At 41.9% G+C, this 72,089-nt stretch overlaps 1 protein-coding gene across 2 annotated transcripts; it reads left to right on the forward strand.

Annotated features, from left to right (window-relative positions):
* The first annotated feature begins 12,646 nt into the window (after positions 1-12,646).
* Positions 12,647-28,473, forward strand: SUB1 (SUB1 regulator of transcription). Of its 2 annotated transcripts, XM_032136105.2 has the most exons (6): positions 12,681-12,749; positions 13,516-13,614; positions 15,615-15,687; positions 18,652-18,774; positions 26,101-26,209; positions 28,148-28,473. In XM_032136105.2, exons 3-6 carry the CDS (start codon positions 15,616-15,618, stop codon positions 28,225-28,227), a joined length of 384 nt encoding a protein of 127 aa, XP_031991996.1. In that variant the 5' UTR covers positions 12,681-12,749; positions 13,516-13,614; position 15,615; the 3' UTR covers positions 28,228-28,473. The 2 variants fall into 2 exon arrangements, with proteins under 2 accessions (XP_031991995.1, XP_031991996.1); XM_032136104.2 differs by lacking the exon at positions 13,516-13,614 and having other exon boundaries at positions 12,647-12,749.
* Positions 28,474-72,089: the final 43,616 nt, after the last annotated feature.

Consider the following 72,089-nt stretch of genomic DNA (forward strand, 5'->3'; position numbering starts at 1 on the left):
AGATTGCACCACTGCACTCCAGCCTGGCAACACAATGAGACTCCATCTGAAAAACAAAAACAAAAACAAAAACAATTCACGCACCATAAAATTCACCCTTTTAAAATTACAATTCAGTGATTTTTTAGTATATTCACAGTTATATAGTCATCATCACTGATTCCAGAACATTTTTATCACCACAATCAGAAGCCTCATATGTGGCTGGGCGCAGTGGCTCACGCCTTTGGGAGGCCAAGGCAGGCAGATCACCTGAGATCAGGAGTTGAGGTCAGGAGTTCAAGACCAGCCTGGCCAACATGGTGAAACCCCGTCTCTACTAAAAATACAAAAAATTAGCCAGGCATGGTGGCGCATGCCTGTAGTCCAAGCTACTGGGGAGGTTGAGGCAGGAGAATCATTTGAACCCAGGAGGCAGAGGTTGCAGTCAGCCAAGATCACGCCATTGCACTCCAGCCTGGGTGACAGAACAAGACTCTGTCTCACAATGAAAAAAAAGAAACCTCATACCTGATAGCAAGACCCTGTCTCTATTTAAAAAAGAAAAAAGAAAAAAGAAAAAAAAGAAAAAAGAAACCTCATACCCATAAGCAGTCACTTTACCTTTCGAATGAATCATCTTTGTTTCAAAATGGCTGCCACAGTACCTTGCTCTTCGAATTCGCTCTGTATTTATTGATTCTATTGGCATCTCCTGTAGAGTTGACAAAACATTTCTTGTTTATTCAACAACAATGGATAGTATGTCATTTAATTTGTCATTTAATATGTATGTGTGTGTATGTGCACACACACACACACAGCCTCCCCACATTTATGCTCAGGGAATCAGATTCTCCCACACCAAAATAATAAAATGACAAAAATAATAATAATATTGTTGATAACAATCCTGGTTGTGCATTTAAAATGACACAAGGAGGCTATTGTGATATGATGCCATGGCTTTCCACCTCTGAGAGAATTCACAAGGGAGGTTGGAAAGAAGCGCTCCAGTTTCCACATTCTCACATGCAATCACCTTCTTTCTCTCCCTGTTGGCAGTCACTGCAGCTCAGCTTGCTGAAAGAGAAGAAACTGAGCCAGTGTCTAAGAGGGTGCCTCGAAAGTTCCTCAGTTGTATTAATCTTTTGATTTTAGAACTTTTATAAATAGCACTCCTTTGAACACACACAAAGAAGGGCAAGTCAAAGTGAAAATAGCCCAGTTCTTCTTCTTAGCTAAGAATGCCTCCTTTCTATACCTATTAGATTGGACAGGATGCGTCACTGGGGGACTTTGCTTGATTCTGTTCAGAGTCACAGCTGTAAAAGCAGGTGCATTTTTTTTTTGCCATTTTACATTCTTGAAGAAAAGTCATCCTGGAAAACAACCCAATTTAGTATTTACATTACTCTGCATGGTTGATGGTTTCAAAAGATTAATGTTTATTTTGGGAACGGTTCATTGTTTTTATCTTTGAAACAGCCAATTTCTCTTTTATACCTGCTGTGGCTACGAGAGCACTGTGCTGGCTTGGGTCCTTCATTAAAAGTGTGAGCTGCTGTCAAGAAGGAGAAAGAAATACTGTGCACTTCACTGAAATATATTACATTTTCTTTCCTTCCTTCCTTCCTTCCTTCCTTCCTTCCTTCCTTCCTTCCTCCCTCCCTCCCTCCCTCCCTCCCTCCCTCTCTCTCTCTCTTTCTTTCTTTCTTTCTCTCTTTTTTTGACAGGGTCTCACTCTGTCGCCCAGGCTGGCCAGTGGAGCAATTACAGCTCACTGCAGCCTTGACCTCCTTGGCTCAAGTTATCCTCCCACCTCACCCTCCCGAGTAGTTGGGACTACAACCACATGCCACCATGCCCGGCTAATTTTTCTATTTTTTGTAGAGGTGGGGGTTTCACTTTGTTGCTCAGGCTGGTCTCAAACTCCTGGGCTCAAGTGATCCACTCTCCTCTGCCTCCCAAAGTGCTGGGATTACAGGCATGAGCCACCATTCCCAGCCCTATTTCCATTATTTTAACTTCTAATGCCTGAAAATGAATAGATACAAGAAGAAACATTTAAATGGGGATGTAACTAATCAAATGGCAAAACGTTTAAAAAAAAAGATTAAAATAAAACTTACTGACCAAAGAAAGAAAGAAAAGTAGAAATTAAAATGTTTCACTATTCGGTTCAATGTACATTACACTAAGAGCCCAGACTTCACCACTATACAATTCATCCGTGTAGCCAAAAACCACTGAACCCTTAGAGCTATTGAATTTTTTTTTTTTTTTTTTTTTTGAGACAGAGACTTGCTCTGTCGCCTAGGCTGGAGTGTAGTAGTGCGATCTCAGCTCACTGCAACCTCTGCCTCCCGGGTTCAAGCAATTCTCCTGCCTCAGCCTCCCAAGTAGCTGGGATTACAGGCACACGCCACCATGCCTGGCAAATTTTTACATTTTTTTAGTAGAGATGGGGTTTCACCATGTTGGCCAGGCTGGTCTTGAACTCCTGACCTTGTGATCCACCCACCTCGGCCTCTCAGAGTGCTGGGATTACAGGCATGAGCCACTGTGCCCGGCCAAAAAGCTTCTTAAAAAGGTCTGGGGTGAGCCAGCCAACTGGTTACACAGTTGTCTGGGATCCCATGGAATATTTAACCTGACCTCTGATGGAAACAGGAAAGTGAGACCCAGGGAGGTAAAATGACTTGCCCCCGCCCTGTTATGGTCAATATCACTGTAGGTCGCCGGACCTAGCTCTTTAGCAACCTTTCCATGCCTCTATGCAGCTCCCCATGTATCAATTCTCTGAGAGAATGCAGCTTGGGCATCTGTAACTCTTAGGTTGAATTCAGGCAGTCTACTACTTCTCCTTAGCTCATAATGTCTAGGACAGCCTTGAATAGGTTCAGAAATCATGTGGCAACAAAATCTCCCCTTGATATCGTGGTATATGGGTTATGTTTAGTATTTGCGAAGCAAACAACTGGGATCAAATTCCAGCACTGCTACTTAGCTGCTGTGTGACACTGGTGTCTTTGTGTCCTAAGACTGCAATAAATTGTCACAAGCTTCATAATTTAAATCAACAGAAATTTGGCCAGGCATGCTGGCTCATGCCTGTAATTCCAGCACTTTGGGAGGCTGAGGTAGGTGGATCACTTGAGGTCAGGAGTTTGAGACCAGCCTGGCCAACATGGTAAAACCCTGTCTCTGCTAAAAATACAAAAATTAGCCAAGTGTGGTGGCAGACGCCTGTAATCCCAGCTACTTGGGAGGCTGAGACAGGAGAATTGCTTGAACTTAGGAGGCAGAGATTGCAGTGAGGCGAGATCATGCCACTGCACTCCAGCCTGGGCGACAAGAACAAGACTCTGTCTCAAAAAAATCAATCAATCAATCAACAGAAATTTATTATCTTAAAGTTCTGGCGGGTAGAAGTTGAAAATCAAGGCAATGGGAGGGCCATGCTCCTCCTGAAAGCTTTAGGGAAGAGTCCTCCCTTGCCTCTGCCTAGTTTCTGGTGCCTGCCCACAATCCTTGGTGTTCCTCGGCTTGTAAGATGCATCCAAATGTCTTTCTGCTTTCTCTGGTAAAGACACGGGTCATTGTATTTGAAGCCCATCTAATTTAGTGTGACTTTGTGATAATGTGATTACATCTGCAAAGACCCTATTTTCTTTTCTTTTTCTTTTTTTTTTTTTTGAGACGGAGTCTTGCTCTGTCGCCCAGGCTGCAGTGCAGTGGCGCGATCTCGGCTCACTGCAAGCTCTGCCTCCCGGGTTCACGCCATTCTCCTGCCTCGGCATCTCAGAGTAGCTGGGACTACAGGCACCCGCCACCACGCCCGGCTAATTTTTTGTATTTTTAGTAGAGACGGGGTTTCACCGTGGTCTGGATCTCCTGATCTCGTGATCCGCCCGCCTCGGCCTCCCAAAGTGCTGGGATTACAAGCGTGGGCCACCGCGCCGGGCCAGACCATATTTTCAAATGTAGTCACAGTCACAGGTACTGGGGTTAGGACTTGGGTACATTTTTTGGGGGGGGGGTTACAATTCAACCCACTAACTCAGGTAACTCCCTTCACCAATCTGAGTACGGTTTCTTCCTTTCTATAATGGAATAAAACACCTCTCTCCCAGGCTTAATGTGAATACAATGAGATGACATGCATAAGTGCCCAGTATATAGGAAGTGCTCTGAAGATGCTGCCAACTCCCCCTTAGATTTCTTTGTTCCTAAAGTCAAGCTCAGTGATTGCATATAGTAGATAAGTTTGGCAGTTGATTGATTTTCTAAATCAGAAGTGTTAATGCCCAGTGGACTTTGCACCAGAGGACCCAGAGATCTGGCTATGCATTCTCTAAGTGTCTTTTCACAAGGAAAGACTCTCCCAGTCCCTCTTGGAGAATCACTTTTGAGACACATTTACTAGTTCTACCTGCTTTCTCCTTAAACCACCATGGATAGCAGCATCCTTTCTGCACATCTCGGGTTCTGCTTGGAATTAGCAGCAACTCCTTGATAACATGTTATGAGGACAAAATCTCTGCTTTCTATGTGGAATTGACACAAGGATATTGACACTATTGAATTAAGGCTTCTAATTTGGCTTTATAGGTGAGCTCCTAGTCAGAATACTGAAGAATTAATAAAAATTACATAAATGACCTAAAGAAATGTGAATTTGTATAGATTGTTTAAAATGGGCAAGTTTTATTAGAAAACCATCCTATTTAACAGCATCCTTGGTAAATAAGAAAACAAACAAACAAACAAAAATTGCTGGGCGCAGTGGCTCACGCACTTTGGGAGGCTGAGGCGGGCGGATCACCTGAGGTGAGGAGTTCGAGACCAGCCTGGCCAACATGGTGAAACCCCATCTCTACTAAAAAAACAAACAAACAAACAAACAAACAAACAAAAAACATTAGCCAGGCATGGTGGCAGGTGCCTGTAATCCCAGGTACTTGGGAGGCTGAGGCAGGAGAATCACTTGAACTGGGAGGCAGAGGTTGCAGTGAGCCAAGATCACACTGCTGCATGCACTCCAGCATGGGTGACAGAGAAAGACTCAGACTAAAAAAGAAAAACAAAACAAAACAAAAAACCACCAACCAACCAACCAAACCAAAGCAAACAAAACAAAAAATAGAAGACAGAAAAAAGAAAACTATCCTCCAGAAGAACAGTTCGAATTCATAGAGGAAATATCTCATTTGAAAAAAAAAGCTCCAGGTCTTTAGAGAAAATAAATTAGTAATCTGATAACATATTTCAGCAGAATCTAATGTGGCAGATGTCTCTAGAAGTTTCTTTAAAGAAAAATTTAGAGCAAGGGCTAAAACAAGAAAGAGCAGAAAACTAAACCAGCACGGCATAAGAAAGGAGAATTGTTGAGGAATTTGCTTAACAATTATAACAGTTGAAGTTCTTTTAGCGAATAAATTAAAAACTCGTTGGAGAGAAATTATTCACTGACTTCTTTACCTTGCTACTTTCTTCTGTGTGTAGATCCCAGTTTTTCTTGTTGGATGCTATGTCCCAGACGGACTTAGTCGGATATACTTCTGCATGAGTTTCCATTTTCAGTATTGTCCTATTCAGGGATATAAAGTCAACTATGTCCTAGGTTCTGCCATGAAAGAATACACTATTTAACTATTGAAGTCTAGGGCTTGATAATCTAGCAGAAGTCACTGAGGAACCAGAATGTCCATATAAGGGGTTACTAAAAAGCAGACCTTTTAGAAAACTGAGATACCAGAATCAATACACCTGTCTTGGTTTGTTAATCACAGTTAAAATTTTGAAACCGAAAGCAATAAGCTGATCTTTCAAACAAGAAATACAGTAACTGAAGACACAATGATGTGAAAAGACCACTGTGAAGTACCAGTGGTATGAAAAGTTCAGGATGTGATTGAGTAGCATTGTAATCTTGACCCTGGGCTGCTAGTTTCTCTGACAGTTCAGAGGTGAACAGTCTGCATATCTATGCTAAACTGTAGTACTCTGAAGGTATCGCCAAATTAAATAATTTGGGTTTCTCAATGCAGGTATCACTCTCTCCTGTGATCTCTGGCTAAGCAGGGCTGTTGGCAGATCAAGTTATTGTTTCAGTCGAGACCATGATGGTATTTGATTGTCTATTCAGTCACTATACCTAACCCATCAGCTAATACATCTCATGCTATGCTTCCTGCGAGGGGTGTGATGGCCAACCAGCCAGCCTAGTGCTGGGGCCCAGCTAAGAGGGGATACTTGGATTGGATTTTTCAAATCACAAGCATAGCAACATAGTATGCATGTTAAGTATTGAGCACGCCAGAAAATTTAACACTTAAATAGACTATCTTTGTAACACGTAACACATAACATGTGAAACCAGAACACGTAAATGAATTCTCCTCTATAGTAATCTTCTTGGGACATTACATATTTGTTCAAACAGTGATCCCACATTTGCACTCAACATTTTTCTTTTTTGGAATTGTTACCAGGGCCAATTAGTAATCCATAAAAGGATATCGTTTTTATAAATTTCTTAATTACTCATATTACTGATCATGGAACTTAGAAATCTTTTTGCTCTTTACAAATAGAAATTAACTACAAAAGCTAAAGATTTCTTGTTGCTGGGAGCCTATAAAAAAGACTATGCCTCAAGCTCTGACAGCCATTCTCAAAGAGGAATTCTAAAAGTTAACTTTGACCAATGTCAGAGTCATTACAATGATTTTGCAGCCTCCAAGAAGATGACTTTTGAAGGAGAAAACACTCATTTGAATGTAAGTTAACAGCATATTTACTAGAAAGTAATTACACTATTTTATAGCACATTAAATAAGTCAGGTATAGCTAGCAAGAGGAGTTGTGCTATTCACCTACTAAAGACGGTGTACATATATTTGCTATTACAAAATGCATTCTTCTATAAAAGGTGACACTGCATTTCTAATGAAAGTTGGATCTAAGAATAGCTCTAGTACCAAGTTCAGAAAAGTCACCCTAGGGGAGAAATGCTTAGCAGTTTGTATTTAAATAGATTCCTTAAATATATTGCTGTTACTCATTGCATATGACTTTACACGTAATTCATGTAATTCATATTTATTTATATTTACTTGAGTGAGAAGGAGTATTACACTTCTGGAATTACATATTCTTAGCTTTTTTAATGTTGTATTATGAAAGTTAATTTTTGACAGTAGATAAAATACAAGGGTCTGTAGCAACTTGTTTGGTGGAAGATTTTAGCACATGGGTCATAGCGCTGCTATGGGGAGCAAGTTCAGTCCTTCCTTTTCTCCTCTCATCCATATTAAATTGTTCACTTTGGTCTCCAGATGACCAGCATTACCACTATAACTGCTGACAGAGGAATTTCACTCTCTTTGTTTTTGACTGCCATTGTTGGCTTTCTGATCTGGGATTATGTCTCATTGAAGCCAAGCCTACATAACACTAGGTGAACACTATTGCTGGTTTCTTCCTTTCTGTCTCTAGGCCTAACACTCCAGGGTTTAGCAGGGCAGGAAAGGGAGAAAGAAAATTATTTTTCCCAGCTTCCTCAAAGTCTGTGAAGCAAGGATTTTTTTTTTTTTTTTAGACAGAGTCTTGCTCTGTCACCCAGGCTGGAGTGCAGTGGTGTGATAGGCTCAGCTCACTGCAACTTCACCCTCCGAGGTTCAGGGAATTCTCCTGCCTCAGCCTCCCAAATAGCTGGGATTACAGGCATGTGCCACCACACCCAGCTAATTTTTGTATTTTTAGTAGAGATGGGGTTTTGCTGTGTTGGCCAGGCTGGTCTTGAACTCCTGGCCTCAAGTGATCCACCCGCCTCAGCCTCCCAAAGTGCTGGGATTACAGGTGTGAGCCACCGAGCCCCACCCACAAGCCTTTATTTGCCTTAACTTTTTCTCACATCACTGCATCTGATGGATATAACTCACACCCTACAAAGAGTAGGTGCTCCCTGAGTCTCCTCTTGGGGAGAGTGTATATTGCCCCTGTCTTAGTCTGCTGTAATAGAAATACCATAGACTGGGTGGCTTAAACAACAAACACTTATTTTATTCAATTGTGGAGGCTGAGAAGTCCAAGATCAAGGTGCCTGCATATCTGGTGAGGGCCCACTTCCTGGTTTGCAGATGACTGTCTTCTTATTGGATCCTTACATGGCAGAGAACAGAGACAGAAGAATTAAGCTCTCTCGTCTCTTCTCATAACAGCATGAATCCATTTATGAGGGTTCCACCCTCATGACTAAGTATGCCCCAAAGTCCCCACCTGTAATACCATCCCACTGGGATTAAGGGTTCAACATATGAATCTGGGGGAAAACACAAGCATTCAATCCATAACAACCCTCTTATCTTGTACTGTCTCCCTTCCCAGTTCTTCAGACTCACTAAACTGGAGGATGCCCAGGCTTTTGTTTTATTTGTTTTCTCTTTTGCATATATGATTCACATGGCCCCATCCTAGGTGTTCCTAAAACCTCTAGATGTCCAGAGCCACCACATCTTTTAATATCCAAATTGAATGGTTGGTGCTACCAGTCCATGTGCTGTGGGACTTCCAGAATTCTTAAGTTTTCCTGAAATAACCTGGAAGGAGTTATGTTCTCCTAGTCATTCATGCTGTGATCTGCTTTCCTGCTTTAGCCTGGATGTTAAACCAGAGGTGGCTGATCTCCCTATGTGCCCACCACATCCCTGGCACATAAGCCTGTTCCTCTCCCTTTCTTTCTTGTTTCCTCTTCTTTGTATGTTACTGGTATGTCTCTTGTGCTACAAACTCAGGCTGTCAGGAAATGTGACTTTCTTGATTTTCTTATGATTGTGTTTAATGATCACCATTTCACCTAGTGGTAAAAGCTTAATCGTGGCCAATTTCAGGTCAAACCCATAATTTCTCCCTTTCCCCCTTTCTCTCCTAAATTCTGGGACAGAGGTGGGGTAGGATTACATGGTGTCAGAGCACTAAGGGTAGTGGTAGAGTCTGGCCCATTTTCCCCATCTGTCCATGACAGCCGCATTAGTCTGTTCTCCCATTGCTATAAAGACTTACCTGAGACTGGGTAATTTATAAAGAAAAGAGGTTTAATTAGTTCATGGTTCCACAGGCTGCGCAGGAAGCATGGCTGGAGAGGCCTCAGGAAACTTACAATCATGGTTGAAGGAGAACGGGAAGCAGGCACGTCCTACATTGCTGGAGCAGGAGGAAGAGAGAGAAGGGGGAGGAGCTACACACTTTTTTTTGTTTGTTTTTGTTTTTTTTTTAGATGGAGTCTCGCTCTGTTGCCAGGCTGGAGTGCAGTGGCACGATCTCGGCTCACTGCAACCTCTGACTCCCTGGTTCAAGTGATTCTCCTGCCTCAGCCTCCCAAGTAGCTGGGATTACAGGCACCTGCCACCATTCCCAGCTAATTTTTGTATTTTTAGTAGAGACGGGGTTTCATCATGTTGGCCAGGATGGTCTCGATCTCCTGACCTCATGATCCACCCACCTCAGCCTCTCAAAGTGCTGAGATTACAGGCGTGAGCCACCACGTCTGGCCCATTTTTTTTGTATTTTTTGTAGAGACAGGGTCTCACTATGTTGTCCAGGCTGGTCTCCAACTCCTGGGCTCCAGTGATCCACCCACCTCGGCCTCCCAATTGCTGGGATTACAGGCAGGAGCCACGGCACCCAGCCAGAGAAAAGCTTTAATAGCATATTATCTTAAATCTATAATTTATGCCTGGAATCCTTATAGTTTAAAAAAGTCAAAAGCCAAGAATCTGGTCTGTGTGTTCTGGTCTAACATCCTTCTTCTAGTCAAATGCTGTAGCTGAGAAAACGGGGGATGGGGAAAGAGTAAAAGTCAGAAAGCAGGAAGTGCTAGTAACAAGAGCCACACTGGGTAAGATTTCAAAATAATATCCTGATACTTGAATAAGCCTTTTTCGGAAGCTTTGAAAGAAGCGAGTCACGGAGGGTGTCGACAGCATAAGGCCTTGGAGGGAACCACATTAACAGTCCCGTGCCATACTCCAGGCCTCCAGGAATTTCTTCCTGGCAGTCTCTTCCTCAAGCTGTGTCCCTTTCATAGTTTGTGAGCTATTTCCCTTCTCAGCCCTACTTCCCAATCTACCTCCCTTTCTGGGACACCTACAGATACTCCAAATTCAGCACATTCCTTTTTGTGCCACCCTCTTCTTCCAGACCAAGGCTTGGAGTAGAAAGTGGGAGTTCTTTCACTTTTAAAGATGCCCTCTAGGAATTTGCCTATAAAAGGAGCTATTCCCTACCCCACAATGTACAAATGCATGTGAATTACACCTCCTTCCCATTCTATTATTTGAAAGCAACTGCTGTCCTATTTTTTTTTTTTTTTGAGATGGAGTTTCGCTCTTGTTTCCCAGGCTGGAGTGCAATGAGTGCGATCTAGGCTCAGTGCAGCCTCAGCTCACTGCAACCTCTGCCTCCTGGGTTCAAGCGATTCTCCTTGCCTCAGCCTCCTGAGTAGCTGACATTACAGGTGCCCGCCACCACGCCCTGCTAATTTTTTGTATTTTTAGTAGAGACGGGGTTTCATCAGATTTGCAGGCTGGTCTCGAACCCCTAACCTCAGGTGATCCGCCCGTCTCAGCCTCCCAAAGTGCTGGGATTACAGGCGTGAGCCACCATGCCTGGCCTCTATTTTGTTTAAAATAAAAAAATTTCCTTCCTCTTTCATCTATGTAAAAAATTATTTTTGTTTATTTTCTTGAGTTATATTTACCTTTTAAAAATGGGCAACGCTTAGGATCAAGGATTTTCGATTAGTTTTACAAAGTACCACACCCAGGAAAATTCAGCCAACAAATTTGCATGCAAAGTTTCAGGTCTCCCTACTTCTAAAAATGCATACCTCCTTAACAGCTCTCCACCTCCGACGCTTAGAGAACCGAAACCCAAACCTACAGCAGGCACACTGCCCAGTTCCCTCAGTGACACAGAAACTGAATGAAAACTTGTTAAAGCAGGAAGGGTTGCAGACGCAGGGGATACCATATTAGTTTAAGTGTACGTGGTTTACCTTGAATATTAAGCATTTCTTTAGGTAGGTGTGGAGCTGCGCAGTGTCCCATGACAGTGCATAATGTCAGTGTTTCTTTTCTTTTGAGACGGAGTTTCACTCTGTCATCCAGGCTGGAGTGCAGTAGTACAATTTCAGCTCACTGCAACCTCCACTTCCCAGGTTCATATGATTCTCCTGTCTTACCCTCCTGAGTAGCTGGGCACACGCCACCATGCCCGCCTAATTTTTGTAGTTTTAGTAGAGAGGGGATTTCACCATATTAGTCAGGCTGGTCTCGAACGCCTGACCTCAGGTGATCCACCCGCCTAGGCCTCCCAAAGTGCTGAGATTACAGGCGTGAGCCACTGCGCCTGACGTCAGTGTTTATTTTCATGACTTCTTTTATTTCATTATGATCGAGAGTTTCACAACAAACTAAGGAATTAATTTGTATTTTTGTCAGCATTTAATCCTTTAAAAGTCAAGTAATTCTAGAAAGGGACGTGTGGGGGATGCTTTCACATTTAGTGTTCAGACTTTGATTCCATCCGCTGTATTCTTTGCGTCTCAAACCCATTACACATTCCGCTCCCAGCTTTAATGTTTCCAGGGAATATATAACTTCTCCTATAAGGGTGGGATGGGTGGGAACCACAGGTCTAACTGCTCCATATGTAGATCCAAACACTCCTCCATTTCTGCAACCCACTGCCCTTCCTTTGCCTCTGTGGCATCTCCGATGTGCAATTCTGAGCTTCGACAGTATTCCATCCTCTACTTTGTAAAATCCCATACCATTCCTCCACCTGAGGCAGGAAAATAGGGTCTGGAGGCAGAGAACATAAGGCCAATTCACGCTTCAGCTATAACAGGAAATATCCTCTCCATAGGGCGTTAACTTTGGTTTCCTCGTCTATAAAATGGAGAGAACAGTCATTCCTGCTTTGGAACACGCTTGTTAGGATGAGTAATGTAAATTGCCTCATGCAGTGTCTGACACGTAGTGGGTGCTTGATAAATCTTTGTTAATAGATATGCCTTTATATTGATTCTTAGCTGTAGGAAGTATTCATTCAAATACATATTCAAATAATCTTTTAGCTATATTCCTGCTTGTATATGGATTCCTCTTGCCTTCTGTGAACTCCCTTACATCTCCAGGACTTCAATACAGGAATAAGGAGTACTCCAAAGATTTCTTGTACTTTCTGGAATTAAACGCTTGACTTTAGCTTCCTTGCTTTGGATTTGAGGAGGCAGAGGCATGGATTGAGGTGGATGAAGTGGGGTAGGAAGACCATTTCTGGGAAAGTGGGCCAGAGTATTGATCCTTTTCATTATGACCCCTTCGCTTCATTAGAACAAACATTTATTGAACAAGCGCAAAGCTTGGCGCTTGTCACTCATGTTTTATTAGCGTTTTCCTTTTTTTTTTTTTTAAGCTATCTCCTACAGGAAGGCTATTAGCTCTTTCATTCTCTGAAGGGTCAGATGTAATCTTCCAACATCTGACTTTCGCGTCACCCATTTGGGAAGAGACGCGGTCCCTTTAAGGCCCTGGAAAGGGTCTAAGTGTTGGTTTCGGTGGGGGAGGCCACGCCCCATCACGTGACCGCAGCCCCCAGCAAGGCGGGGCCGGCGTCTCCTGGCTGCCGTCACTTCCGGTTCTCTGTCAGTCGCGAGCGAACGAGCAAGAGGGTGTTCGACTGCTAGAGCTGAGCGAAGCGTGAGTGCGGGGGACCCCCCTATCCCTACTCCTCGGGGCCCCCACCCTCCCAGCCGGGCTGTGAGCTGCCTTCGGCCCTTCACTCCCTCGCCGGCAATGGCCGCGGGAAATGGCGGCTCTGCCTTACCTCCCCCTTCCCCTCGGCGTCCCCGGCTCCCTTCTCCGTTCCTGAGTCCACGCCTGACGCGCTGTGGGCCCTTCCGCGCTAGACTCCCGTCCCCAGGGAGCCGAGTCGAGGCGGCGGGCGCTGCGGCAGATTGAGGGCGGCCGGGGGGCGAGGAGCCGCGGGGAGAGGGTCGCAGCGTCCCCGGGACAATGCGGCGGCGGCCGGCCTAAGTGGGGCGCGTGCGGTTACCTACTCTTCCCCCGGCCCTCGCCCTGAGCGGGGTGCTCTGGAGACTGGGCGAGCGGATGCGGGCGGGAGGGGGCCGGGGGAAGAACGGCTGATGTGCGGGGGGAGGGAACGCTTCGAGAGAAGAAAATGGCGCTTGGTGCAAGTCCCGCCCCTTCCCACGCCGTCTTCTCCGCACTTCGCCGCCTCCCACGCCCCCTCCGACCAACCTGTCTCCCCTCGCTCGAGCGGCTGCTAGCCACGGGGTTCTAGCGGCTTGCTGGGGCCACGCGACCCCTTCCCTGGTCTTGTGCTTGTCACCTTCCTGTTATACTGAAGTCGTGTGCCCTTCAGTCCTGGTTCATTTTCACCTCGTTTTTTTCTGATCTTCGCCTCAATCAGCAGAGGCTGAAGATTTCGTTTCTCTTTTTACAGTTGCGTTTTGTATAAATTCTACAATAGCGGTTTCATATCAGTTACTTGAATTACAAGCTGCTTCTCCCCCCACCCCCACATTGGAACAGGCTCATTAAGGTAAAAATATATTTGTTAAAAGTTTAGAGGCTGGTTTTAGTTACCGTTACCTTTCTTCTCCAGTGGACTTCTTTGGGTTGAGTACCAGGTGGTTCTTTGAAAAATTCTTAGGCCCCCAGGCAGTTTTTAATAACAGACGGTAGTTATGATCGACAGTTTCAAAGTGAAAAATTATGTTCAATTTAATTACCTTTTTAAAAAATATCTTTTTGTCGTATTGATTAGCATAAAAAACTGAACTAAATTGATTTTAGAGATGAGGTTGCAAAATGGAGCAGAAACAGGAAAAACGGATAAAACGTGGTCATGGACGTTGCTTTTCCCTTCCGAATTTACCCTTGAAGACATTACCAATTAAAATCAGATTGAGCTTTTTGAATTTAATGGCTAGGATTGGGATGGCCCACTTCTTTTTCCTTGACCTGCTATCTTGGAACACATGCAACGTGAGTGCTAATGCAGGTTTCTTCTAGAGAGCTAGATTATTTATGATTTTTTTTTTGAGGAGGAATTTTAAGTTTTTTTCTTGTATTCAACAAATACAGTGTGTGTTGTGTTTATTAGGCCCTTTAAGGCATACAGAAATTAACCTATTTATGCCTAGTGTTCCATTATTGGAACGGTAAGCATGTGGGAGTTATTTTTATGCTACTGCTCAAGATCATCGCCAAGGTCTGGTTGCAAAAATTCAAAAAATTGCAACCTCCGGCATAAATGGGTTAATAGGACCTAATCTCTTCTGAGATGGAGAGAGCAAAAGATATTTTGATAATCAGCGTTTTATGATCTGGTGTTATAAGTGCCTTGAATAGAGGTATCCACATATCTTGGAATTCCTTGAAATTTGGGGCTTAGGCTTACTGATAGTTTGCTTTCTACAAACTTGCACTCAGGCACTCAGTAAACACCCAGTTGTAAGCAAGGCACTAAGTTATCTATGTCTCTGGGTGGACCTAGGAAGTTACCAGCATGGTAGGAATTTGCTTGGGAAGGTTTTGCACCTCACATAAATAGGTTTTGCACCTCACATAAACAGGTTCTTCAAATTTTAATTATGTTCCAGAGTAGAAAAATCTGTGTAAAATGTAATAAATTGCTGTGAATTGTGTAAGTTTTTTTTTTTTTTGAGATGGAGTCTTGCTTTGTTGCCCAGGCCGGAGTGCAATGGCGTGACCTCGTGTCACTGCAACCTCTGCCTCCCGTGTTCAAGCGATTCTCCTTCCTCAGTCTCCCGAATTGCTGGGACTACAGGTGTCCCACCGTGCCCTGCTAATTTTTGTATTTTTAGTGGAGATAGGGTTTCACCACGTTGGCCAGGCGGGTCTCGAACTCCTGAGCTCAAGTGATCCGCCTGCTTTGGCCTCCCAAAGTTTTGGGATTACAAGCGTGAGCCATCGTTCCTGGCCTGAATTGCGTATAATTTTGTGTACTCTTGAATTAGTACCTGTTGTTACTTTGGTGATATGGCCAAAAAGTCAAAATATGAATAAAATATTATGTAAAAATTAGATGTCACATTTGCATAGTACAGCTAGTTCCCTGTTGTGTAAATGTTGGGGTTAATTCCCCATAGTGAATAATTTTACGTTAGTTCCGATCTCATTGATGAGAAGTCTAAAGCAGTAATAGTAGATTACATTTCTTCTGGTTTTAACAGTAATTGTTGTCTGCTGCCTTCTTGCAGTTTACCCTACCCATAGTGTGTAATGCCACTAAAACGAAGTATAGAAAGATCCATTGGCTTGGAGAAAGGTTAGAGGTGTAGGAGTGTATGACATTTAATTCATTGTTCTTACTGGGTTCAGCACATTGCACCCTGCATGTTATTTGCAACTTAAAAGAGTATAGATTAAAACTTGTGCTCAGTGTAACAACTCAGTAGCACAAAAATGGTAGAATGAACCGTGGAACTTGTCCTTGATTTTTTTCTTTGGGGGAGAGCTAAGTTGAAAGTAGTAGAGTACCTTGTTAATTATTTATGTAATGTATTTTTCTTTCAGGATGCCTAAATCAAAGGAACTTGTTTCTTCTAGCTCTTCTGGCAGTGATTCTGACAGTGAGGTTGACAAAAAGGTGACTATTACTGTACCAACTCATTTTTGTGATATTCAACAATATTGTCCATATCCCATTCTGAAGGATAGTAAAAGGTGTATTAACATCTTAAAATGAGGATCTAGCTGGGCGTGGTGGCTCGTGCCTGTTATCCTAGTTCTTTGGGAGGCCGAGGTGGCAGGATTGCTTGAGGCCAAGAGTTCAAGACTAACCAGGCTAACATAGCAAGACCCTGTCTCTTTAAAAAAATAAATAAATTAAAAATAAAAAATGAGAATGTGGATGGGTATTTCTGGAGGTGTGGTTGGTCTCTGGACCACTTGACTAGAAGTGCCTAGGATGCTTTTTGCACATTCATACTCATAGGCCCTAAATCAGACTTAACAAGTCTTCTGTTGAGCACAATTAGGAACCCTAAAGTTGTAGAACCACTGCCTTGGATCCTAGGGGCATAGAATTCTAAGTAGGCCAAAGTCACTATTTGCCATTATTTAGAAATTTACCAGATTTTTTTTGTAACATGTTAATTTTTTTTTTTAAAGACAGGGTCTTACTCTCTTGCCCAGGCTGGAATGTGGTGGCACTGTCATGGCTCACTGCAGCTTCGACCTCCTGGTCTCAAGCAATCCTCCCACCTCTGCCTCCAGAGTAGCTGGGACTACAGGCATCATGCCTGGTTAATTAAAAAAAAAAAAAAATGTTTTTGTAGGGACCAGGTATTGCTGTGTTGCTAAGGCTGGTCTCAAACTCCTGGCCTCAGGCAGTTCTTCTGCCTCAGACTCCCAGAGTGCTGGGATTACAGGTGTGAGCCATCATGAGTGGCCATAAAATGTTAATTTTGAAAGTTCTCTCAGTTACTGGTGTTTATTCTGCACATAAGATTTTTTGAATTTTAGACTTGGTACATTTTTAAGTTTAGTCCCTTCCATTTAACTAAATCAGCACCCAGTAAAGCTAACTTGAAACCCATTTTGACAAGATAGGCTTTTTCTGCATTAGATGACAGCTGCACCGTAATTGGTGAACTAAATTGAGCATCTCAGTGGAGCATAACTGAGCATCTCACTCTGCGGTCAAGTCTTCCGTGCAGAATTGTCTTTTATCTCATAGAACTTTACATATCTGAATAGATATTTATATCCTAGAAATAGAATAAGTTGGTCGTGTTTTTCCTAATTAGTATATATCGTTTGTAAAGTAGTAAGTAATGACTAGCATTAGTAGACCTGTGGTTTCTAAAAGTTTATTCAAAAGAAGCAGGCTCCCTATCTTTTTTTTCCTCCGGAAGCTTAGTTAGCAATTTTAGCTAAAAGAAAAGGGGGGAACGTATGGAGATTGGAGAAGTTGCAACCTTAAAGTGTAAATATAGAATATAACAACACATGGAAGGGTAAAATAAGGCTTCAAAGACTATACTTGAGTAAATTTCTTAATTTTAAAATTTGCACCCTATATAGTATTTGAGTATGTTGATGTAACACATGTGTATTGAGCTTTTATTTGCCAGACATGCACTATTCCACAGGGAATACTTAGAGCCTGATTTATAGAATAACTACTTTCTGCATGTTGAGCTAACTTTTTGTTTGTCCCAAATAGTAATATTAATCTTGTAAACACTTAACCTTATATACCACGTTTATCATTTCACGTTTTACATGTATATAATATTTTTCCTAGCTTCATCTAATTTGGTAACATTCAACTAATTTAGTAACATTAAAATATTTATACTATTCCATCAAGAAGGAACATGACTGCCCTCTCCTGTTTGGGTTGGGAATTCTAGTGGTTTTTATGGGTTGTTAGCTCTTTTTGAGAATGCGACTTTCTAATAAGCTTTTAAAATAATGCTGTTTTTAAAACACTGTTGTGATTTTTGAAAGCTAGTCTAACACATAGCTGTCTATCTTCAATGATTTTTTTTTTTTTTTGTGATGGGGAAGTTCTTGAGTTGTTGGCTCTCAGTGCCCAGTGCAAAATAGCTCTCTAAAGATTTGCCTAATCGTAAATTCCTTTTTTTTTTTTATTTTTTTATTTTGAGATGAAGTTTTGCTTTTGTTGCCCAGGCTGGAGTGTAGTGGCGCGATCTTGGCTCACTGCAACCTTCGCGTCCCGGGTTCAAGCGATTCTCCTGTTTCAGCCTTCCGAGTAGCTGGGATTATAGGCGTGTGCCACCACGTCTGGCTAATTTTTTTTTTTTTTGAGATAGAGTATTGCTCTGCCGCCCAGGCTGGAGTGCAGTGGCACGATCTCGGCTCGCTGCAACCTCAGCCTCCTGGGTTCAAGCGGTTCTCTGCCTCAGCCTCCCTAGTAGCTGGGATTATAGGTGCCCACCACGCCTGGCTGACTTTTTTTGTATTTTTAGTAGCGATGGGGTTTCACCATTGTGGCCAGGCTGGTCTCGAACTCCTGACCTCAAGTGATCCTCCTGCCTCGGACTCCCAAAGTGCTGGGATTACAGGTGTGAGCCACCGCACGGCCCATAAATTCCTTAAGCCAGCATAAATTCCTTTTGGAATAGGCAGGACATAAATAAACATATCCTGGAAATGGAATAAGTTGGTTGTATTCTCTTTAATTAGTATATCTGCTTCGTAAAATAAGTAACTGACTAGCCTTAGACCTGTGGTTTCCAGGTTTATTCAGAAGCAGCAAGATCCCTCCATTTTTTTTTTCTACCAAAGAAATTGTATGTGGGACCGCAAACCACAAAATAACCGTTCCTGTGGTTAATACTACTCTAATGCCTGAAGTGTCTTTTGGGATCCTGAGAACAGAGTTTGAAAACATTACTAGACAGAAGGATTAGTTAGATTCATAGTTTTGTTGTTGAGTGAAACTTGCTTATGTATATATTTATGATATTTTGGATATAGCCTTTTGATTGTTTAGATCTTAAAAAGTAATGGGATCTTTTGACACTGGGGTATGTTTTATTCTTATGTGTGCAAATTTTAACCATACTCTTTTTTTTTCTAGTTAAAGAGGAAAAAGCAAGTTGCTCCAGAAAAACCTGTAAAGAAGCAAAAGACAGGTGAAACTTCGAGAGCTCTGTCATCTTCTAAACAGAGCAGCAGCAGCAGAGATGATAACATGTTTCAGGTAAAGTTGGCTATTTTTTTTTTGACATGGAGCCATGCTCTGTCACCCAGGCCGGAGTGCAGTGGCGCCATCTTGGCTCACTGCAACCTCAGCCTCCTGAGTTCAAGCAGTTCTCTGCCTCAGCCTCCCGAGTAGCTAGGATTACAGGCACCAGCCACCACGCCCCGCTAATTTTTGTATTTTCAGTAGAGATGGGGTTTCACCATCTTGGCCAGGCTGGTACTGAACTCCTGACCTTGTGATCCACCTGCCTCAGCCTCCAAAAGTGCTGGGATTACAGGTGTGAGCCACCGTGCCTTGCCAAAGTTGGCTGTTTCTTTAGATTCAGAGGAATTATTATCTGGCTTGATCTGAAGAATGTTAAAAGTACTATAATCTGATAATTGCATAATATATGTGTTACAATCCACTTAACTAGGGACATTTATTAAAATAGAACAAACTAGTAAAAGTGTTTTGTACAATGCTGGATTATTGTTAAAGTCTCTAAAGTCTAGTTTTGCTGTATTTAAACCAATGCAAATTTAAATGTTACAGAAATCCAAAAAATGAGATTGAGAACTGCACATTTTGAAAGCAACTTGGAGGAGGCAGGTCAAGTGTTGGGACAGTAAAATATGAATAGATTATTATGAGACAGGAAGCAGCAATGTGACATGCCTAATTTTGGCCTGATGAGCAACAGAAAAGGGCAATGGGTTGAATAGATAAAGTGAAGGAAGTTCATTAAAGGGACTTGATGAAATCCCCTGGAGAGGACTCATATAGCTTCTTGGGTTTCCTGTCTTGTTTTAGGGAGACTTGACACTGGCATCTATGTACAAGAAGGATTTGTGAGGAAGGGGTGTTGGGGATAAATGGATGAAGGTGAGATTGCTTAGGTAATTGTAGGCTTTAATCTGTATGTGAGGCGATAAGGGCTTAGATGGTTTTTCCTAAAGAAGAAATTATGCCGATTACAAGATACAGGTTAGGAGGAATGGACCAGAGGAATTAGGCAATCAGTGAAGATGTGGACTTGATTGTGGATGTGATAAAAAAAAAAAATGGAGTTGCTTCTGTAGCACCTGAAGGGCTTAGTTGGGAAATGTTCATGTGGGATTATCAGCATGGTTGACTAAAGCTGCCTACTGAAGTATTAAACAGGAAGAACAGGAAGCAGATGAGGGGATGTCTTGGGTTATATTCAGATAGAGAATGGAAGGAAAAGGAGGATGTAGGTTAAGAGAGAGGGTGAAGGAAAATTAGAAGAGTGCAGTAATGGGAGCAAGAAAAGGATGAGTGTTTCCAGGAGCCGTAAGTATTAGTTGAAACCAAAAAGTTGGGTGGAACGAGACTACAATTTTTTTTTTTTTTTTGAGACAGGGTCTCTGCTCTGTCACCCAGGCTGGAGTGCAGTGGTGTGATCTCTGCTCACTGCAACTTCCACTTCCTGGGCTCAAATGATCCTCCTGCCTCAGCCTCCTGAGTAGCTGGGACTACAGGCAACGCTCCATGACGCCTGGCTAATTTTCTTTTTTGTTGGTAGAAACAGTGTTTAGCTGTGTTGTCCAGGCTGATCTTGAACTCCTGAGCTCAAGTGATCCCCCCACCTTGGCTTCTCAAAGTGCTGGGATTACAGGCGTGAGCCACCGTGACTGGCCAAGACTGTAGACATTTATATGACTAGAAAGTAAGGCTAACACATGTATATTTTGACCTGTTGATAGCTTTGAAAGGTGGAGTGCCAAGATTAAGGTGAGAATGGGAAAATTTAAGTTTTTTTTCCTATTGCTTATTTTTGCCTTGTTATACTTCTAGGTAAAGAAGATAGACAAAGTGCAGATGAACTATTTAGTTCAGAACACACATTTTAGAGATTCTATTCTGTTAAAGAGGAGTTTTGTGAAAATTAGATCTAATTTTAGGAATTTTCTCACTAGAAAAATAGACCTTCGTTTCTTAAACCCTCATCTGGAAAGATTCCTAAGCCTCCTAAGGCTGACATTGCACCTTTTGAAAGCCTGCCTCTAGGAGGAACATAGGCCATCTTTTTTTTTTTTTGAGGCGGAATCTCGCTCTGTCACCAGGCTGGAGTGCAGTGGCACGAATCTCGGCTCACTGGAACCTCCGCCTCCTGGGTTCAAGAGATTCTCCTCCCTCAGTCTCCTGAGTAGCTGGGACTACAGGCGTGCGCCACCACCCCCAGCCAATTTTTGTATTTTTAGTAGAGACGGGATTTCACCTGGTTGGCCAGGATGGTTGGCCAGGATGGTCTCAATCTCTTGACCTCGCCATCTGCCTGCCTTGGCCTCCCAAAGTGCTGGGATTACAGGCGTGAGCCACCGTGCCTGGCCTAGGCCTTATTTTCAGAATGGCTTTCACGGATCTAGTGGTGTAGGCATTATAAGAGATAATATGATACTTAATTTCATTGCCATTACAGCTTGATGTACATCAAACATCAATACATAAGCAGTTCTCTAAATGTATTAAAGAGTTGTACCAAAGGAAAATCAATACACTTGTCTTTTAAAGTCTGAAATGATTGGGGCAGAATCGTGACTAGAGAGAAGATACTAGAGATGCTTGCTTCCTGGTTCCTTCAGCCCTGATTTTGAAGAACTTTCTTCCATAGGGACGTAACCTACCTGAGATGACATCTGTGATAATAAAGAGACTGGAGAATTATCTCATAATTACTTAGTACCTGTGTCTTGAAAGGTCAGAATAGTTGAGGCAGGAAACTTTAATCCATATTTTCCTTCAGAGTTAGGCACAAAGGGTCAGTAATACTGCTTTAGTTTATTTGATGATTTAAGGATACTTGATACTTTTAAATTATTTAATTTAAAATGATTATAACTGGTCATTTTAATCTGGGGCAGGAGTCCATAGAATTGTTTTTTAATTTGAGTTTCCTTTTTTGTGTTTGAAGGAATTATTCATAACCTTTATCACAGGGGTCCCTCCTGCACAGGAGGTGAGCGGTGTGTGAGTGAACATTGCAGCCTGAGCTCTGCCTCTTGTCAGATTAGCAGCGGCATTAGATTCTCATAGGAGTGCAAACCCTATGTGAACTGCGCATGCAAGGGATCTAGGTTGTGCGTTCCTTATTCCTTATGAGAATCTAATGCCTGATGGTGGGATAGTTTTCATCCTGAAACTGTCAGCTTTCCCCTTCCCTGCCTGCTGTGGAAAAATTGTCTTCCATGAAACTGGTTCCTGGTGCCAAAAAGGTTAGGAACCACTGCTTTATCAGATCTTCAAAGGGGACAGGGAATCAAATTCATAGAAGAACCACAGTTCTTTATGATGTGTATACTATTTTTTGCTGCTAATCTCCAGATTTTGTGGATGTAAAATATATTCTGTCATCTGATTTTATTTTTTTCCAATAAAATGTGATTTCAGTGGTCTTTATTTTTTTCTATCTTTATATCCCTATACTACTATCTCATCACTTGTTTAATTTTTGCTAATAAGAATTTGTCAGTTTTACTCTTTTTTTTCTCCCCAAGGGAGAGGCAACTGTTGGGCAGATTCCTTTTAAAAAAAATGTTTTTGAGGTATAGTTTATGTCCAATAAAACGCACACATTTAAAAGCATACCTTGATAGGCTGTGATAAATGTACACGCCTTTGTGGCCAGACCATTTGCATCACCCCAGAAAGTTCCTCTTGGCTTTACAGTCATTGCTGATGTCCTAGGTAATCACTGATCTTATTTCTACCAGTATAGATTTATGTTGCCTCTTCTAGAACTTTGTATAAACGGATACATGCAGTCTATTTTTTTTGTGTCTGGCTTTTGCTCAGTATAATGTGTTGAGATTAATTCTTGTTGCATATATCAGTAATTTGTTTCTTTTTATTGCTGAGTAGTAGTTTGTATGATAATACTACAACTTGTTAATCCATTCACCTTGGGTGGACATTGGGATTGTATCAAGCCTTGGGCTAATAGGAATGCAATTGCTGTGAATATTCTTGTACAAGTCATTTTGTGGACATTTTTGCCCCTTTGGGTAAATACCAGATACATTTGCCAAGTTATAGGGTAAGTGTGTAACTGTATAAGACACTGTCAAACCATTTTCCATAGTAGCTGTAGCATTTTACACAGCCATCAGTACTACTTATGAGATTCCAGTTGCTCCACATCCTCACTAGATATTGTCAGTCTTAAGTTTTTTTCTTTTTAGTTGCAGTGAATGTATAATGGTAGCTCATGGTGGTTTTACTTTACATTTCCCTCATGTACCTGTCTTAATTCACTGTACCTCTTTAGTGTGTTTATTGGTTATTTTTATGTCTTTTGTGAAGAGTATCTTTTGGCCACTTAAAAAAAATGCCAGGTCATTTGAATTGTAACACTTTATATATTTTGGATATAAGTCCTTTGTCAGATGTAAGTATAATTAATATTTTTTTTAGACTTCAGGGAAACTTTAGTTTTCAAAGCAATCTAGTTCAAAAATGAGTGGAGGTTAACAGAGAAGAAAGAATATGAAACCAGAGAGACAGAATCAGACAGGATAAGGGAGGACTGGCAGTTGGTCAGGGGCGTCTGTGACAGATCTTCTCTTTCTTGGAAATGAGGTCCTCACCGATTCTGGTCAGTTCATCATTTTCTTCACGTCCACAGTTCTCCTCCTTCCTCAGGCTCTCCTCGAAGGCCAAGACCCCTGTGGCTGCAACTTGAGTGAATATCTTCTTTAGGTTTCTGGTTTATCTTTTTATTTTCTGAAGCATCTTTTTAAAAAAGGCTATAGTGTGATTGTCTATTCTATCGATTTTTCTACTTTTTTGCTTAATGCTTATTTTCTGTCCAAGACATATTTTGCCTACCATGGCCACAAAAATTTTTGCCAGTGTTTTTTCCTAGAAGTTTTATAGTTTTAGTTTTCACATTTAGGTTTGTGATTCATGTAGAATTAATTTCTCTGTGTATGGTGTAAGATAGAGATTTAGATTCTTCCCCACCCCCAATGCAGATAGCCTGTTGTTTCAACACCATTTGTTGAAAAGAGTATTCTTATTCCTTTGAATTACCTTGGATTTTACCCCCTCTCTCCCCAAAAAAATCAGTGAATATATCCAATGCATGTGTATTTTTTGACTCCATTGTGTTCCATTGATCTCTTATGTCTGTCTTTACTCCAGTACTACATTGTCTTCCCTTACTATATTATAGTGAGTCTTGGAAAGTGCTAAGAGACACTTTGTTGAGGAAAGCCTGTTCTTTTCTCTGGAATTTGTAATTTGTGGTAAGCAGATATATAAGATTTTTGAAAAATAATTTTCTGTGAATATTTTTAAGTTCTTAATCTGACTGTGAGGTGCATTAAAAATGTTACCTGAAGTGAACACGAAAAGGAAAAACTTTGTTATTATTGACTGGAACTCTGGATTCGTATATTCAGAATGGTTGGTGAACCAGTGTAGCTAGTTGCATCTGTGGATTCCTATTGGTTGTAGTTTGTACTGCAAAATTTTGCTTCCTAATGATTTTTTTTTTTGGTGGTAAAAACCATAAAAGTATATTCACATTGTTGCGAAACAGATTGCCGAAACTGTTTCATCTTGCAAAACTGAACCTCTGTGGCCATTAAACAACAGTTCCCTTTCTCCCAGCCCTGGGTAAACCACCATTCTACTTTTTGTTCCTGTGAACTTGACATCATGTAAGTGGAATCGTAGAGTATTTCCCTTTTTCCTTTTTATGACTGGCTTATTTCATTGATGTAGTATGTGACAGGATTTCCTTTTTTAAAAGCTAATTGATATTCCATTGTGTGTCTATTCCACCCCCCTCCCCCATTTTGTTTATCAATTCATCTCTGGGTGGATATTTGTGGTGTTTCCACTTCTTGGCTCTTGTGAATAATGCTGCTATGAACATGGGTGTGCAGATGTCTCTTGGAGTCTGTGCTTTCAATTTTTTGGGATATATACCCAGAAGTAGGATTGCTGGATCATATGATAGTTTAAACAGTAATTTACTTTGGTTGCAGTTTTGATATTGAGAGTAGTACAGTTGATCCTCGAACAATGCAGGGTCAAAATGCAAGGCACCAACCCCTGTGCAGTTGAAAATCTGGTTATAACTTTTGACTTCGTCAAAACTGCTAAGTATAGCCTACTGTTGACGGTAGCCTTGACAGTAACATAAACAGTTAACATATATATTGTATGTTATATGTACTATATACTGTATTCTTACAATAAAGTAAGCTAGAGAAAAAATATTACTAAGAAAATCATAAGGGAGAAGAAATACATTTTACTGTACTGTATGGTGTTTATCGATAACATTAGTTTACGTTATCTGTTTATAAGATAATGTCATCTGTTAGAAATTGTGGGAAACCACAGCTGCAGATTTCAGTCCGTGGTACATATCAAGCAATTCAACTTTTATTTTTTTATTTTTATTTTTTTGCGTTTTAAAATTAAAGACAGGATCTTGCTGTGTTGCCCAGATTGGATTCAAGCTCCTGGGCTCAAGTGATCCTCCGGCCTCAGCCTCCTGAGTAGCTGGGATCATAGGCATGCACCACTGCTTCTGGCAGTTTTTTTCTTGTGATGTCATCCTTCTCTCTGCTTCTTGGGAGCACTTTCAACATCACTGGGGGCACTTTGTATAGGACTCATGGTGTTATTTAAAGTTTATGGTATTGCACTAATCATGATGAAAAATAATGTGAAAACCGTGAGAGATCACTTTTTACTGCAATAAGCAATTTGTTGGAGACATGCTCAGCAGAGATGATTAGCATCACATGGTGTTTTACACAAGGTGTTTTAAGCAGATATTTGTAACATTTGAGCACACTGAGATAGCAACAGGAAGTGGCTGTGAAGTTAACACTAGTACACTACTGCAGTTTATTTTATGCAGTTATGAATTAATACTCCATCTTTGTTTACATTTCTCTACTGCTTCCCGTGTGTATAAGTTTTGATACATTTTTAACTTCATATAATAGATTTGTATGTTTTATGATAGTAAATGATAAAATAACCTCACATCTAGGTATGTTTTATGCATTTATGACATACCTAACTTTTCTTTAATGTTTTTGTTATTTCTAGGCTATGCAGTTGTTCTGTGAGTTTTTTCAAATTGGCAAGTCTGCAAAAATTTTTCCAGTATATTTATTGAAAAAAAATGCATATAAGTGGGACCTGCACAGTTCAGAGCCGTGTTGTTCAAGGGTCAGCAGTAGTTGTTTTCATGATTAGATGTAGAATGAACATGCAGCAAGTTGTGAATATGAATACAATTGAAACAGATACCACTCTTGAAAGGAGCACCTCTTTTTATGTTTGTTTCTTTTGCAGATTGGGAAAATGAGGTACGTTAGTGTTCGAGATTTTAAAGGCAAAGTGCTAATTGATATTAGAGAATATTGGATGGATCCTGAAGGTGAAATGAAACCAGGAAGAAAAGGTGAGGTCTGATTACTTGAATTTTATTAACAGTGTTAGGACTAAACTACAACTTTTCTGAGTAGCTTACTTGAAATGTTGGCAGGACACATGGGGCAAGGAAGAGTCTTACTCAGTTGATTCTCTATCTTCTGTAGTTATTTTGGACATGATACTTAACATTTTTTTAATGAGATGTCTTAATACAGCTTTTGGGAATAAAACCCAGAAAAGTAACACCCCTAATATCACTTCAATTGGGTGCTAATTTACTTGAACAATTTTTAAAAAGGTTTACGGCAATTCTGAAGCAGATTAGGCACTATCTGGGAACTTGTAAAATCAGGAATGGAAAATCTTGGTTTACAATGCTTCCTTTTGATTCAGCTCCTAAAAGCTATTCTTTAGGGCATTATTCTTCAAGCGGATCTCTGCTTTCCTTCCATTTGTGCTTCATCCAGTCCCAAGCCTCTTAGCATTGTAGAAACATATTTTATATTAATTCACCAAACAGCCAGAGAAGGTGAGTCAACCTAAATTTGTATATTTGGATTGCTGCTCTAGGTTGACCCTCAGCTAAAGAAAAATGCTTCCTTATTTAGTTTTATTCTGCTTGCCTGTTAGTTTGAAAGGTACCACTTGTTTGCTTCATGCAGTTTTTTTTTTGTTGTTAAACTCAGCCTCTATATGTGTTTATACGCTTTCATATTTTCTTCAAGTCACTTCTGGATTGGTCATTCACTACCAGAGTGGCCGATGCCGTATTTCTTATTCTTTTTTTTCAATTTCATGGCCTTCCAGCAGTTTTCTGGGAATACTTTCTGCCAGTTCTTGTTTACGTCTCTGTTTATATGTGTCAGTATTGGAATGCTAGAACGTTAAAGTACAAAATATGGAAAATATAAAATTTCTGTTCATACTTTTACATCTTAAATAGGAAAGACATATCTCACATTTTTTAACCGTTTATATGTTGGGTGATACGCTAAGTTCATTATTCATTATACTTAATCATTTACAACAACTCTTTGGGGTGTAGATGCCATTTTACTGGTGAGGAAACTAAGGCTTACAAGGTGATGTAGTTCTTTTTTAAGGGTCATACACTTAGTGAAAGTGAGACTGGAATTTTAACCCTGACAGGGTGACCCTAGAGTGCAGTTACCCGGGTATACTCTCTCAGGAGTCCTGTATGAATCACGTCCTGGGAATTTTTCCAAAGTGAAATGAATGCTTCTGGAAGAACTCAGCACAATTGGCTTGAATTCCTGTGGAAATGTTGGGCAAATATTGGAACTAGCTGGAAATACAGTAATGGGGTATCACATGCCATATCTGGACCTGACCATTTTAGCCTGATAGTTGACAGGTATTAGTAAGATGTGTCTTCAAACCCTTACTTATTCTCATTGGTTACAATAGGTACTATGCAGGATGCGCTGTGGAAAGTAAGACTGGATATGAGATTGATAATGCTCAGTAAATTGTGATGATCTGTAATTAACAAATGTAAGAGATATGATTTTCAGTACTGTAGCATTGTGTCCAAGTGGCTTTTTTTTTTTTTTTTTTTTTTTTTAGATGGAGTCTTGCTCTGTTGCCCAGGCTGGAGTGCAGTGGCCTGATCTTGGCTCACTGCAACTTCCGCCTCCCAGGTTCAAGCAATTCTCCTGTCTCAGCCTCCTGAGTAGCTGGGATTACAGGTGCCCACCACCATGCCTGGCTAATTTTTGTATTTTTAGTAGAGATGAGGTTTCACCATGTTGGCCAGGCTGGTCTTGAACTCCTCACCTCAAGTGATCCACCCGCCTTGGCCTCCCAAAGTGCTGGGATTACAGGTGTGAGCCACTGCGCCCAGCTTAAAGTGGCAATTTTGATAAAACAGTATTCTAGTTGGAAGTATGAAAATCCTCAACGCTTAAATAGATTTTCACCTTTGAATTTTTAAACTTTGTTTTAGGTATTTCTTTAAATCCAGAACAATGGAGCCAGCTGAAGGAACAGATTTCTGACATTGATGATGCAGTAAGAAAACTGTAAAATTCGAGCCATATAAATAAAACCTGTACTGTTCTAGTTGTTTTAATCTGTCTTTTTACATTGGCTTTTGTTTTCTAAATGTTCTCCAAGCTATTGTATGTTTGGATTGCAGAAGAATTTGTAAGATGAATACTTTTTTTTAATGTGTGCATTATTAAAAATATTGAGTGAAGCTAATTGTCAACTTTATTAAGGATTGCCTTGTGTACCCGCCACCCTAGTGTAAAATAAAATCAAGTAATACAATCTTAACTGTTGTGGCCTTTTTTGATCATAAGAGTTGGTACTGTTTAAGGCCAAAAGTAACAGTTTTTATAGATCTTTTAGTTTCAACTCAGCTTTTACAATAAAAAGGATTTGTATTGCATTGAGTTTATAAACTTTTGGTTTGTGAACTTCATATTTGATCTTTTCTCTTCCAATCAAATGTCTAGGCTTGTTTGACTTCCACCCCAATGATTTTTCACTCTTTTTATTTTGTTTACTTCATTTTCCTTTAATAACTTAATCTCTTCATGTTCAGTTTTTACTTCACTCTTTATTCTTTTCTTTGGTTATGGTATGCTTATTTGGAAAGTCAGTGAAACTGTCAAAATGTTGTCTCAATAAGATACTTACATGAGAACTACAATCACCGAATCTACTGTATTCAGTATTAGCAGATCTAATTTGATAAACAACATGGCTTGTGTGAAAACTGAGCAGGTGTTTGTTTACCCATAGTGTTCTGTGTAGTTATTGCTTAGTCTGCAGAAAATAATGACTTAGATGAGATGTCTGACTTGCTTTCACTTATTAAACATGTTCACCATGGGATGATGTCTGTAACATCAGATATTGTTAAACTAGACTAGGATTTAATAAAAATTGTGAAAGCTTACTGGCCTAACATTTTATTTTATAATATTGAATATGAATTATATTTAGCCAGAGATGTCATTAAGCTTTACTGTTACAGTAGGTAATATGGTTAGTTTGTAGGGAAAAAGAGCATGCATATGAGCACATGCTTGTGTATTTTGGCCTTTGCCCCAATAAAACAGACCAATGGCATTCTAGACTTGATGATACAAAGTTTTAGCAGACACTAGTAAGTAGTTTGTATTTAACCATACTGATGAAGCAGACAGATTGAGGCACAGATTTTAGTGGCTTTGTGGCAATAAATAGGGCATGGTGTGCCTTAGGAAAATAATGTTTATAAAGGGAATTATAACTGAAATTAAAGGAGGCGGCAGTGAAGAGGAAATAATTCTCTTCTATCTAAATGATATACACATGATATTTTGAGATTTTTATAACAGCAGCAGAACACAATTCTAGGTAGAGTAGAAAAAGGAAAGGTTTAAAGACATATTAAAGATTCTTGTTGACAAATTATTTTTGGTAGCAAATCTCAAATGGTTACCTGCTATTAAGGGCTGCCATATTAGAGTTTTGCACTATTTTGCTACCAAGTTTGATTGGTACATCTAAAACATTTTGTAGTTGCTTGTCAAGGACTTAATTTGAAAATCATTTGCCAGGCCACATAGTTATCAATTTTTTTGTCTAGCTGCTATTCTGCTGTATTTCTAAAACATTTTTTAGATGACTTTTTAAAGTATATTTAGCAGTAACGTTAAGAGGTTCAAATTGGTAAATCTCTTGTAATTTAGCCTTCATCAAATAATAGGTACCAGTGTATTAAAAATACTTGTTTTTTTTTTGCAGCCCCTTGAACCAGAGTAGGTTCAGAGAAACTCCCAAAATTTGTACTTTAGACACATCATGCTTGATTGGTAACTTCCCTCCTTTTTTGGGGAACATGCTTGTGTCCTATTAATTGGATAGATTTTTAAATATTTCTTATTTTTGGCACACAGAAAGGGTAGTTGGAGTACAGAACTTTGATTTTTGGTGTAGATGCAGAGGGAATGATGGGTAAATTACCTAGGTTTATATGAATTTAGGGGGTGTATGCATTTTGAAACAATCTACTAACAGATGGTGCTGAAATCTATTACCTACATGTTTTCTAGTTGTTTAGCATTATGTTAATGAAGCCTCCATATAAGGAGTGTTTCTCTGGCACAGTTGGTAAGTTGACTGCTAACTTCATTTAAATGTGTTACTGGATATGCAGTATACTGAAGTTATTAATCAGTTTGTGTATAGGAAAAGAGAACTGGGTTAAAAGAAGCAAATTAACTTGTTCTGAAAAGAAGGTATAGATTAATTTTGTTTTCTGTTTAAGTTTTATCTCGTTGGTATAGATTTTTTTTCCTAGGCAGAAACCTTGGCATTTTTAGGCATAGATACCTTACCTTACAATGCCAAAATGAATTTAATTCCAGTACTCAGGTTTTTCCCTTTAACAGACTTTATGTGTATCAGGGCTTTCTAATGGGGTTTTCCTCTTTGTTTTTAAAATGTGAGCAGCATTTGACCTATTTCCAGTGCTCTTAGCATTTTACTTAAAGAACGACCACTACAAAAGAAAATCTTTGTAATTTGATTGTCTTTTGCTTTGCTTCATTAATGCCTAAGAACTTAAGAATACTCCTACCTCATTAGCTACTCAAGATGCTGTGACGATCAAATCTATTCTACATAATGTGTTTAGAAACAAAGACTTGGGCGAAAAATGTAATAAGTATATTCTGACTTGGCTATTGAGGGGAAAATTCAGTATTAAGTGTTCCTCACAGGAGATATGTTAGCAGAATACTATAAAAGTTTGAAATTTTTAAAAAGTACTTAAATTTAGGTATCTCTCCGGAAATTCTTTGCAGTTCATTTTTTATGGCAGTTAATCCAGTGAAACACTCAAAAGTTTTTTTTTTTTTTTTTTTTTAAAGTGGTGTTTTTCCAGATAAACTCTAGGGTGAATATTCACATAATCACAAATATGTAATTCTGTAATTGTGGAATGCCTGTATGCTTTGTTTTCGTACATCTTCCATGGAGATGTCTGAATATAATACTCCATCTGTGAATATTTTAAATGTTGAAATAAAAGTAAGAAATGTGCCCTTTGTGTTATCCCGGTTTCACAAACCTGAAGGTAAATGGGTAATTTGTCTGTTGAATGAGTTTTATTAATAGAATGCCTTTCTGTGTGAATGCTTTGGAATGTGGATTAGTCTTGGGTCGGTCCTTTCCATCTACCTGATCCAAATGGAAAAATGCAAACACTTAGGTGTACACAGCCTCTTTTTTTTCTTTCTCCCTATAAGTGCTTTGTAGTCTAATGATTCCTTCATATACTTGACTGGTGTCATGGACTCCTTTGAAGATTTCAAACCACATTTTCATTTATAAAGTCCCTATTTTGCCCTTGGTTAGTGTTTTTGTTCATATGTTGAGGCCCCATTTCAATTTCTGTTTAGGAATAGAAAGATCCATGGTATATTCACGTAACTGTAAATTTGCTTTTAGTAAAACATAATTCAGCCAGAAGAAGGAAAAAAAGAGTACTTGGAGTTTACACAATTAATCACTGACTTCATAGTTTTGTAGTATGGCTCAAAGGGAGTTACTGGGATAGGAAGGGTATTTGCGAAGTACTAAACATTTAAAAAAATTATATGGAATTAGTTACTATGTAACAGTTCACCTAATAGTTATGTCCATTTTAGTAAAAGATCTTGCTACAGCCTGGTGTGGTGGCTCACACCTTTAATCCCAGCACTTTGGGAGGCCAAGGCCGACGGATCACTTGAGGTCAGGAGTTCGAGACCAGCCTGGCCAACATGGTGAAACCCCATCTCTACTAAAATACAAAAATTAGCTGGGTATGCTGGTGAACACTGCAATTCCAGCTATTATGGAGGCCGAGGCGGGAGAATTACTTGCACCTAGGAGGCAGAGGTTGCAGTGAGCCGAGATCGTGCCACTGTACTCCAGCCTGGGCAACGGAGTGAGACTGTCTCAAAAAAAAAAAACAAAAAAAACTTGCTACATGAACAGGACTTTTCTTTCCCCACTTGCTTCATTCACATAATCCCCTCACAGAGTTCAGACCTTCCCAGACCTGCTTTTATAGACATTTTAGTCCTGGATTAATAGTGACCCACTGTCTAAGTGAAATGCTCCTCTTATTTCACTTTTTAGGTTCTTGATAGAGAGTTTAAATGGTTTATCCTTCTGCTGGATAACTTACTGTGTAGTTAGGAGATAAGATTTATGCAACTTCTGTAACTGCTCCTGAATTTCAACTCATTTCAGTAGTTGGATAATGTAACCTCCATGGGTAACAGACTGTATATGTAGTTCAGAAATGAGCTGAAATTGTCTATGTAGCAACTCACGTATCTTGAAAAGTGATGTGAAAGTTCCAGTTTTGCCCCCTAAGTAAGCTAAGCCCAAGTCTTTTAAAATGTTATTTATTTTTTGAAGAGATAGGGTCTTCCTATGCTGCCCAGGCTGGAGTGCAGTGGCTGTTTACAGGTGTGATCCTAGCGCACCATGGCCTTGAACTTGTGGGCCCAGGTGATCCTCCTGCCTCAGCCTTCCTAGCATCTGTACACTACAGGTGTATACCACTGTGTCTGGCAAGCCCAAGTCTTTCAATAGCTCCTATTCTGAAGGTTTTATTTTTCAAGTATGTAGTTGTTGCAGGAATGGTACAGAAAACTCCCATGTACCCCTCCACTCAAGAGACCCCATTCAGATTTTGTGAGTTTCAGTGTCTCTTAGCAAAAGCATCTAACCCAGGATGGTGTGTCTCATTTGATTATCTCTTTAGTCTCCTTCAGCCTGACAGTTCCTTAGTTTTTCCTTAACTTTTACAACTTTGATGTTTCTGAAGATTTGGTAACATGAAGGCTACTGGGTGGTGGTGACAAGCGTGGGGAGGGCAGAGGCTAGTTGAGTGAGGAGTGGAGACGGTGTGTAGACAGTTAATTTGAGCAGCTGGGTTGTGAAGGATAAAGAAAAATGGGATGGTGGCTGTAGAAGGGTGTGGGATCCAGGGCAGGATGTGATTGAAATTACAGTGTGCAGCATCTGAGGGAAGGTGGTAAGGTTCCTAACTTCCTCAGTATGAATTTAAGTTGACCTTTGGTGTCAGCAACAGTTACTTTTTTTTTTTTTGAGACAGTGTCTTGCTTTGTCGCCCAGGCTGGAGTGCAGTGGCGCAATCTCGGCTCACTGCAAGCTCTGCCTCCCGGGTTCACGCCATTCTCCTGCCTCAGCCTCCCAAGTAGCTGGGCCTACAGGCGCCTGCCACCACGCCCAGCTAATTTTTTGTATTTTTAGTAGAGACGGGGTTTCACCATGTTAGCCAGGATGGTCTCGGTCGCCCGACCTCATGATCCGCCTGCCTCGGCCTCCCAAAGTGCTGGGATTACAGGCTTGAGCCACCATGCCCGGCATCAGCAACAGTTTCAACCACTTCCCACTTTTTTTTTTTTTTGGTGACTAAGTGCCACCTGAACTGTGAGTACTTCTAGTAATTTTAAAGAAAAATATGAATTACTACTTTTTTTTTTTTTTGAGGTGGAGTCTCGCTCTGTCGCCAGGCTGGAGTGCAGTGGCACGATCTCGGCTCACTGCATCCTCCACCTCCCAGGTTCAAGCAATTCTCTGCCTCAGCCTCCTGAGTAGCTGGGATTACAGGCACCCCCACCAGGCCTGGCTAATTTTTTGTACTTTTAGTAGAGATGGGGTTTCACCATCTTGGCCAGTCTGGTCTTGAACTCCTGACCTCGTAATCCACCCGCCTCGGCCTCCCAAAGTGCTGGGATTACAGGTGTGAGCCACAAATTACTTCATTTTAACATGAATTCGATCACTTGGTTCTCACGCCCCTCTTCTCCAAGCTCTCCAAATTCAGACCAGGGCCTAGTCAAACCTTGGGTTTTGGGATCTGGTACCAGACATGTCTAGCCATGAGCCATTCTCATTGTTTTAAGGCGCATGAGATCTCAGTTCCCTGTTGGAGTCACAGGGCCTGTGCTGGATGGGGAGCCTATAAATGAAAGGAGGAAGTTTAAGACCTCTTTAATCGATTGGAGGAACCTAGGGAATGGCTCCTAGGCCATAGGGTCGCAGATGGAAATGGCCCCTCTAACTTGAAGAATGTTTGCTTCCTATTTCAGTGACCTTGCACTTGATTTTTTTCCCCCACATATTTTATCTTTATTTTTTTTGAGAGAGTCTTGCTCTGTTGCCCAGGCTGGAGTACAGTGGCATGATCTTGGCTCACTGCAACCTCCACCTCCCAGGTTCAAGCGATTCTCATTCCTTAGCCTCCCTAGTAGCTGGGATTACAGGTGCGTGTCACTACACCCGACTAATTTCTGTATTTTTAGTAGAGACGGGATTTCGCCGTGTTTGCCAGGCTGGTCTTGAACTTCTGGCTTCAAGCAGTCTGCCTGCTTTGGCCTCCCAAAGTGCTGGGATTACAGGCATGAGCCACTGTGCCTGGCCCCCAACGTATTTTATTCTGAAAAATTTCAAACCCAGAGAAAAGTTGAATAAATAGTATAAGAAACACTCATATCCTTCACCTATTATTTTGCAACATTCTGTCTCTTTTTGCTGAACTGTCTGAAAGTAAATTGTAGAAAGTTAACATACACATATGCTGAGCTGTTTTTACTTCTGAGACCAAGTGTGTGTGTTTTTTCCATCACCACGTCTCTTACTCCATTTGGGTGTCCTACAATTCAATTCTGATACCATCTACCTGGAGTTAGTGTCAGATCCCACAAGTTAAGGGCTCAGTCCCACAAGAAGGCCCCCACTTCAGATGCCAGCCGTAAGTCCATGGTTGTCACTGGTACTTGTGACCAGTAAATTCAGAGGGTTTCCACAATCCCCTTCTCACATTTGATAATTGACTGGAACAATTTACACAACTCAGGAAAGCACTTTATTCACGATTACAGGTTATTATAAAGGATACAACTCAGCAACAGCCAAATGGGAGAGATGCCCAGGGCAAGGTATGGGGAAGGGATGTGGAGCTCCGTGCCTTCTCTGGGAGCACCACTCTCCCAGCACCTTACTATGTCACCAACTGAAGTCTCTGAGCCCCATCATTTAGGGTGTTTTTATAGAGATCCCATTACACGTGATTGATTAAATTTTTAGCCATTGGTGATTAACAGTCCTCACTTCCTCACCCATCCCCAGAGGTTGGGAGGTGGAGCTGAAAATTCTAAGCTTCTAATCAAAGTTTCGTCTTTCTAGCAACCAGTCCCCATCCTGAAGCTATCTAGGGGTCCTGCCAAGAGTCCCTCATTTGAACAAAAGATCCTCCTATCACTTTTAACTCAAGAAATTAGGTTTTAGGAGCTCTGTGCCAGGAACCAGGGACAAAGACCAAGTATCTATGATGCCGCTTAGGCATACATGTTTACACACATACATACATGTGTATACATCTATACAATTTTTTGGATGAATATTTGAAAGTAAACTGCAGACATACTTCATTTTAAGTACTTCAGTGTGTATTTCCTAGGAATGGAAAGACACTTTAACATTTTTTTAATGGAAAATAATCATATTTTACAAAACAAATTATGAGTGACATTATTTTACAATTTACTAATCTCTTTAATAGAAGATGGCTGGATTCTCCTGTTTGCTTCTGCAGATAATACTTCTGCAGATAATCTTTTGTTTGGGTTGAGGTATGTGAAGAAAATGTGGTCTCACAGAGATGTGTAGTTGGAAAAGGGAAGAATACTTTTATTTTTTTTATTTCTGAGACAGTTTTGCTCTTGTCGCCCAGGCTGGAGTACAGTGGCACCATCTGGGCTCACTGCAACCTCCACCTCCCGGGTTCAAGCGATTCTCATGCCTCAGCCTGCAAAGTAGCTGAGATTACAGGCGTATGGCACCATGCCCGGCTAATTTTTGTATTTTTAGTAGAGACAGGGTTTCACCATGTTGGCTAGACTGATCTTGAATTCCTGAGCTTAAGTGATCTGCCTGCCTCAGCCACTCAAAGTGCTGGGATTACAGGCATGAGCCACCGCGCCTGGCACAGGAATACTTTAATAGCCTTTCCAGGTAATTGTGGGTATCCTTTGATGACAACCACAAAATTTGACAAGTGGTAGTTTCTTAAAAGTTGTAGTATATAATTTCCCCTTGAAAACTTGAATTTCATCATTGACAACACATGCTGTCAGTTGTTTTTTATTTGAAGTGATAGGCTCAGTTTGTTTGTTTTTGAGAAATTGTCTGCCAAATCCACAGGTCTGAACGACTATTTGTCAATCTGGGAAGTTAAAATGGTGCTCCATGCAAAGTGCTGCCAGTTCAGTTCATACTCCAGACAGTTCTGCTGGTGCTTTTCCTTGAGACTGCCTTGGAACCTCAGTGTGCATTTCCCAAGAGTAAAGACATTCTACCTAGCCTCAATATTATCACAACTTAAAACATCAATAATTTTATCAACTATTCAGTACATAGTAAGTTTCCCCAGTTCCCAAAAATGTTCTTTATTTCTTCTCCCAAAGCAGTGTCTTAATCAAAATTCATGCTGTTCATTTGGTTATTAGTCTCTTTTAATCTAGAATAATTCCCTACTATTTTGTCTTCCATGACATTGACCTTTTGTAAGAGTCCAGGCCACTTGTAGTATGTCCCGTATTCTAGATTTGTCTGTTTCCTCATGGCTCGGTTCAGGTTAAATGTCTTTTGCAAGAAGCTACATAGGAGTTGCTGTATCTACTGCACCACACCAGAAGGTACATCAGGCCAGGTTGTTTCACAACTGGTCATGTGAATTTTGATCACTAAGTTATTTAAAATGGTGATTGCCCGTTCTATTTTATTTTATTTATTATTATTATTATTTTGTGAGACAGAGTTTCACTCTGTCACCCAGGCTGAAGTTCAGTAGTGTGATCTCGGCTAACTGTACCGTCTGCCTCCTGGGTTCAAGTGATTCATGTGCCTCAGCCTCCCTCAGCTGGGATGACAGGCATGCACCAGCACGCTTGGCTAAATTTTGGCATTTTTAGTAGAGATGGGGTTTTGCCATGTTGACCAGGCTAGTCTTGAACTCCTGGCCTCAAGTGATCCACCTGCTTCGGCCTGCCGAAGTGCTGGGATTACAGGTGTGAGCTACTGTGCCCCTGGCCACAAATAAAAAGTTTTTACTCTCAAGGAGCATTGTCTGTTTCATTCTTTGAAAAGCATGTAAGTTTTGGGAGCCTAGCGGGGAAGGGAGTGATGGTTCCAGTGCATTGGTAGTGGAGACTGCCTGTTGGTCATCTTGGGCTTCTCATGCCATTGAATTAGTAGGGAAGGAAGGAGGTGATTGTGGTGTTTGAGTTCGTTGATCTTGATTGTCTGAGGGAAATTGGACTGTTTGTTCCTACACAGTGGTGGCAAGGAGAGTGATGTTTGGAAACCAGGGGATTTACTGGTGACTTTGCTCACTTAACCAATTGTCTTGATGACGGAAAAACTTCAACGTGTAAATAGAAGACCTCCAAAAACTCACTGTAAGAACGAAGGTTTTGTATGTCTCATCTGGTAAAGAACCCTGGCCCAGCAAAGGTGCTGGGGGAGGCTAAGTGGAACTCGGAATGGGCAGAGGGCAAAGGCAGCTAAGATGACCAATATAGACCTCACAGAAGTCAGGATTGTCACAAAAGTGTTTTATGTCATTTAATTGTTTCTCCCTCTCTTTTCTCTGAAATAAGTTAAATGAATAACACCAATGCTGGCTAAAGTTTTAGGCTGTGGAGTAGGAAAACAACTTGAATTGAAGTAGTAGTTGGTGGAACATTGTTCCTGCCCTGTATTGGGAACTCAGTCTTTCCACCAGGTGAAGGACAAGAGATGATGCTGAAGGCAAAAGGCTCGGATGCTGCCGTATATGTATATATTTTATCTGTTCCCCTAGATATTCCATCTGTTCCGCTAGATCCAGTCTTACCCTGCTCTCTGTCCTGGGAGGCTGGGATGTTTGGTTGGGTTTGGTTCATGGTGAAAGAAGAGTTTGGTGGGGTAGGGTCACCTCAGGTTGGCTGTGTTTCTTACACCACTCCTCTCAAGGTGACTTCCTCTATGTGAGTTTCTTATGGGTTCCAGCAGCTACTCGGTCCCTACAACTTTCAACTGTGGGATGTTTAGTTCCTCTGTTACTACTGGTTACCCTTTTGTTTTCCTAAGCCTTCACTCACACCTTTGTAAATAATATATTTTAATAAATCTTACTCCTTGAATTGGCATAATTTGAGTGTGTCTTTTCAGGTTGGGAGCTTGACTAATAGTGGGCAAATAAGATAAGCAGAGACAACTATTATGGATTAGGATTGAAAACCTCTGTTACCTAGTTCTGTAGATTAAAGTCAAAGACGAATGTCTTCAAACCTTGTGCAAAAGAACTTCACTTGGTTATTTTTAATGTGTTTGGTCTTTCTTGCCCTATGAGGCCTCTAAAAACAGTCATGGCAATGACCAGAAACAACTGTTAAAATAATCAACTAGCAAATAAATCCAAGAAAGAAGGGATCTTCAAAGTTTGACCCCCCGTAATAGGCAAACTTGTATCTATTCCAAGGCTACATAATCTCTTTGTGTTGTCTCACTACCAAAGATAATCAAGATTATCAGTAGGAACATGAGATTATTGGCAATAACTAGGGCTACTGCCTATTTCCACGCAGGGATGATTCTCAGTGGCTGCTGTTCCACTGTGTTCTCCTTGACAGAGTGGGTATTCGTTCCTAGCATGTTCATCCCCAAGCAAAACAAGGTCAGAGTTGGATGGGGAGAGTTACAAGTTTTTGAGGACTCAGACAGACAAACTTGAAGAATGGCCAGAGCAAACCCTCGAGGCAGGAACACAAGTTGGAAATCAGACTTCTAGTCACAAGTGGCAGGCCTGGAAACCTTGACAAGTCATCTCAAGGGATGATGTTGACCTTGGCCATAGGTCTGCATTCTTGTGGTCTGCCCTTGGCCATGGACAGATCTGCATTCTTCTTCTTGTCTGCCCCAGTGGTGCAAAAGTCTTACAGGGGGAAGAATGTATTGAAAGCTAAAGGCTTTGACAATTTATGTGTTGGTGATAAGCTGGTCTTTGTTAGCACTGTCCTAGTGAGGCTGAAGGAATAAATTTCTCTGCTGAACTTTCACATAGGTTGTAGCTGTGGCAGGGCTCATCAGGGTTGGATTCTCAGATCTCTTAATGGAAAGCTTTGATATATTTCATGTGTTTTTTAATAGCATTCAATGTATGTTTAAATATAGGGGTGTCCTGTGAGTCCTGTGAGTGAGGAGCAGCCGGAAGTGTTGTACTGGGCTGTCTATTGTGTGTGGGAGAGTCTTTCTGTTGACTGTGGATCTCATATTTATGAGGACTAAATGCAAGGATTGCCTCTCGACATCTCGTTTATAGATTGATATCAGCCAGGTATTTTTCAGAGTTGTTTTGCCGTTCCACTGCCCTCCTGATTCTGGGAGATGTGGGCATTGGAAAGACTGTAGATTTCCTTTATAATTTGGCCTGGATGTGGTTGGCTCCTGTCACTATTATTGAACAAAGGCTCTCAAATAGTCTTCTTCATATAAGCATAGTTGTAACAGCTTTGGTGTTTAGAGATGCTTCTATTCAGCTGGGAAGCCTCCCAACCATTGGCGAAACATGAAAATGTCTTCATTTGTGTAAGTCAACTTCAATTATTTATAGATGTCCCCTACAAAGGAGAGTGAGTTGCCTTCTCTGTGGACTTGATAGATAGGAAAGGTCTGACAATTCTGCCCGTCTACACTGGAAAAGCGCCTTACCGCTTAACACATTGCCAAGCGCCTTATCACGAGCATGCCATTGCAAAGATCACGCAACCAGCCAGGAAGAAGATCCTTGGACACCACCTAGTGGCCATCTCGGGAATATCAAAGGCGACTGCCTTGCTTCTCAAATTGCGGTTATTTCCAATGGGTTGTGGATCACTACTTTTGTTAAATACAAATAAATGAGTAGAAAAACATATAAAAATACAAAATACAAGTCTGAATGTTTTATTATTAGATTTAGCAAAGAATGATATTTTAATAAATCAAAAAACTTGAAGAAAAAGTAAAAACTGCACAATGTTCATTATAAGTATAAACAAAACTAAACAGAGCGAAATGGTGGAAATAGCCATTGAAATACTCACATTAAATACCTAGACTAGTTTTGAACAACATGGTATACACCAATATTTAGCTTTTAATGTGATAAATGAACTTCTTTCTTGTTAAAACTTATCTAGATTGAGTTGATGACAGTCACAGGGGATAATGTGTATCTAAACTGTTTCTATGTTTTGTTTTAATAATAGATATAGCAAATAAACCAGCTCACAGGGAAATATTAGCAAGGGTGGGGAAAGATACTTTGTTTTATTTTATTTTTTGAAACAAGGTCTCACTCTGTCACCCAGGCTGGAGTGCAGTGGCTTGGTCATAGCTCACTGTAGCTTTGAACTCCTGGGCTCAAGTGATTCCCCCACCTCAGCCTCCCAAGTAGCTGGAACTACAGATGCATGCCATCATGCCTTTTTTTTTTTTTTGACTTTTTGTAGAGATGGGGTCTTGCTATGTTACCTGGACTGGTTTTGAGCTCCTGGGCTCAAGCAATCCCCCAGCCTTGGCCTCCCAAAGCGTTAGGATTACAGGTGACAGCCACCATGCTCAGCCAGGATATTAATTTTTAACTTTTAGATAAAATAAAGTGAGGCTATATTTTCTAGTATTTTTCTTCAGTCGTTCATAAATAGCCACCTCTAACAATTGGCTGAGCACGGCCAATTGGAATGCCATCAGTGAAGTAACTCCAAAAGCACTATTCTAAACACAATCCAAACTTGATTTCTTCAACAGTGGGATTGTGAGTTTGCCAGGGACATGGAGAAAGGTTATATGGCAGTGTTAGTGCACATTTGGTAGCGTTTGTTAGTGTTAGTGTTAGTGCAGGCTAATACTCACTATATGCATGGAGGCTTCATAGGTCCAGTCAGCTGGCGTGGACTTCAAAAATCTCCACTTCCCGGGTTCAAGTGATTCTCCTGCCTCAGCCTCCAGAGTAGCTGGGATTACAGGTGTGTGCCACCATGCCTGGCTAATTTTTGTATTTTTAGTAGAGACGGGGTTTCGCCATGTCGGCCAGGCTGGTCTCAAACTCCTGGGCTCAAGCGATCCACCTGCCTCAGCCTCCCAAAGTGCTGGGGTTACAGACATGAGTCACCGTGCCCGGCCAAGTTCTTTTTGTTTTGAAATAACTTCAGACTTTAAAGAAAAGTGTAGAAACAGTACAAAGGATTTCTGTAAGTACTTCACTCAAATTCTTACTTCACTCAAATTGTTAATATCTTATGTAACCACAGTACAATTATCAAATGCAGGAAACTAACATCGATACTATTATTTAATGGTACCCATTTTACAACTGTTCCACCAGTATCCTCATTTTTGATCTCAGATCCAATCCAGAATCTCCCATTGTGTGTGTGTTTTTTTTTTTTTTTGAGTTGGAGTCTCACTCTGTCGCCCAGGCTGGAGTGAAATGGCAGGATCTTGGCTCACTGCAACCTCCACCTCCAGGGTTCAAGCCATTCTCTTGCCTCAGCCTCCTGAGTAGCTGGGATTACAGGCACTCGCCACTGTGCTCAGCTAATTTTTTGTATTTTTAGTAGAGACGGGGTTTCACCATGTTGGCCAGGCTGGTCTTGAACTCCCGAGCTTGTGATCTGCCTGCCTCGGCCTCCCAAAGTGCTGGGATTACAGGCGTGAGCCTCTGCGCCCAGCCTTCCATTGTGTGTGTGTATGTGTGTGTTTTTGTTTTTTTTTTTGTCATGTCTCTGTTTCCTCTAAATTGAAGTACTTACTCTTTCTTGACCTTGACATTTTGGAAACATACTTGTCATTTATTTTGTAGGATGTCTGTCAGTTTAGGTTGTCTGATGTATGCTGATGATTAAATTCAGGTTATGCATTTTTGGTAGAGATACCATAGAAACGATGTAGGCTTCTCAGTACATCTTACAAGGAGGTACATGATGTTTATTTGTCCTATTGCTGGTGACAACTTTGATAGTTTTGCCAAGGTGGTGTCTGCAAGATTTTTCTGGTGTAGTTTTTCGAGGGGAAAGGAGGAACACTGCGATGAGGAGCACACTTTGGTAGAAGGAGAATTTCTGCCCTCCCTCTGGTATTCAAGGTACATGGCAAGTGAAGAAAACACATCGGCCTCAATGAAGGCTGCAGGATCCGTGTCCTCAGGGGAGTAACTTTCAGTTAAAGCAGGAAAGTAAAGGGAACATTCAGAGAAGAAAGAAGTTGAGAATACTAGACAATTTGCCTGTGCAGAATCTGATGAAAGAGGGTACGGTGGAAAAAGTGGGAGATCGGGTTAGTTAGTGGGTACCCAGGGTAGTGTGAGGGGTGAGAGACCAAATGACAGATGCCCCAGGGGCTTGGAACACTGGTGGGATTGACGTGAAAGGGGTTATAGGGCTTGATTTCATTAGGCTGATGTCTCTTAGTGTTGTTCCTTAAAGAGTGAGAGCAGCGGCATCTATCTTACCTGGAAGCTCATCAGAAATGTAGAATTCAGGCCCTACCTCAGATTTCCTGAAGCAGAATCTATGATTTTAACAAGAACCCCCTGGTGATTTGTAGGCATCTTAAAGTTTGAAAAGCACTGTCTTCAGAAAACTGTGAGCAAACAGTTTAAGAAGCAACTGTGCAGCTGGCAGGTGGCTGATGTCAATAGCCTATGCGCCGGTGCTGTGGGTATAGCACCAGTGAGTCAAGCAGTCTGTGGCAGCTTGCTTGCTTTCTTTTTCTGTGTTTTTGAGACAGGTCTCACTCTGGTGCCCAGGCTGCAGTGCAGTGGCGCAATTTTGGCTCACTGCAACCTCCGCCTTCTGGGTTCAAGCGATTCTCCTGCGTCAGTCTCCCTAGTAGCTGGGACTACAGGCATGCGCCACCATGCCTGGCTAATTTTGGTATTTTTAGTAGAGACGGGGTTTCACCATGTTGACCAGGCTAGTCTCAAACTCCTGACCTCGGGTGATCTGCCCACCTCGGCCTCCCAAAGTGCTGGGATTACAGGCGTGAGCCACCGCGCCAGGCCTGCGACAGCTTTCTGATTCTGTGTTCTTGGCTAACAGGAGCAGTAGCTTTCTGATTCTGTGTTCTTGGCTAACAGGAGCAGTAGCTTTCTGATTCTGTGTTCTTGGCTAACAGGAGCAGTAGCTTTCTGATTCTGCATTGCCTGTTGATGAGAGGTAGCAACTTCCTTGGTGGTTCAGTTGAACAGTGTGGTTTGGCACTCATTCTTGGAAGCTCAGTCTTTCTTTTAGCCCTTGTAATGATTCTGTGAACTCTATGTACCCACTAACAAATCTCTTTCTACTTTAACCAACTGGATTGGATTCTCTTGTCTGTAACTAAGAACTTGGACCAGAGTGGGTAAGTCACAGCAATATCTCACAGTCAGATGAAGGTAGAAGCAACCTTGGTGTGTGCCCTGGTTCACTGTGGGGTCACTAACGGGACCTCAGACAAAGGAGTTTTGAGAGATAGGATCTAGCAAATTCATGGGGGGAGACCACTGGACTCCACTGAGGAACTGCTGTCACTACCCCCAAAAATGTCTTTCTGAGGAATGATCGCTGCACAGTGAGGACTTATTTACAGTGAGTGACTTGTAGATAGCATGATACCATATTGTATTATTTTCAATATGTAAAGAGTTTGTTACAGAATGCACCAAGAATTTAAAAAAATATGGAATGTCAATAAGAAGGCAATTGAAAACTTGGGTGAAATTGTCAGGAGTTGGGAGACATGTAATATGCTGTCCACTGGAGACAGACATGCCCTGCTCACATCTACAAGAGGAGTCAGGATTCTGACTCCTCACAGCATAGTATCTATGTAGAATTTTTAGGATGCATCCTTTTGCACTGGACTTCTTTCATTCAGCATTTTGTGTGTGAGATCCGTCCATGCTGTTGTGTGTGAGGTCCGTCCGTGCTGTTGTGTGTGAGGTCCGTCCGTGCTGTTGTGTGTGAGGTCTGTCCATGCTGTCGTGTGTGGTTATAGCTTGCTCACGTTTATTGCTTTAGTATTCCATTGTGGCATTTCTCTGTATATTATGTGTAATGTGAACAATTCTGTCCAAGCCTAGTTCCTCTTATATAGGGTGGGTAAATTCTCCTGGACATTTTCCCCATCTCATTTAGGACCCATTAGTCTTAACTCTCTGAATGATGGTCAGACGGGTGGTTATTGCTTTACCTTCATTTTCTATACACCCGCAGTCCATGTTCTTTGTGGAGAGCAGGGTGTAGTAGGCAGGATCGGCTCTTTGGGGATCAAGTGCAGCCATTGGTGGGGTTCCTGAGCTTTTATTATTTTCTTTGGAGCCATTGACATGTCCTGCTGGGACTTACTCCACCCAGCCATTGCTGGGTGCCAGCCACCCTGATGGACTTCATCTGTTCCCTCAACTCAACCCAGTTCTCTGGAGGAGACCGGGCAACACTTCTGCCTTCTGCCTCTGGCAAGGCTATGATGGGGGGATCACTGAGCGTTTTCCTTAGAATTTTTCCTTCTGGCCAGGCACAGGACTCATGCTGTAATCCCAGCACTTTGGGAGGCCAGGGTGGGAGGGATCGCTTGAGCCTAGGAGTTTGAGACCAGCCTGGGCAACATGGTGAAACCCCATCTCTACAAACAAAAATTTTCCTTTTGAATTTTCTGCTTTTTTTTTCCCCTGGCTGCCATTTTGTTTTAGTTGCCACTGTTGAATATTGGGTATTAAAACATTTAAAATTTTGCATTTCTTCAGGTATTAGAGAACAGAGATTCTGTGATCTTGTTTTCCTCTGCTGTCTTTGCCTTTTAATAGGTTTTGCTTTTAGCTGCAGTAGGATGCAAGTGAAAGCAGTTTATAACATGAAATAAACAAAATTGTGGAAACTCATTCTAGTCAAAGATCCTAAGATGGTCATTATTTTGCCAGAAGATGGTAGCAAAGTTACAATCAGACCTTGAGTAAAAATTTTCAGTCTTAACACCCAATATAAACAAACCAAACCAAATGAAAACAAAAAACAAGAACAAACTAGGAAAACAATGAAATGTCACCTGTTTATTGAATATATGATTTTTATCTTTTAATTTCTATTTTTAGAACACAGTATTATTTACAGAAAAAAGCTATAAAATAAGAATGACCTCTGAAGTTTGATAAAAATGAATAATTATTAAAAAATTCTCTAGGAGTCAAAGGCTCTTCATCAACCTAAATTTCTACCATGTCAATAGTACTCCCTATTGGAATTGGAAATGAAATTAATGGCAAACTAACAAATTCACAACATTCTATACATTTTCACAGTGGTATGTCATTTGTCAAATTATGTTACTCAACACGTTCTCCAATAGGAGAATACTAGGAAAGGCACCTAAGATCCAATAATTAAAATATTCTCTTGAGACTATCATGATTAAATTATAAGATATTGGAGTAAAGAGATGAGGAGAAGAACCTAAACAAATACTTTATTTTCTTGCTTCCATTTTCACTTCTGTTCGGATTGTTCCAGCATTCCTTCACCTCCTTTTCCATTGTTGTTGTTGTCCACCCAGTGCCGTTCATTCATTCAACTTCAGTTCATTCACTCATTACTTACCCTTTATTGAGCCTTCTGTGTGTCAGTCACTGTTCTGGATGCCGGAGAAATAGCAGTGACCAAGACAAATGAGGAGCCTGCTTTAATGGAGCTTGCATTCCAGTGTAGCGCTATCCAACAGGACGTTCTGACAGTGATGATTGTACTGTGCTGTCCAATCCAGTAGCCACTGCCACATGTGGCTGCTGAACACCTGGAGTGTGGCTGGTGGCCTTTCTACTGGACAGCAAAGTTTTGGTGGATGACAAAGACAGCAAGCCACTAAACAAATACATGGAAGAATTTTGGAAAATGATAAGTGGTTCAGAGACTTTAGGAGTGGAATTGTCGGGTCATTGTTGGTCATGGTAACTCCATGCTTAATACTTTGTGGAACTGTCAAACTGTTTTCTAAGTTGCTGTACCATTTTACATCCATGTCAGCAGTGTATGTGAATTCCAACTTTTCTACATCCTCACTTTGAGATTTTCAGAGGATACATCTATTGCCTAAAACCTTATATAACATAGCTTTTAGACACTTTTGTGAAACTGAGTCTAAGTTTTGCTATCAATTGACAAGTTCCTGGTGTTTGGATTCCTCTGTGCTCTGGACATGAATGCAAAGGCCAGTCCCGTATGAAGTCATTCGTTTTATTCTTTATGGTTTTCCTTCAGGGATGACCAATCATCATAGAGTTTGGTGAGCAGGGTAGGGAGGGGACACATCTTTTAGCAAGCTCAAGAGAAGTAAGTCTAGTTGTTTAGAAAGAAAGCAGATCGAAGTTTTAGAACAACATGTCTGGAAGGATTACTTCCTAAGATGTACTTCTCTAGCTCCAGTATTCTCTAATTTATGTAAGAAACTCACAGGTCAGGCCGGGCGCGGTGGCTCACGCCTGTAATCCCAGCACTTTGGGAGGCCGAGGGGGGCGGATCATGAGGTCAGGAGATCGAGACCGTTCTGGCTAACACGGTGAAATCCCGTCTCTACTAAAAATACAAAAAATTAGCCGGGTGAGGTGGCGGGCGCCTATAGTCCCAGCTACGCGGGAGGCTGAGGCAGGAGAATGGCGTGAACCCCGGGGGGCGGAGCCTGCAGTGAGCCGAGATCGCACCACTGCACTCCAGCTTGGGAGAACCACCCAAGGTTCTCCAGGAGGCCATGAGGAGGAAGTCTCCCTGCAGGCTGCTCCATTGCTGGCGCATCTCTCCCTACGTCCTCCTATTAATGACAGTTGTCATGGTCTCCTTTGCCTTATGGGGAGTCATATTGCCCTGCCCCCCACCCCAGCTTCAATGCTCCTTCTTATGTCCCTTAATTCCCCACAGCACAGCCAAGACCAGAATAATTCCCTGCCACTGTTTGTAAGGTTTTGGTAATCACAGTGATTTGCAGCCAAGTCTTGCGCTTGCTTTTTGGAGGTCTCAGGCGCATGTGAACCACACAGTCATCCAAGGAAAGAAGAGGCATGCGCAATGATTGTATTCCAAACCCACTTCTCTTTCAACATCTGCCTTGCTCCCGTCCCTCTCGCAGCTTCTGGTTGAGGCCAGCACAGTGTGATCACTCGATCCAAAGGGAGAGGCAGGTGCTGCAGCCTCAGGCCACTGTTTCCTCTTGGGCTCAGGGTGGGTAACAGACCTGGGAGTACTGAGGAGGTGGGAGCCTCCTCCCTGTAGCAGACAGCACAGACTGAGGGAGCGAGTCCTCACCAGCCTACCTGCTCCCCCTCTTCTCAGTCCCATCGTAGTTACTTTTTCATGTATGTTTGTTCTTGATTTGGCAAGGACAAGGTGAGATCCAGTTAGAAAACCTGAGCGTAGTTGCTGTTTCCAAAAGGAAAATAAATAATAAACTGAAAAGATGAAGAGAATTGGGTAAAGGAAATATTTATGAATTTTCTTTTTACACGTGTCTGTTTGGGGGTGAAAGCTACATGCTGAGAAGGAGAAGCATGTCACAGCCACGGCATCTCTTAGCGAGGGTTTGCACTCAGCCTGGCCTTTGGCAGGAGCGGACTTGGAAGATTTCTTCTAGGCTTTAAATTCCTTAATTCTGTTTCCACAGAACACAATTCCACAAACTCCTCTGGCAACAGAACTTTAATTTCCAATGTTTCGCCAGTCCTAGAGTCAGGAAATTTCATGGAAATCCTAGCAAAATCAGCTGTAATCCATGGTACACTTCAAGCATGTCCACGGGGCAAGCTCCCCTTAGGGTGTGGGGATGTGCACCGTGAGGAGAGCCAAGTATTAAAGAACATTTCTCTGCATCGATGAACTTAATCAATCTGAATTCTGGAATGTCTTAAGGGAAAGATGAAAACCTCTAAAAGTGAAATTCAGGAAGCTGAATGTGCTTTGCTTCACAGTTGCAGGGACTCCCTGAAGTCAGGAACGGGGAGACAGCTCCCAGGGATTTAGGGTGCAGTAGCAGTGCCCACTGGCTAGTACAGGCGCCAAGTCTCCACACCAGGCCATTGCGGAGACCCCACCTGCCTTTCCAGACACTAGCATGTTTCAGAATGCCTCAGAATTCATCCAGACGACTTCGTTGTGTAGTCCTGGTGTTTGCTTTCAGAAATGACTCCATTTTTCACAAGAAGATAGATAGCTTCGTTTACTTGTACGGTGCTGTCTTCTTATAACGTCCTGACCATGACGTAAGCATAGGATTTGAGTTTGGGTTTGAGTCTTGGCTCTGCCCCTTGTTGGCAGTGGGGCCATTGTCAAGTTGCTTAGCTTCTCTGAGCTTCAATTTTCTCATTTGTGGAAAAGGGATGATATTAGTAACAGTATTATCAAGTGAATAAGTGAAGTGAACGTTTTATCATGTCTGAGCATATATAGAAGATGCTTTGTAAGGGATTATTCTTGCTTTTCTCCTTCTCAGTGGGCCTATGACAATATAGTAAGACAAGTGGATAATCAAACAAATTCAATATGTGGGATCACCAGCCATATTTCCATATTCACCAGTGCATAGGAACTCATCCTCCAAGTCCTCACTGGTTGTAATTTATTTTATAAATCACCCAGAAGGAGTTGAGAGGAGAGGTTTTGGTTGTATTTTGGGTGCAGAAGGGGACAGTAGGGAAAGAGCTTCTGTTCCAAGCATTTTAATGTAAGCACAAGCACCACGCAGCTGCGGGAGACCACAGCCCCTTCTCATGCGGCGTTGGGAAGCCTTTGAGTCTGCCTTTGATCTCTGCTCCTCCCTAAGCACTCCACTGTGCCTTTGGGGCTCTTCCCTCTACTGCCATTGCTCCCTGAGGGTCCCTGCCTTCCACTGGCATCCTAATTGGGCCCTGATTCTCTCAGGAAAAGCCCCAAGATCAACTCATACCTTCTTCATAGAAATTCCTTTTGTCTCTTTCTCTCAGGGGTTTGCTCTGTTTGCTAGGCCAGTCCATAGAGTACATATTGGCAGTTGAACCCAGCAAGTGAGAAAGGGCCCATGTATTAGACGTCTCCCAGGAACCCTCTATGCTTTCCGCAAGTGTCCTCCATGATCTCAAGTGATTGGAAAGCAAGATGGCAAGCAAGTAGAGAAGGAAGGCTCTGGAGATCAGTTACTTTGGGTCCTCTTAAATTTCAACATATAAATTACTTCTAGTGATTTTCTGTGCCCTGGGCATTGGGAGTAGAAGAGAGAGGCAGGGAGTTTGGGGAGTTTTGAGTTGTTTGGCTCGATCAACTTCTCTGCTCAGTAAGATACGGAGTACTGATGGTATGCAGGGGCTTCCTAAAGAGCATCTAAAATGAAGGTGCCTATTCTGATCCCGAGCAAAATAATAACAGACCAGCATTTGCATGTGGTTAACAAAATCTTTCAATCTTATAATCTCTCATGGTCCAGACCAGAACCGTCCGATAGAACTTTATGTGATCATTTTACATTTAAATTAAAAATTCTGATTTGTGGTCACAATAGCCACATTTCATGCACTCAGTGACCATGTATGGTTAGTGGCTACCCTACCGGACACTGCAGGTCCAGACAGCAACTGTGTAAATGTGGGGTGGGCACTGCTGTGCTCACTTGATCTACTAATCAAGGTCTTGGTGAGGCAGGAGAATGGGGTCTGGAGGCAGGGAACATAAGGCAATTCAAGCTGACTTCCTAGAACTAAATCAAATGGAAACACTTCAGCTATGACAGGAAATATCCTCTCCATTTACATAGGGCATACACTGAGTAAATGACTTGTAACTTTACTTCATCCTCTTCATTTACATAGGGTGTACACCAAGTAACCAGTGGAAACCTCTAGAGGGTATTTAAACCCCAGAAAATTCTGTAATGGGGCTCTTGAGCCCCTGTGCTCGGGTCACTCCTACTCTGTGGAGTGTACTTTCATTCAATAAATCTCTGCTTTTGTTGCTTCATTCTTTCCTTGCTTTGTTTGTGCATCTTGCCCAATTCTTTGTTCAAGACGCCAAGAACCGAGACACCCTCCACCGGTAACATTGATGCAGATAAGAGGTCTTGGGCTCATCAGCCTCCAGGAAGCAGACAGGGAAAGAAAAGGAATGTGGTGGCCGGGGAGCTGTAGGAGTGGCAGGGACTGGCTCAAATTGAAGGGGCCATGCCTGGTTTAAGGGGGCAGCTACTGCTCGGTCGTTCGGAAATACATGCCCAGAGATGCCAGATCTTTCCTTTTTTTGTTTTTTTCTTTTGACATTGATAATGAATTTTTAAAATGTTAACATTATATAGGCTAATAAAAAAGAACCAAAAAACTAAAAACCTAACCACATTGGAGCCCTATAGCCACTGAAGTTCAAATTCTGCAGATGGACCAAACCATTGCACCTAAAACAGCATCTGTGGAATCAGCTTCCATGGAGACGAGGGGATTGTAGGAATATTGGCTGTAGGAGGATAGAACCTGGGTTTGAGTTTCTTCCAGAAATGGGCAGACCAAGTAGATTGTGGTAGGGGTCAAACAAATAGACAAACCAAAAATCCTTTTTGTTGTTTATTTTAGGAGTCAAAGTCAAGAGATTTTCAATCTGCACACAGGCTCATAGAGAGCAGTGGTAGGGATAGGCCCCCAAATACGAAGGAGCCCGAATTAGGTACAGAGATTTCCCCAGTGGTCTTACGTTTCAGTGTGTCATCATTTCATGGTTGTGCTATGATTCTTCCACAGGCAGGGAAGAGGAAAATTGTGCTGCAGTGCACAGACAGTTGTTAGTTGCTCCCAAAATTTTCATTGTTTAAGACCTCAAAATCATAGCATAGGAATACATCTTGAAATAAAAACACAAACATTTCAATAAAAGGAATGGATGAGGGGAAAATGATTTAGTTACAGAGATGTTGATTATCTTAATGAATGACCATCCTTTTGGTAGGTGATAAAAGTTATTACATATCCAATCCATTGTTCTCACCTATAAAGGCTAGAGACAGTTTTCAACTTATCAGAAGTAAAGATCATTGTACAGAAAGTATCTGTTTTATTAATTCAACACTGTAAACATTTGCCATATCTTAAAGTTCAAGTCTCTGTAACCTCCTGAGGTCAGGAGTTTGAGATCAGCCTGACTAACATGGTGAAACCCTGTCTCTACTAATAATACATAAATTATCCAGTCATGGTGGTACTGTAGTCCCAGCTGCTCAGGAGGCTGAGGCAGGAGAATTGCTTGAACCTGGGAGGTGGAGGTTGCAGTTAGTAGAGATAGCACCGTTGCATTCCAGCCTGGGTGACGGAGCGAGACTCTATCTCAAAACAAAAACAAGAACAAAACATAAAAATAAAAAATAAAAGTCAGGATTAAAAATGAAATATGTAGCTTATTGAGTAATACTGTAAGATACCACTGAGATGTTTATAAGTACAAGAATTAAATTCTCTTTCAGAATGCTGATGTTTTCTGGAAAGGGAAATGCTGTTAAACCACAAGCATGCTACCATCTTTCCATCGTGGGGTCCCTTCCCTCTTGGAACCTTGGAGCATGGGCTGTATTTTGTTCAAACTATCACTGTTTGTTGAGATGCCTTTTTTCCCCAGGGTGGTTAGTCTTTGGGAGAACTTGCATTAGTCCGTGGATATTTTAAGTTTTAATGAGCACTCAGCACAGGGCAAGATTACTCCAGGGGCTGGGGAATTGCTTTATTTTATTTACATATTACTTATTAGATTTCATTTAGGAAACAGTAGTGTCTGTAAGTAATTATCTCCCACCCCCAATGTTATAAAAAATAATAACCAAGTCCTTCAAAGTTAATGTTAGTAAGACAATGTCCTGGGGGCAGGAGCAGCTGGATCTCATAGCCCCGGTGTTTGTCCCCTAAGGCTCGCTGTCCTGTGGAGGATCTCATGTGTAGTCCTGCCACTGCCTCCACACTGGGTGGAGTAGGGATGGGAGTGGGGACTATCATTTCCTTTTGAATAAAGCTGGTTTAAACAGAGAAGCATGGGTCTTTCACTCATGCCTTAGAGCCCAGCCCAGCCAAGGCTCTGTTATTCAGGAGAGGCTTTCCTCAAAGCTATGGAATGATGAAAGGCAGAGACTTACTGATGGCACCAGGGAGCACAGTAGCCTTTGGACAAATTTACCCTGTTTATGGTTCACTGGCGAGAGCTTCCTCACTCCTCAGTTCCTGTGATGTTGAAGATACCTGAACCTGCCAAGTTCTAGCCCGAGAGAATGCCTGAGCTCCCTCTCCCTAGTTCCTGTTCTCCCCCGAGCTGGTTAGACTAGCTGTGACCACCCACCCCTCTCAGAGGAGGCCATAGTTGGTCATGGAGGCAGAACTCCAGCATGACAAACATGCCAGAATGTCCCTGGACATTTAGTAACATGACAGCCCCTTCCCAGGAGTCATCACTACCTTGTACCATCGATGTGGCTAAGGGGTGAGACACGTGTGTCTTTCCAGCGTTTGAGATTAAGCATGCTAGGGCCCTGTTTGTGGAATACGTAGTTCACGTGTCACCTTTTTATCTGGGGTCTAGGTGATCTTTCCTTTCAACATCAGCCTATTCCCTCTTGCATCTTTCTTCCCACATGACAGACATCCAGTGCTTCCAATAATGACATCAAAAGGGATGAGACTGAAAAACAGATCAGAACTTGCTTGGATAACTTATTTTTCCTAAGTACTAAACAACATTAGACAACATGAAAATCTACCCTAAAACCCCTATAGGCTCACCCGTAGTTGCAAGCAATAATGAAAGGTCTAAAAATATTTACACTTAGATATTATGAATATTCAATCTTTGTAACATTTTTTAAAATTCTGTTTTCATATTTGCATTTTTATCTACCAAATAAAAATCGATAGAAAATGTTTTAGTTCATGAAAGAAAAACTTGGCCAAAAAAAACAAGGTCTCATTAATTTTTGCAGACCAACTGAAGCTATAATTCTCAGTCTTCTGCTGTCACTCTTTACAGCAGGTCCTCAGTCTGAGGTATGGGGAGACAATGCTAGTTTCCAATCCAGTTCCTGACTCTCAGTGCTCAGGATCTGCTTTGGACATTCCCTTGAAGAACTTAGATCCACTCTCTGAAAGAGAAAACTACAGAAACACGATAGACGAGACCCCAGGCAAGGCCAAGGCGATGGGAAGGCGCGGGAAAGGCAGTGAGTAGGAAGGGGATAGGATACGAAAGAATAGGCCAGGAAGACAGAGGGAGAAAAGCCTAATCGAACAGATAACATTGTTTTATAGGGAGAGGACATTAATCTTTGAGATATACGATAAATCCTTTCATATGTAGTATAAGAACAATGATGACAGGAAAAGCCAGGAAGACAGACTGAGTTTTTCTTTGAGTGTTTAATTTCCATGGTTCCAGTTTGGTGTATTTGAGCATGATGATAGCTGTGAGCAAAATCTTCTCAATTCACTGATGTCTTGGAATAAAACCAAGCCTCTGCATCATTCTTTCACACAGTAAGCCTTTGTCAAGGTCCACCTGTGAGCATAGTGCACCAGAGAGGTCCTGAGGGATTGAAGAGAGGCAAGCGACGCTCTCCTGGCTCCAAAGGGTTTATGGTCAGGACCTCTGCTGGGATGAACCACTCCTTGAAGGAACTGTTTAGCTTAGTGGCCTTGGTAGGGAGAAGGGCAGCTGTGCAGTTAGGAATACATTGGGGTTGTGTGTCTTGCAGGACCTGAGCTGCTGGGTGGTTTACAGCTATATGAAATTGTACGTGAAGGGGAAAATATGGCTGTGTGGATTCCTGGCTTCTGCAGGAAATAGCCAGAAAGCAAGTTATTTAGATGACTCAATAAAAAGAAGAAATGGAAACTCATGCTTCTTGATTAAATGTGGCTTATTCACAGGGGGATGAGGCAAGGAGAGGAGAGAAAGGGGAGAAAAGCATGCATGTGCACATCAGTGCAAGCGCATGAGTCTAAAAGGCAAATGGGATTGCCTGGAAAGGGAAAACTTCAAGGTGAATGCATCAGAATGGCCTGATGATTACAGAAAAGTTCTAACACGATGCCTAATGAATCTACAGTGCCTCTCTGGGAAAGACTCAGAGGACTTTGTGATGTCATGAAATTAATTTTTATTAAGTGTATATAACACTCTAAAACACATTCCAATCTCAATGATCTCTCTTCTGCTATTAATTTATTCCAGCTCTTACTAAACTATCCATGGGAATCCTCCCATCTCCCATTTAACAATTCTTTGAGTCCTCAGGCTTAGCTAATTCTTATTTGATCTGCAAGGTGGCAGTGTGTAACAGTCAGTAGATGCCACTGTCTAATAGTGAAGGTGTCCACTCAACAAGCTCGTAGGTCAGAAGCTTCAGGTTCCTTGATGGATTAGCTCCCTGCTTGGTTGGCTGTATAAGGTCTCAAGTCTGTGCATAGTATTTACTTAAGTCAGTGATGTAGCCACCTCTCCATTTCAGAGATGACGTTAGTGATGTGATTTGCCCCGGGTCTGTGATAATTGCTTTCACCAGCCTCTGGCTGCAGCACATTGCCTCATGCACTAAGAAGCCAGAGTTGCCCTTCAAGGCTGATTCAATGGCATTTCATGGTATCTAACTCTGGCCCACTGCCCTCTGGACTTAGATCTTCAGGTTGTGGCCAAAATCTTAGCTCGGAAGATGGAGACAGGATCAGGTACCACATGGTCTTGAGTGTAGGAGCCAGTCTGAATGTGTCCTGTCACTTGATAGCAGACAGACACTCTTCATCAGCTACTCAGGACTCCAGGCGCCAGGAAGTAAGTTGAGGTCAGGGAGTTTGTTTTATCTACTGATTTGGAAAAATACTTAGCCTCCCTGGAACAGAGATGTGCATTCCGTGTGCCTGAAGCCATGAAATTTGGCAAGTCCCATATCAGATACCTAAAACTGTTATACAACTCAGTCTAATTTACATTGTAAGGCTGCCAGAGGGAACTAGAGTTCTCCCTTGGTCTAAAAGTCCCCTCTGACAATTCTAAGGGCCCAACAATCGATATCAATCAACAACAACAACAACAACAATAATAATAATAATAATGATATCCCTTGCCCATATTTGACCTACAGTTCAAGGCCCATAGCTTTGGATAATCAGAAGTTAGAATTTGGCTCAGAGGGACATGTGAGTGACTTGTGCAATACTTCGGCCATCTTACAAATGAAGACAAAGGTATCTGACAATGTGAATTAGAATAAAAAATCTCCCAAGCTAGCATTTCTTCCGCAATAGGCTCTTGCTGCCAGAAAAGAAAAGCTATCTTTCTTGTCATTTTTCACCAAAGAGGACAGTGCATGTCTGATAATTTTTCTTCAAAATTGTTTCTTTTTATATTTAAATGTTTATTTTTTTCCTAGCCACTAGACCACCAGGCAAAAATTGTTTTTAAAAACCTTAATTCTGCTACTTAGTTTTGCATGGTATATGTGAATCTGCAAAGGCAAGCACTTAAAACCGTGCTCTCTGGGGAAATAACACTTGCAATGGAAAGGCAAACTCAAAATCAGTGTGTCTAGCACTTACCTTTCAAATGATTAATGGTAATTGTGGTGTGTGTATGTATATATGTGCAGAACTGTCAAAGAGCATCCATTTTAGATTAAACAGCTCTGGGTTCAACTTGAGGCTCAGCAGATTCTTCAGTTTTCTTATCTGGATTTTCTGTTCAACACACCAAAGTGTATTCTGTGAAATGTTAGTTTTGCAGAATAGGAAAAAAAGATCACAAGAAAAAAATGAAGTTCAACTGGCTTTTTAACCATAGGGTCACTCAGAGGCTTTAAGATATTAAAATACAATGTGACTCTCAAAGAAGGAACAACATATAAATTAAAATGCAATGAATATCCACGAGTTTCCCAAACTTACCTGACTATGGACATTTTTTTTCATAGAGCCACTCATGAAATTGATGAATTTAGGGAAATCCTACATTCCTCCAGACTTAGGTTGCAAGTAATGAGACCAAACACTAGCTTAGGCAAAAAGAGAAAACCATTTGCTCTGGTCACCAAATCAAAGGCAGGACGAGGGTAGAGATAGCCTCCCGGACAACTGGAGTAGCTGATAATAGTTAATATTTATTGCGAGACAACCATGTGCCAGGCACTGTTCAGCATGCTTCTCATGGATTAATTCATTCAATCCTCACAACAGCTCCATGAGTTAAGTACTATTATTATCTTTTACAGAAGAGGAAACTCAGGTTCAAAGAGGTTCAGTTTCCCAAGGTTACCTAGGCAGTCTGACTCTGAGCCCATACTTGGAACCACTGACCTTATGCTTCTCCAGGGACTTAAATGCTGTCAAAGTTTATTTTTCCTGCATGACTCTTGCGTCCTTGGGTCTATTTAATTCTCTTCAACCAGCTTTCCCCATGAGACAGAGACCTGGCTCCCGCCTCTCAGCCTGCCCCCTACCTCCTTCCCGGGAAAGGGCTCCCCTTCCAATTCCTATTAAAAACATTCTGGGCTGGGCGCTGTGGCTCACACCTGTAATCCCAGCACTTTGGGAGGCCAAAGCAGGTGGATCTTTTGAGGTCAGGAGTTAGAGACCAGCCTTTACTAAAAATACAAAAAAAAAAAAAAAAAAAAAAATTAGCTGGGCGTGATGGTGCGTGCCTGTAGTCTTAGCTACTCAGGAGGCTGAGGTGGGAGAATTGCTTGATCCTGGAGGCAGAGGTTGCAGTGAGCTAAGATCGCACCACTGTGCTCCTCCAGCCTGGGTGACGGACTGAGACTCCATCTCAAAAAAACAACAGAACTTTCTGGAGAAGAGCTATGATTAGCTCCTGACTTGAGGTCATGTGCCCAATATTGGGCCAGTCACTAGGGTGGAGGGGTGGGTGGGGTGTTCTCATCAGCTCAGCTCACATACCATTATTGTGGCCAGGAGAGTGGTGAACTATGATGGCCACTTCCACTATATCAGCGTGGTCATAATGGGGTGATAGGGGGCACTTCTTTGAAAGAAAGAAGGTATGTTTTCCAGAAGAGGTGGCTAGGGACACTGGTATTCTGAACTGTCACACACCTGGGGATTTTAGAAACCAATGGGATATGTGTGTGGAGCTGCCAGCATGGTTCCTGGCATTGCAATAGGCTGTTGATTCATCGTGGCTCCTCTTCTATTCAGGTTGCAAAAGAGAAAGATTTTAATGTGCAAATGCTTAACTAAGCAGGCAGAAGAACTAGCTAGGAAGGCTGCTTTCTAAAGCAAGTCCCACAATTAAAAAAAAGACAGCCAGGTCAAGATCTAGGTCTGATAGGTCAGGCCAAGCTGGCAGACAAACAAAACAAGATCAGGGAATGGGGTAGCAAGATCCAAATTTATCAAAAAGCATAGACTTGTTCATGGAACAGGTCAGGGTCAACATCAGAGGGCCAATTTAAGTGAGACGGTGTGGGCAGGGGTCCAACCAGGCAGACGGGCCAGCCCACAGCAAGGTCTGGAGGGACCCACTCGGGCTGGAGTGCAGGATCCCAGCAGGGTAGAGGTTAGGGAGCCATCCTCAGAGGCAGAACAGGGAGACAGAGAACAGTGCCTCAGATTCCAAGATGAGGAAGCAAGTGTGACCAGATTAAGTTAGGAGTTGTCTATGGAGCCATGTGAAGCCAGAGAGAATTTCTTCCAAGCCCTAGAAGAGAAACGTAACATGAGCAACACATCGACTTACTTTCACCAGCTATACCCACATATCCTGAAGTCAGCAGTGACCACTTGCAGGAAGGGGTTGCTGAATCCCAGAGAGGGGCACGCGTGGGTACTTGCCATGCTGACAGCTTCAGTTCAGAAGGGCAGTCCTCCTCAGGCCTGTCTTTGTTTCCTCGGCCTTTAGCTTCGTGTTAGCCAGCTCTGTGCGCAGGATCGGTGAGGAATGCTGCCTGCTCTTCTGTGATCATCCACGAGGTGGATCCTCCCCACCTTCGCTGTTGTAGTGTCTGCTACTACTGCTGTAAAAAGAATCACCACACACCAGTGGCTCAAAACAGTACACATTTATTATCTCACCGTTCTAGAGATCAGAAGTCAAAAATGGGTCTCACATCAAGGAGCTGGAAAGGCACTGTTCCTCCTGGACACCCTTTCCCTGTTTTTTTTTTTTTGTTTGTTTGTTTTTTTTGTTTTGTTTTGTTTTTTTTTTTTTTTTGAGACAGGGTCTCGCTGTGTTGCCCAGGCTTGTTGTGAACTCCTGGGCTCAAGTGATCATCCTGCCTCGGCTTCCCAAAGTGCTGGGATTACAGGTGTGAGCCACTGTATCCAGACCCTTTCTCTGCTCTTTCCAGCTTCTAGAGGCATCTGCATTCCTTGGCTTGTGGTGCCTTGCTCCATCTGCAGAGGCAGCAGCACAGCATCTTCCAGTCTGTCCCTGACCTGACTTCCTGCTTCCCTCTTGTAAAGAACCTGATGATTACGTTGGACTGCCCCCCTCCCCATAATGCAGGATAATCTCCTCATCTCTAAGTCCTTAACTTGATTGTACCTGCAAAGTCCTTTCTGCCATGTGAGGAAACATATTCACATGTGTCAAGGATTAGGGTGTGGACATCTTTTGGGGTTCATTAATCAGCCCACTAAAGTTGTCACATTCACCTTTAAACCTCGTTTCCCAGTGCACACATTTCTACAGTTTCCGTTGGCCTGTTCCAGATTTTATAAGCACCTGCAGAGGTACCACCGGGATGGGAGCTTGTGTGCCCTGGTGCTACTTACTCTTTGTGGAGGAGGATAGCGATAGAAGGTACTTGCTGTTCCTGAGTGAGGTGGGCTTCTGGAAGAGCTGTTGCGCTTAGTAAGGCCTAATCACCTAGAGAGACCCCCACCATTATATTTTCCTTTACGAAGACAAGAATCTCTCAGCAGCTTCTGGTTGCGAACTAGTCCTATGTAGCTATTATACTTAAGCAGATTTTATGGAAAAGCAAATGGGACCGATAGGTCTCTTTGGAAAAACTCTCACGCCTGTGCTCCAGAAATAAGCATGATCACAGTCTTGTTTGTAACGGTGAAAAATCACAGACAACTAAAACTTCCCTCAGTAGTAGAACGGACAAAGCAACTAGTGATAAACCTATAGTAACCACCATAAATGAATTAGAAGTCTGTATATTGATATAAAAAAAATCAGGAATATAACGTTAAGTGAAAAAACCCCAAGTTATAAAATTGTATTGTCTATGGTTATGTACACAGGGGGTAAAAGTGTAAAAATGCCTGGGATGGAAAGACCCCCACTTCAGAATACTGGGTCCCACTGGACAGGAGGGACAGAATGGGATTGGAGAAGGCCACACAGAGAACAATAGCCCCATTTTATTTATTTATTTATTTATTTTTGAGACAGAATCTTGCTCTTTCGCCCAGGCTGGAGTGCAGTGGTGCAATCTCGGCTCACTACAACCTCCGCCTCCTGGGTCCAACTGATTCTCCTGCCTCAGCCTCTGGAGTAGCTGGGACTACAGGCACACGCCACCATGCCCAGCTAATTTTTTGCACTTTTAATAGAGACGGGGTTTCAGGGTTTCACCACGTTGGCCAGGCTGGTCTCGAACTCCTGACCTCAGGTGATCCACCCGCTTCGGCCTCCCAAAGTGCTGTGATTACAGGCATGAGCCACCGCGCCCGGCCGATTTCATTTCTTTAACAAAAAAACTGAATTGAATGTGGCAAAATGAAAATGTTTGTTATGGCTAAATGGTAGGCGTCATGTGTTTATTATAGCATTCTTTATATTCTCTGTATAGTTTGAAATATTTAATAATAAAGCAATAATTCATTTAAAATCTAAATATAAGACATATTGTAGCTATTTGAACTATTTTTAAAAGCAACGCTTAAAAAATAATAAAATGTTAAAAGGAATTTCAACTACTCCCATTATAGAGTAGACTGGATACAGAGCCAATTAATTATTCATAATTTTTCAAGACTGTATTTTGACTTTAAAACTGATTTAGCATCCAAAGTTTAAGCTCTTCAATAATTACATAATTAGTAAATTAGTAATTTGCTTACTTGTATTTTTAAACAGCACAATCAGTGAGAATGCATTCTCTCATTTTCTTTTTTTTTTTTTTTGAGATGGAGTCTCGCTCTGTCACCCAGGCTGGAGTGCAGTGGTGCGATCTTGGCTCACTGCAACCTCCGCCTGCTGGGTTCAAGCAATTCTCCTGCCTCAGCCTCCCAAGTAGCTGCGGCTACAGGTATGCGCCTCCATGCCCGACTAAATTTTTGTATTTTTAGTAGAGACGGGGTTTCATCACACTGGCCAGGCTCGTCTTGAACTCCTGACCTTGTGATCTGCCCGCCTCGGCCTCCCAAAGTGCTGGGATTACAGGCGTGAGCCACTGCGCATGTCCTCATTTTCTTTTTATGCAAAATCCCACTTGAAAAAGGAGTAGGGATTTCATACCAACACTAATTCTTACCACAAACCTCTCTAATGTAAGTCCAGCATGAACTAGCTTTAGTAGGATAAAGTCAGCAGTTCAGAATATATATATTTTTTCCTCCAGAGACTTATGCAGCACACATTAATATTCTCTATGGAACTAGATGGAAAAATATGTTAGTTAAAATTTTTATAATGAATACAGAATTATATCTCTTCACTATGGCAATACTGAATAGTGAATTGAACTTTATGCAAATAATGATATGAGAATCCAAGTTCACCAGTTCTACATTTCTGCCTTATACAAAATGTTTCAGGCAAATTGAAAAGTAATTGCCATTTAGAAATTTAATCCAATACCCTGTCCCTTCTTTTATAGTCCCCTCATACTTTGTATACTTACACTGCAAGTATCATATTGAATTAATTTTTTAGTCTTCCGAAATTGCAAGGATGAAGTTCCTGACACCTTGTAGAGTAAGAAAATTTGTAGACGAAAAACATGACTTTGTGGCGCTGAGGAAGTGCAATTAGAAGTGAACAAATAAAAGTCATACAATGTGTTTTGTTGTTCACAAAGTTAAAGCAATAAAGATAATACATTCTGGGTGGCTGTTAGGCCATACAACTTCTCTGTTTGGACTTTAAAAGGCATCTCTTTCTCTGGGTGGTTACAGCCCCAATTGGACAGGTGCCCCACTGCAGAGCACAACCTGCCTGACCATACATGGCTCTGAGAAGGATTATTCATCACATTTTACAAATCTTAAAAGAGTAATATGAGTACGATACAAACAATTTAAATTTTCAACCCCTTGCTTGAAACGTTGTAGGATTTCTCTCCTCTGCATTTGCACTAATATGCATGCAGATTTGTTTGGCTTTGATGAGACAACATGTACAGTAAGAGGCATTTTACTTCCTCTGGGTCAGTGTGTCTCTTCAAATGGGGTCTTCAAACGAGTCTTGACAGTCATTTCTCACACTCGCCCATGGTTTCAAATATGATCCTTCCAACCCAACAGACCCTGGACAGTGGAGGTGGAAGCAAGTGTCGGCTCAGGGCGGTAATCCATAGGGTGCCTAGGCAACAGGAATACAGAGGTGCAGTGGTCGGTTGGTTGTGCAGATAGAAAACAGCCTTGAGTAGAGAGAAAATAACTTGAGTCTGGGCATGGTGGCTTGGGCCTGTAATCCCAGCACTTTGGGAGGCCAAGGCAGGAGGATCGTTTGAGCCCAGGAGTTTGAGATCAACCTGAGCAACAAAATATATATATATAATATATAGATAGATATAGATATAGATATAGATATAGATATAGATATAGATGTAGATATAGATATGGATATAGTCTCGCTCTGTCGCCCAGGCTGGAGTGCAGTGGCACATTCTCAGCTCGCTGCAACCTCTTCCTCCTGGGTTCAAGTGATCCTCCCACCTCAGCCTCCTGAGTAGCTGGGATTACAGACATGCGCCACCATGCCTGGCTAAATTTTTTCTATTTTAAGTAGAGACAGGGTTTCACCAGTTGCCCAGGCTGGTCTCAAACTCCTGACCTCAAGTGATCTATCCCGCCTCGGCCTCCCAAAGTGTTGGGATTACAGGCGTGAGCCACCGTGCCCAGCCCTGTCTCCTAAATATTTTTGCAGCGCCTCCTCATGCAGTCTCATCCTGTCAGCAGTCCCAGGCAACTGGAATTCTGAAACTGAGTGAAGTGTGGCACAGGCAACTTCCTTATAAATGATTTACTTTATTATTTAATATGCCTCCCAATACTTGGCTAGGATTAGAAAATACCAAAAGGAAAGAGCTACCAGCAAAGCTGGAAATACTTTGTTGAATTTTTTCAGACCATTGACTGTTTCAATCGGTAGAACTGAATCGGTGTTTCTACACGACATATATGTAATGTTTAATCGCAAACAGAAAAGTTGTAAGTATAGTACAGATAACGTTTTCCCTTTTTTAAAAAAAATTTATTTTTAGAGACAGGGTCTTGCTCTGTTGCCCAGGCTGGAGAGCAGTGGTGCTATTATAGTTCACTGCAGCCTCAAACTCCTGGGCTCAAGTAATCCTCCTGCCTTAGCGTCCCGAGAAGCTAGGACCATAGGCATGAGCCATCATGCCTGGCTAATTTTTTATTTTCTATTTTTTGTAGAGAGGGGGTCTCCTACATTGCCTGAGCTGGTTGTAAATGTATGTGTATTCATATACATATACATAGATCAGAAGGTGAAAGAGCCCTGAATATGTGTATGTGTATTCATGTACATATGTGGCTGGTCCTCCTGTCTCTGCCTCCCAAAGTGCTGGGATCACAGGTGTAAGCCAACGTACCTGGCTTTTTTTTTTTTCCCTCTGAGGTTTCTCTTTTATTTATAAGCATTTTGTTGGGAGAGACTTAAAAGTTATGTAAATATCCTGTACTTCACTAAACTTATAATTCATTGATTGTTTTATCCATATGAATATGGGCACCTGTATTTGGGTTACAAACTACTGCTACTATCCTTTGTCTCCACAGTCAGTGTCCCTCTTTTGGCTCCCCATTCAGGCTGGCTCCTGCATCCTTTTGATGTGTCCCCTCACTCTCTCCTCTGCACTTGCATTAATATGCATGCAGATTTGTTTGGCTTTGATGAGACAACATATACAGTAAGAGGCATTTTACTTCCACTGCACTCCAGCCTGGGCAACAGAGACAGATTCTGTCTCAAAAAAAAAAAAAAAATTTCTTGCTTTCTCTCTCTCTCTTCTTTTTTTTTTTTTTTTTTTTGAGATGGAGTCTCACTCTGTCGCCCAGGCTGGAGTGCAGTGGGGCAATCTCGGCCCACTGCAAGCTCCGCCTCCTGGGTTCACGCCATTCTCCTGCCTCAGCCTCCCGAGTAGCTGGGACTACAGGCGCCTGCCACCACACCCAGCTAATTTTTTGTATTTTTAGTAGAGACGGGGTTTCACCATGTTAGCCAGGATGGTCTCGATCTCCTGACCTCATGGTACACCCACCTTGGCCTCCCAAAGTGTTGGGATTACAGGCGTGAGCCACCGTGCTCTGCCAGATTTCTTGCTTTCTAGCACAAAATGTTCCAGGCTTATCTTATACTTCCCTGCCCCAGCACTGAAATCAGCCATTCCTCAAGAACCCCCTTGTTCCTTCTTTTTTTAAATTCAACTTTTTATTTGGAGATCACTAGATTTGCATGCAGTTGTGAGAAATAGAGATTTCATGTTTCCCAGTTAACCCCAATAGTAACATCTTGTAAAATTATAGTGCAACATGACAACCAGGATATTGACATGGACACAGCCAAGGCACAGAATTTTCCCTCTCTACAAGGATCCCTCCTGTTGCCCTTTTATAGCCATACCCACCTTTCTCTCTCCCTCTCTCATCTCTCCCCAGAGCCCTGGTTGCTTTTAGTGGAGAATGGTATTTAGGATTTAAGATTTGGGGACTGGGCGCAGTGGCTCATGCTGTAATCCCAGCCCTTTGGGAGGCCAAGGCAAGCGGATCACTTGAGGCCAGGAGTTTGAGACCGGCCTGGCCAACATGGTGAAAACCCATCTCTACTAAAAATACACAATTTAGCTGGGGATGGTGGCATGCGCCTGTAATCCTAGCTACTCGGGAGTCTGAGGCATGAGAATCACTTGAACCTGGGAGGTGGAGGTTGCAGTGAGCTGAGATCACACCACTGCGCTCCAGCCTGGGTGACAGAGCAAGACTGTCTCAAAAAAATAAAAAAATTAATAAAATTCAAGACGTGGGTGTTAGGTGTGCTCATTGCTATTGGGGTGTTGCTGCTCTCAGGCACTTTTAGTGGATAGTTCTCTTGATTTAATGTATGCGCATGTATATAAATACATACATATTTACATTGATTATATCTACCTATATCTATTGAAAACTAGGATTTCACACCAATACCTCCAATTCCAATCCAACACCATAGGGCTTATTCATTCCTTTACATATTTGTACCTCTCTTCCGCACGAGAAACCTGGCTTCCATTATCTTCACTTTAGCCCTTTGATCAACCCCTCTGCATATAAGCAGTCTGCCATGCCTTCCCCTGCGTAGGTGCCCCCCTTCTCCGAGGGTACTGACACCCCTTGCTGTTCCCCTCCACAAAGACCTCCTTCTTACCCTTGCCCCAGTGTCCCACCTGGCACCTCCCGGCAGGGATGCCCTCTGCCTCCTGCTGGGGCTTTGACGCACCCCACTGGCCTGCCCCTGCGTGTGAACGCTGTTCTTGCTGGGCTTGGCACTCTGCTCTGGGCCATCAGGGCTCTTTCGTCTCCTGGTGAAGATGCCTATCTTGTTCCATGTAGCTTTAGGACTGAATGGTTTGAGAAGAAAAGAGAAGGGAAGGGGAAGAAGAGAAGTTATAGGTACTTTTATTTTTAGAAACAGCGTCTCGGCCAGGCATGGTGGCTCACTCCTATGATCCCAGCACTTTGGGAGGCTGACGCAGGCAGGTCGCTTGAGCTCAGGAGTTTGAGACCAGCCTGGCCAACATGGAGAGACCTTGTCTGTACAAAAAATACAAAAATTAGCCAGGCGTGGTGGCATGCACCTGTAGTCCCAGCTACTCGGGAGGCTGAGGTGGGAGGATGGCTTGAGCCCAAGAAGCAGAGGTTTCAGTGAGCTGAGATTGTGCCACTGTACTCCAGCCTGGGTGACAGAGCCAGACCCTGTCTCAAACAAAAAACAAAAAACAAAACAAAAACAAGAGACAAGGTCTCATTCTGTTACCCAGACTGGGGTGGAGTGGTGTGATCATGGCTCACTATAGCCTCAACCTCCCGGGCTCAAGTGATCCTCCCATCTCAGCCTTCCTAGTAGCTGGGACTAGAGGTTCGTTCCACTACACCCAGCTAATTATTTTTATTTTTGCAGAGATGGGGTCTCCCTGTGTTTTCCAGTCTGGTGTTGAACTCCTGGGCTCAAACAAACTTTCTGTGTTGGCCTCCCAAAGTGCTGGGATTACAGGCATTAGCCACTGTGCCTGGCTTATGTGTACTTTTTAATAATAAAAACCCTAACCTCTCTAAGTAAATGTTGAGCCATTTGAAAAAATAGCGTTAATTTGAAACTGTGCTAAGTTGTTGTCCTGTCTGGGGCATCTTTGTGTCCCTGCTCAGCCCCGGCTGTCAGACCCTCCTATTTATGTCTCAGTTCCTTCCTTTTGTGCGATCCCCAGGATGTAGGCTCCTCTCAGCTTCCTTCATCTTCCTGAGCTTCACTGCGGAAGTGCTCCATGATTTACCTTCATTTTCTATTTTCGACTATCCCACTTCCACCACGTTCTTCCTTTTCTAAATATATCTCTCAGGAACGACTTGGGTTTACTGGTATCAGAATTCTCAGGCTTGCCAAAGAGATGGATAGCAGTGAAGGTTTTTTGCTGGAATTTGTTTACTAGGAACTTGTGAGAGAGTTTCTAGACATGTTTATCCCTGAGTCTGGAGCTTTTCATAATTAACTTTTTTTTTTTTTGAGACGGAGTTTCACTCTGCTGCCCAGGCTGGAGTGCAGTGGCATGATCTTGGCTCACCACAACCTCCACCTCCTGGGTTCAAGCGATTCTCCTGCCTCAGCCTCCCGAGTAGCTGGGGTTATAGGAGCTTGCCACCACGCCCAGCTAACTTTTGTATTTTTAGTAGAGATGGGGTTTCACTATGTTGGCCAGGCTGGTCTCAAACTCCTGACCTCAGGTGATCCTCCCACCTTGGCCTCCAAAGTGCTGGGATTGCAGGCCTGAGTCACTGCATCCAGCCTTGTTTTTTAAGACTTGGCATTCCACCTGGCACATCACAGGCAAGTGATGAATGACCTCCAAGGAATGTTGAGTTCTAACAAGTGATCTTGACTAATATTATGCCCCACAACGTTTGAACACCTGCTGAGCTAAAACTGGAAAAAGTGTTGATTCCAGTCCGCTGACTTTTAGTCTGTTGAGTGGCTTGTCCCTTTGTGTGTGGGAAGTAGTCACCACTGGCCTTTAGTAATAAAACGTGGAGCAAAGACCCTTCTGGAATGGACAGGTGTGAGCTAGGCGATGTGTCTGACTGTGCCCACAGAGGCCATTGCTGTAGTCACCATGTGTCATCTTTTCTTTAGCAGAGGTTTTTCTAGGTCTGGATCCAGGCCATGCTGTTCTGTACATCACTGGACACTGGAGTAATGGGTGTCCTCGCTCCCACATTAGGAGTGCAGACCTCAAGAGTCTGGAGACACACTCAGGCCACATTCTTTTCTTTCCTTATGCTGGAGGGCAGACTGGGCCAAAGAACTCTGCTTGGAGCAAAAGGATCTGGATGAGATTATGGCCGACCACACATGGTGTTATTAAAGACTGAGTAACCTGCTTGGCAAACACACGAACGTAGAAATGTGTTCTGATGTCTTTGGGGAATAAGAACAATTCTACAGTCCTGTGGGTGGAGGGAGTTTTCCCTGAAGGGATTGGAGAGTCCAGCCACCAGCCATCCTGAAAAGAGGCTAGATTTGGAGGAGGAGGTCGGGACATAGGAGGTGGGCCTCAGCTTGAGCTGGAAGAAGAGCTTTCTCCTTTCTCTGGGGCCTCAGGTTATGTAGGCCGGGCTGCCTGCCAGAAACCTCCTGCTGCTGTGGGGTGCCCTGGGCCACGCGGCCTTAAGGCAGATGGGAACGGACCTACTTTTTTTTTTTCGCGGATCTCCTTATCCCCAGGTGTTGGATCAAGGCCGACTCGGCTCACGGAATTTTCCGGTTCATCCGACGGGGTTTCACTGTGTTAGCCAGGATGGTCTCCATCTCCTGACCTCTTGATCTGCCCGCCTGGGCCTCTCAAAGTGCTGGGATTACAGCGGTGAGCCACCACGCCCGGCCAAGGTGCAGTATTTTAATGTTTTCTCTATGTTGTATTTCTTTTCCATGATTTCAGAAACACACACACACACACACACACACACACACACACACACACACACACGCAATTAAGTTTTATTCTCATCGCCTAGAATGGAAAAAAACAAAACAAAACAAACAAACCCTGAAGCTGTGGTAGATTTAATCATCTGTAAAATAGGAAAAATAGGACATACTACATCGGGTTGCTGTGTGAATTGAGTGGGATAGCCCATTTGAGCCTCTTTCATCTTGCCTAGAGCACTCCATTCCTATCAAACAAAGCCAATTCTTTACTCCATGGTTATTTTGATAAGCATTCTCATGTGCGTCCGTCATGCTGCCTCACAGCATTTTGTTATCTGGTTCATCCAAAATTGTTGTAAAGAAACAATTACATAAAATAAAATGATGAAATGTCAAAGTGGCTGGGCACGGTGGCTCACACCTGTAATCCCAGCACTTTGGGAGGCTGAGGCGGGAGGATCACTTGAGCCCGGGAGTTCAAGACCAGTCCGGGCAACATGGGAAGAACTTGTCTCTACAAAAATTAGCAGGGCATGGTGGTGCTCACCTGTAGTCCCAGCTACTCGGGAGGCTGAGGTGGGAGGATCGCTTGAGCCCGGGAGGCAGAGGTTACATTGAGCCGAGATTGCACCGCTGCACTCCAGCCTGGGCTACAGAGCAAGATCCTGTCTCAAAACAAACAAACAAATGAACCCCTCCTCAAAACCCCAAGAAACTAATGTCAAAGTGAAAAGAACTTTGGAGATGCTCTAGTTAAGAGGCTAAACTACAGAGCGAGACCCCGTCTCAAAACAAACAAATGAAACCCCCCCAAAACCCCAAGAAACAAATGTCAGAGTGAAAAGAACTTCAGAGATGCTCTAGTTTAGTTTCCTAATAGTGCTATGTTGGTTTTCGGATGGGACAATTCTTTGTTGTATGGGACTGTCCTCCCATCACAGGGCATTTAGCAATTCTCAGTTCTCTTAGTTTTTTTTGATGATCAAAAACACCCCACACATTTCCAAAGGCCCCTGGGAAAGGAGAAAATATTGTTCCTTTTGAGAATCACTAACACCTTCATTTTCACTAGAAGGCAGGCCTAAGAGGTCACATGACTTGCCAAAATGACAGAGTAAATTAAAGAGCTGGAAAAAGAAACCCAGGCCTCCAGCTCCTGCAGGTGAGTCTTACTATCCTCTATTGCGTTAGCAAGTGAAGACCATGACATGCTTGATGCTTCCTGCAAGACACTCCCTTCATCCCCAACGTTACACTAACAGAGGGTTAACCCATAGATTTCTTGATATTTCCAATATTTTCTAATTTTTTTCACATAAGGCACTATAAAAGGTGAGATTGAAAAGTGAGAAGTGATGCAGAAATCTCTAAAAATTTTTGTGTTATCACCCAACTCTTCCCTCACTTTGAACTGTGCAAACACTTTAACTTGCCCAACCCTACATTCTTTGAGTATGACCAACTTCATCAGGGGAGTTTTCATACAAAGATATACAATGTTGGCAGGACATTTTATCCTAAATGTATTACTGTTAAAGGCAAATTCTTTGAATATCTGACTGTAGAAGTTAAGGATAATTACAGTTTGTGTAAAAATGAAACTAAACATCGAGAACCACTCTTCATAAACCAAGTATATTAACTAGTTCTTTTAATCTACTTAATGGGAATAATTTTGACCTGTTGAACTAGCACACACCAGACTGCTTTTTTGTATGGGGGTGACATGAGAACTATTCTCTCCTGAAATATTATCAGTGCAGTTTATTCATGTTTCCAATACACTTATAAACAAAGAATAACTATAAATTATTGATTGATAATAATAATAATCAGAGATTGATTCTACCAGCAAATCTCTCTCATCATAATATACATGGACACCCAGATAATTCATAATATGCTAATACTAAACTTTTTGAGATTATTTTAGAAAAATACATGTAAAATTTAAACCTTCTTTCAGAGTTATCTTTATCTCACATATGAAAGCATTTCTTTTCAGCCATCAGTTCTTTTTCCTTTTATTTTAGCTGTTGTAATTCTTAATATAACTCAGCCATAAAATTTAGGATAATTTTTAGAATTTATTTAGAAAGTCAATGCATGTGAAATTTGGTTATGTTGAGTTCATCTTTTTAAATAAATCAGAAGGTCACTTAGCCTTTATGGATCAAAAATATTTCAGAATCAAGTACTGCATTTTACAATTGGTAGAAAGTAAACTTCTCCATATGTGCCTTTACTCAGAGGAATAGCTAGATAATTATTAGCAATTAATTTTATTAACTTCTTTATATTTATATGATGCATATTTTACAACTAGAGAAATGGTCTGAATCCCAACATCTACCCTATGAACTCAGTTTACATGTTTGGATACCATTTGAGAGTGAAGCTAAACAAGTTAATGTATTCATAGAAATCGGAGGTTTCACCTACTTAATAGCAATTATCAAGAGGCTGTAAGGTAGTTTTAAAGAAATGACAGTATGCAAATAGCAAGGGGATAAGAACTATCAGAATGCATATGGAAATGTTACACAAAATATATATCTAGGAATTTATATAAGTGAATAATTGTAATACCCTTTGAAGGGTTCATCTTAGGAGCCCACACGTTGATTCTAAGAGTGATGTAATTGCTCTAAGCCACTGTTTCTCAAACTGGATGTCATGATCCTTTGGATTTTCAAGGATATCATCTCTGATAACAATGAGTTCTCCATAAGAATGTTTAAAATCTACATTTATATTTTTAAAGAAATCTTAAAAAATTTAATATCAGCATGTTATGGATCATCTGGGTGACCATCTCATAACTGAGCACTGGAAAGGATTTTTATGCCCCTGTTTGCGTTTGTGATTCCAATTCGCCATCCAATAATACTACTGTATCATGGGCTAATAAGAAAAGAGCAGAGGCCAGGCGTGGTGACTCACACCTGTAATCCCAGCACTTTAGGAGGCTGAGGCGGGTGGATCACTTGAGGTCAGGAGTTCGAGACCAGCCTGGCCAACATGGTGAAGCCCCATCTCTACTAAAAATACAAAAATTAGCTGGGCATGGTGGTGGGCGCCTATAATCCCAGCTACTCAGGAGGCTGAGGCAGGAGAATCACTTGAACCTGGGAGGTAGAGGTTGCAGTGAGCCAAGATCGCGCCACTGCACTCCAGCCTGGGCGATAGAGCGAGACTCCGTTTCAAAAAGAAACAAAAAAGAAAGAAAAGAGCAGAGATATTTTCACACCAAATGGAAGGCCAAGAAAGGACTTGGCTCTGCTTATCCCAAGGTTTTCTAGTAGATTGAAGGGATAAAGTGGTGGGAGAATTGAGTCATCACAACACATGCAATAGCATAGCAGTGCTGAACTCCAAAATACTTGCAATGTAGCAGTTGTACTATATTCACATTGGGAGCAACAGATCAGTTTCAGAAAAGTATCATCTGTCAAGTTAAACTTATATAGGCAATTTGAATTATAGTGATTTTGTCATTTCATTTGAATTGCATTAAAATTTATCGTGGATTTATAATTTTATAAGTGCTATAAATCCAAGGATCATTACCCCTGGTTTTGTGTTGGTACACACCTAAGTAATCTTGCAGTAAAGAGTATTTTAAGACAACTCTAGAGGGTCCGTGAGAGCTTTTCTTTTAAACATTTTTATTTTTTAAATTAAAAGTGATCCTTTTGATACAACTTCACATTGATCTTTGTTAACTAAAAAAAGTGATCCTTTTGAGAAATAGTGCTCCAAGCATTTTGGACTGTTTCTTTAGGAACTGCCTCTATAGTGCATCTTTTTGAATGTTCTCAATAGGATAAATCTTGCTCCTCCGATCACGGATGCGTTAATGCCACTGTAGCAGACATCTTGTATTTGTCTGCCCAGCGCCCATGAAACCTTTTGGTTAGTGCCCTTCTGTGTTTCTTTCTGGAAGGCAATCTTGGTGGAACTGTCAATCACAGTGCCCCATCCCCCTCATCCCCTATTCCCTGGCCAAGGGCTGGACAGGGGATCCAAACGATGTCAGCCAGACTCTCGCTGGAATTTGAGGCTTGAAGTGGAGTGACACAAGAACTGAAAATAGTTGAAGCTGATTCATCCCAATGGTGGCGGCCCTAAAAGGCTGTCCCATTAGTTCCTGCGACGTCATTCTCTGGTTTTGACTGGATTCTGTCCTTCTCAAGACTGGCTGATCGGTGGTTGCTTTAGTTCTGTGGCTACCATTTACCTTTCAACAAATCCTGCTATTTTTGGTTAATTTAGCCAGAGTTGGTTTCTGTTACATTCAGCCATTGGCGGAGTCATAAAAAGTAGACATCTGGCAAAAAGGCTTAGTGACAATGCTAGGGAATTTTGTTTGGTGTCACCCAAATATGTGAAACTGAAGTCATAAGAATTAAAAACTATGTGTAGCCATTATTGGGGCTCCTCATCTGGTTGTATTCTATCAAC

The sequence above is a fragment of the Hylobates moloch genome, unplaced genomic scaffold, assembly GCF_009828535.3.
Source record: "Hylobates moloch isolate HMO894 unplaced genomic scaffold, HMol_V3 SCAFFOLD_17, whole genome shotgun sequence".
Taxonomy (NCBI): domain Eukaryota; kingdom Metazoa; phylum Chordata; class Mammalia; order Primates; family Hylobatidae; genus Hylobates; species Hylobates moloch.

Coding starts and splice junctions, on each gene's coding strand:
- SUB1 (XM_032136104.2), top strand. CDS start 15,616: ATGCCTAAATCAAAGGAACTTGTTTCTTCTAGCTCTTCTGGCAGTGAT. Junction 15,688..18,651: donor ACAGTGAGGTTGACAAAAAG/GTGACTATTACT, acceptor TTTTTTTTCTAG/TTAAAGAGGAAAAAGCAAGT. Junction 26,210..28,147: donor AATGAAACCAGGAAGAAAAG/GTGAGGTCTGAT, acceptor ACTTTGTTTTAG/GTATTTCTTTAAATCCAGAA.